The 52,526-nt window shown below is 40.0% G+C and overlaps 5 protein-coding genes across 14 annotated transcripts; 4 read left to right on the top strand and 1 right to left on the bottom strand.

Moving 5' to 3' along the window:
• Positions 1–12,437: 12,437 nt before the first annotated feature.
• On the top strand, positions 12,438–19,681 carry LOC103722613 (protein SHOU4-like). 6 transcript variants are annotated; one of them, XM_008813223.6, is made up of 5 exons: positions 12,438–12,800; positions 15,812–16,822; positions 18,248–18,403; positions 18,687–18,898; positions 19,237–19,681. In XM_008813223.6, exons 2-5 carry the CDS (start codon positions 15,926–15,928, stop codon positions 19,427–19,429), a joined length of 1,458 nt encoding a protein of 485 aa, XP_008811445.3. In that variant the 5' UTR covers positions 12,438–12,800; positions 15,812–15,925; the 3' UTR covers positions 19,430–19,681. The 6 variants fall into 6 exon arrangements, 4 of the variants coding, with proteins under 4 accessions (XP_008811445.3, XP_008811447.3, XP_038983755.2 ...); XR_606495.6 differs by having other exon boundaries at positions 12,534–12,800; positions 18,687–19,121; XR_015971575.2 differs by having other exon boundaries at positions 12,538–12,980; positions 18,687–19,121.
• Positions 19,682–20,417: 736 nt separating this feature from the next.
• On the top strand, positions 20,418–24,293 carry LOC103722612 (Tautomerase/MIF superfamily protein). 2 transcript variants are annotated; one of them, XR_016397879.1, is made up of 4 exons: positions 20,630–20,883; positions 21,494–21,694; positions 23,556–23,776; positions 23,883–24,293. XR_016397879.1 is itself a non-coding variant. In XM_008813222.6 (3 exons), the coding sequence occupies exons 1-3, from the start codon at positions 20,773–20,775 to the stop codon at positions 23,589–23,591; spliced, it is 348 nt and encodes a 115-aa protein (XP_008811444.3). In that variant the 5' UTR covers positions 20,418–20,772; the 3' UTR covers positions 23,592–23,826. The 2 variants fall into 2 exon arrangements, 1 of the variants encoding a protein (XP_008811444.3); XM_008813222.6 differs by lacking the exon at positions 23,883–24,293 and having other exon boundaries at positions 20,418–20,883; positions 23,556–23,826.
• A 1,532-nt stretch (positions 24,294–25,825) lies between these two features.
• LOC103722610 (uncharacterized) lies at positions 25,826–42,484 on the top strand. 4 transcript variants are annotated; one of them, XM_026810582.4, is made up of 10 exons: positions 25,826–26,065; positions 26,154–26,361; positions 26,477–27,022; positions 27,190–32,937; positions 35,710–36,610; positions 36,758–37,443; positions 37,887–38,019; positions 38,135–38,216; positions 38,308–38,421; positions 41,746–42,484. In XM_026810582.4, the coding sequence occupies exons 2-9, from the start codon at positions 26,311–26,313 to the stop codon at positions 38,405–38,407; spliced, it is 8,247 nt and encodes a 2,748-aa protein (XP_026666383.4). In that variant the 5' UTR covers positions 25,826–26,065; positions 26,154–26,310; the 3' UTR covers positions 38,408–38,421; positions 41,746–42,484. The 4 variants fall into 4 exon arrangements, with proteins under 4 accessions (XP_026666383.4, XP_008811441.4, XP_008811442.4 ...); XM_008813219.6 differs by lacking the exon at positions 41,746–42,484 and adding an exon at positions 41,075–41,471; XM_008813220.6 differs by lacking the exon at positions 41,746–42,484 and adding an exon at positions 41,075–41,471 and having other exon boundaries at positions 25,839–26,065; positions 26,237–26,361.
• Positions 42,485–44,451: 1,967 nt separating this feature from the next.
• Positions 44,452–46,352, top strand: LOC103722621 (B-box zinc finger protein 32-like). The gene has a single exon (XM_088707824.2). The coding sequence runs from the start codon at positions 44,725–44,727 to the stop codon at positions 45,394–45,396; it is 672 nt and encodes a 223-aa protein (XP_088563950.2). The 5' UTR covers positions 44,452–44,724; the 3' UTR covers positions 45,397–46,352.
• Positions 46,353–47,072: 720 nt separating this feature from the next.
• Positions 47,073–52,052, bottom strand: LOC103722609 (beta-glucuronosyltransferase GlcAT14A-like). The gene is made up of 5 exons (XM_008813218.6): positions 51,290–52,052; positions 50,381–51,139; positions 48,516–48,591; positions 48,305–48,420; positions 47,073–48,037 (listed from the first exon to the last, which is right to left on the bottom strand). Exons 2-5 carry the CDS (start codon positions 50,880–50,882, stop codon positions 47,499–47,501), a joined length of 1,233 nt encoding a protein of 410 aa, XP_008811440.4. The 5' UTR covers positions 50,883–51,139; positions 51,290–52,052; the 3' UTR covers positions 47,073–47,498.
• Between the last annotated feature and the right edge of the window lie 474 nt (positions 52,053–52,526).

The raw sequence follows: 52,526 nt of genomic DNA, 5'->3' as shown, positions 1-52,526 counted from the left end.
ACTTTATGAGTATTACTTTGTTTCTCCAAAATATGAAGTTTGTATATAGAAATTTATGAGGAGCCCAAATAAGAGTCTCAACATACAATTGACAATAAAACGAAGCTAGCATTGCCATGATGGGGTGGAGGTTTATTATTAACAATAAGGAGCAGCACTTCAAGTATCGAGGTTATTTAGCCGTCCTGACTAGATTGCAGTTTTTGAAAAACAAACACATATTGCTATTTTTTTTTGTGTGTGTACATTTGCTTCATGCTGTTTGTCGTATTTTTATTATTTATGAGGAACTGAAGTCCAGGCATGCTGTTATTTAGCTGCCCTGACTAGATTGCGGTTTTTGAAGAACAAAAACAAACTGCTCTTTTTTTTTGTGTGTGTATTTGCTTCACGCTGTTTGTTGTATTTTTATTGTTTAAGAGGAACTGAAGTCCAGGAAGAACATGCCTGTAAAACAAAAAAGATGATGTCACCGTCTACTTTATGGGTTTAGGAGGGGCACCGCATATTTTTAAAATATTAGGTGAAAAATCTGTAATTACCCTAAACTTTAAAGGAGGTTATTATAATTTGCTAAAAAAAAATGACCTCAGTTTGTAAATAATAATATAAAAGTAGATGCATAGAATGATGGACCTAAAACATGGAGAGAAAAACTCTTTTTTTTGTTAAACAAAATAGAGCATCAGATCATTCTAATCTTTGCACGGATCAAGACAGATCCGTTAAAACCCAAAGAGGTGCTCGTTTCACTCAAGTATACTGGAATCTGCTAGGCTCTTTTAGAACTTTCTGTTCTAACCTTCAGAGAGACCTTCATTTCGTCCAATTATGACTCCAATCGATCCATGACCGGGAATTTGGGTTGCATCCCAAGCTCATCTATTTCAGCTTCTAGTGAATCTTGTCTGTTAAATGATAGGGTTCGTCTCTTCTGTTGCTCAACACTCGAAATAAGCTCTTTGAACATATTATATAGCTGCCCTTCCATCCATGCGCGGCATTTTTTTTTAGACTCTCTTGGCTACACTCGTGCTAGAGCTGTGTAAGTAGTCATTGTACCGGAAAAAAAAAAAAGAAAAGATAGAGTTCAAATTAACATTGATAAATTTCCAGAACGTCCTTACATTTCCTTTTCAGTCTTTCAGATATTTGGCCCAGAGAATTACAAAACCTATGTTGCTGTCTCATTGCACTAGGATCATATGGCAGAAGATATCATCTAAAAACCAGCCCAATGCCATGACTGGTATAGTTGGCGGAAAGCTCCAATGTCAGCGTCATGAACGGAGCTCACGTTATCTCCTTCCATGCTACGGTGCTTGAGGTCCCGCGGCATGGGCACATCGCTCCTCTGTGATCCACCAATCACCATGCGCTTTGGATCTTTGAGGAATGGTCCCAAATGAGAGCTCCTCATTCCAATTGCATCAAAGTTTCTTCAGCTGCAGACAAAATTCGCTAAAAATCATCTTATCTGATCACTGAATTTTGTGGTCATGACCTCTCTTTGTTTTACTAATTAGCATCAAGCAGTGGAAATAAAATCATCTCAGTTGCGTCGACCATCAATTTCTCCAATATCAGCCTTCACCAATGGCTTTTTCGCTCCCCCTTTTTTTGGTGGAGAATTAATAATGGTAGCACCACCTAATCGAATTTGCTGCTAAAAGACAGTAATTTCTAGCTACTACTTAGCAACTGGTTGCATTCTCGGGACAAGAAAGATGATTTAGTGATGTTTAGCAGTAAGTGTTTCTTAAAAGATTGAGCAATGTATTATAGTAATTGGTCATTCTTAAGTTACACTCGCAGAATCCTTGTTAAAAAAATATATGAAATGCACCTCAAAATATTAGTATTTCATGCTCATGAATACAAGCAATTATACCACTTTACCTTTAATATGGAGTAAGAATGTATCCAACATGTTTCCTACGTTATAATAACCTTTGCAAGGCAGCGCACTTAACCTAGCGACCCTGATCATAAACGACTTTTTATATAATGGTCGATAACTACAACAAACAAGATTGATACATCTTAATCTTCTTTACAATATGGAAATATGCTTTTTTGTTTAATGAATGCAAGTTTACAAGATTATTCTTTTATTCTATTTTACGATGTCATCTTCTTAAGTCATGTAAAAATTCTATGATTCGGCATAATTTTCAACAATTTTGCTAATTAGCTCATCATGTGTTTTTCTAAAAATTTTGATCTTGGATCCAAATTTCAAATGCATTTAGTTGTATCCTTTTCTTTTAATACATCATTAGATTATATTAGATCTCGCGGTGAAAATAGTTGGATGTGTTGCATCTTTCATCAAGACCATCTCATTTTGCTATCATAATATTGCGCTATGATAATTGTATTATGGCAAGTTATTTTCGGATATTACTTTTGATCACACACTTTGCGTATGATAAATGCCTTTTTCTTTTGTTCCAATTAGAACAATTTTGTTTAATGCTCCGGCGCCGACTTTATAGGGATTATGAAGTCGCGTGCCAGATGAAGTCGGCAGCAGCAGCCAATCTTATACGGAGCATGAGGAAGTTGTCTGAACAAAGTTGCCGACTTTAGTGATAGATTATAGACATCAATTTGTCACGACCCCCGCCCCGTTCCCGGCAGGCCGCCGCGACGGTCCTAGGGTGCGGGTAGGCATAAGGCCACCAGCCACCGCGTAGAACCCTACTACCTATCAATCATCAATAGATCTTGAAAAATTTGGCATGATACATGCACAAAATGATCACTTTTCCTATAGTGACCTGTCAGGATTATCTCAATACATACAACACACTACCTGTCAGAGCAGCAATCACATAACCTGTCACATAACGAACCTGGACAATATATATCAATACATCATCACAGGCACACAACTGATCTGTACACATACATATATACCTGCTTCCCAATCCATCCATGGTCAAACCCATATCCACAACAGGATCTATGACCGTAACTATACACTATATACAACAGAAGGTTTATAATACACCAAAAGGGTATAAACCTCTATCTACATTATACTATACTATACTATGGAGCGGCACAGCTAGCAGGCAACCACTAATCCTGCTCTTCTCTATACAATACCTGCCCTGCAATCAAAAACACCAAACTGGGGAGTGAGTATATAAATACTCAGTGAGTGGAGTAGAGAGTACTATGCACATGAGACAGAATATAATCATGGCTCGAGATGAAATCTCAAGATCAATAACAAGATGAACATGATCTCAACATAGAGAATATGGAGTAAATCATCAAAATCACCACAATCAATATCAACTCATCTGAAGCATATATGGAATAATCAAGTAAACATATATGCTACTCATGAATATGCTCAACAGATCATAATGCTGGAACATACAAATCAGGTGTCAATATGCTGAAATCATCACTAGACAGCTATCGGGAGGTGGGTTTTACGCCCCAGGCGAACCAGCAACAACTCCCTACTGCCATATGCATATATCGAATATGACACCACACCAATATGTAAATCATCACTAGACAGCTGTCGGGAGGTGGGTTTTACGCCCCAGGCGAACCAGCAACAACTCCCCACTGTCACATGCATATGCAGGATAAGACACCATATCGATAATGTAAATGCTAGACAGCTATCGGGAGGTGGGTTTTACGCCCCAGGCGAACCAGCAACAACTCCCCACTGTCACATGCATATGCAGGATAAGACACCATACCGATAACATAAATGCTAGACAGCTATCGGGAGGTGGGTTTTACGCCCCAGGCGAACCAGCAACAACTCCCTACTGTCACATGCATATGCAGGATAAGATACCATACCGATAACATAAATGCTAGACAGCTATCAGGAGGTGGGTTTTACGCCCCAGGCGAACCAGCAACAACTCCCTACTGTCACATGCATATGCAGGATAAGACACCACACTGATCATATAAATGCCGGCCAGTATCCAGGACAGAAATCCATCTCACATCTACATACTAAACGGCACCTCGCGGGAATTCTACATCCGCGGAAAGCCATACTGCACCTCACGGGGTCTTACTATGCCCGGCGGCAAGCAGAATATAAGTCGTAGGACCGGCCGATCCTACGCCTAGGGCCGTGTCCCCCCCTAGGAAGGGACTGGGCTCCGCCCACCCAGAAGGCTACTATGTGCACAAAGGCCGATGTTCAACCCCATCGACTATAGGTGTCCTGCAGATACTGCCAAGCCATGCATAAATGCCATAATGCACCCTCCCAATACTCTACTAAAAAGGAGCATAATCAAGACTACCACTCACTCGGCCACGACCCAATTATAACTAACATCAGGGTTGGGAGTGAGGGGTCAAGGGTGTGCAATGCAACTCAATATACCACTGAAATGGGCTCTACAAATCTTTGAAATAGAGGAAATGGAATCAATTTACAAAAGAAGTCATTTCACAATTCAGATCCAATTTAATTACTCATAAAGGAGTATAATCAAGGCTACCACTTACAAGTCTTTGAAATAGAGGAAATGAAATCAATTTACAAAAGAAATCATTACACAATTCAGATCCAATTTAACTACTCATAAAAGAGTATAATCAAGGCTACCACTCACAAGTCTTTGAAATGGAGGAAATGAAATCAATTTACAAAAAAAATCATTTCACAATTCGGAATCAATTTGATTACTCATCAACCCCTCGTATTTCCTCTCAATGTTCCCTCAAATGCATGTACAGAATAATCAAGCATAGAGAATCAAGATTATAGAGGAATCTACTACAATATCAATCAATATGCTCAAGTGGAATCAATTCACACTTGGCGACATTCATGAAAATGAATTAAGGATGCTCATAGTGCAAAGTACATGACTCTCACTCACCTGTCAATCCGGCACAGCCCTGATACGCCTCCAAAAAATCTACAGCAGGCAGTGGGGAACTTCTTCCTCTTGTTCCCTAGCTTCTTGCCCAACTGTGACATGCATTTACAATACATTTAGTCTTGTATCAAGGGCCATAATCTACGTGCCAATTATAATATAGGGAACTTTAATTGATTCAACTCCCCCGTTCCCTAAATCTTTTCTTTTCTTTCTCTTTTTCTTTTTCTATTAATTAACTCATCATTTATGTGTATTAGGGACTCCCTTGCACGAGTACAAGGTCTCCCTTAGCTTAATCTGGGCTTAATACCCTATTATGGCATGAAATCCCCTATTTTCCCACTCGGATGAACAGTAACCCGGACCGACAGCCGGTTACTTCATCCTGGGTTTGATCCACTTTCCAAACTCCAAATTTGATGAAATTTTTACCTAACATTCTACACTCATAGGGGATTCCAAAGAGGTAACATGCATTGCTATCGGAGGTCGTTTGACCCCCTAAATAATTCGCCGAAGTTGGGACTTCGACACAGTTTTTCCGTAGTGCCGGAAAAATTTGTCAAAATCCGATTCTTCTTCTTTTAACCACCTCTACAACCCTTATCCGACCCCTCTAGACTATATCCACCCTTTGTATAGCCTAATGTCATCAAAAGACTAGATAGGGATGGATATTTACCTTTTTCTTTTTGGAAATCGAGGTCCTTGCGTAGAGGGGAAGGAGATCTACGTTTTTCCCTTCAGCTGGAAGTGCAACCGGGATCTCTTTCCTCCTTGAATCCCCTTCCTCTTCTTCTTTCTTCTTCTTCTTCTTCTCTTTTTCTTTCTTTCTTTCCTCTGTTTCACGCCTGAGAACCCCCTCCCTCTTTCTCTCGGTTTCACCAGCTCAAACCCTCCAATTAAATCACATCAAAACACTATTCACCCTTTGTTTAATATTATTAAATTTCCATTTTGCCCCTAACACTTCAACATATCTACCGTTATGCCATTAACTTTTGATTCCTTCCAATTTTACCCTTACCACTTCAATGCATCTACAACTATGCCATTATCTTTTGATTCTTTCCTATTTTACCCCTTATATTAATTTTAAAGGACTATTCTATCCCTTTTTATAAAAAAAATTTTTGGGGTTGTTACATCCTCCCCCCCTTATATTAAATTCGTCCTCGAATTTAAAAGAGTAAATTACCTGTCATAGCTGCATTCGATGTCTGTGCCTCCTGTGGATTTACCGTGAACACCCTTCCTTGCCCTCTGCCTACTGGAGCTGACAGTTGAGATGGTCCAGCACTCTGCTGTGATGTTTGTGCTTGACCTCTACCTCTGCCTACAGGCTCCCTACTACTAGGCCTGTCCATCTGCACAGAAGGATAAGATGCCAAAGGCACAAACTGCTGGGTGGCACCCTGCGGGCATTCTCTGACAAAATGACCCGGCTGTCCACATCTGTAGCACACTCCCTGACCCATTCTACATCTGCCAGGGTGCTGCTTCCCACATATGCCACATACTGGCCATGATTGGAACCTAGATTCAGTTCTGGCCATAGTGACTGGAGGACGAGGTACTGATGGTAGAAAAGTATCTTGTGATTGACCTCTTTTCCTCCATTTCCTCTTACGTGGGACAGGTGGAGCTAAGCGTACAGACTGCTCCATCGGGCCCTCCGAGAGATCTACTCCCTCAGATCTATCTCTACTGCTTTGCCCTTTCCCCATACTCATTTTCCTCTGTTCTCTTTCAGCTCTTTCCTCTTTGTTTCTGGTCTCCCACTGTTTTGCTTTATCAATCAGCCTAGATAAGGTGGGGACCTCTACTGCCAGTACTGCATTATAAAGCGGGGAAATCAGACCCCGCCTGAATCTTTCTATCCTGGCAGCTTCAGTGGGGATGATGTAAGGAGCATACTTCCCCAATCTAGTGAACTCACGAGCGTACTCAGATACGCTCATTCCGGGCATCTGCTTCAGCCTCTCAAACTGAAGAGCCCGATTCTGCCTCTCAGCCGGAGACAAAAACTCATCCATCACTGCTTGCCTGAACTCTTCCCAGGTTGGAGGATTCCTACTGTACAATCTGTCCTCCACGTGCCTCTGGTACCAGTCCCAGGCATCTTCTTTCATTGTCAGCCCTACAAGTTCTATAGCTCTTGCATCAGAACAGGGCAGTCTCCGTATCATCTTTTCAGTCTCCTCCAGGAATCTTTGAGGATCTTCACCTTGATCTTCACCTTCTTCCCCCTTAAACTCCGGGGTTCTAAGCCTCAGAAATTCTTGTACAGTAATCCCCTCATCATTTAGAGCCCGCCTGGCCAAACTTCTTGGCACAACTATAGGAGGTGGGATGGATACTACTGACGGGGCAGGAGATTTCCCCCGAGCAATCTGCTCCCTCAGAGCCTGATTCTCCGCCAGTAACTGTTCCATCAATGCATCTCTACTTCCTACCTCTCCTTGATCATCAACCCTCCGTCTATCAGCAGGAGGAGATTTTTCTCTTTGGGGCTCGACATGTGCGGAACCCGCATCCAATGCTATATCTGGCTCCATCCTCTTTCCAGGACGAGCAGGTCCTCTCCTTGGAGGTATTCTTTATATGTCTCTAAAAGAGTTAAAAAGAAAGGACGGTCGTTACACACTGAGTCATAATATATTTTACTGAATTGTAAATGACTCATAAATTAATATATAGAAAAATCCTATGCTCCATAGTATAATCCTATACTTAATCCTGACTCACCCTATTGCTCTGACAGGACTCTTCTTAACCTTTGCTCTGATACCAAGCTTTGTCACGACCCCCGCCCCGTTCCCGGCGGGCCGCCGCGACGGTCCTAGGGTGCGGGTAGGCATAAGGCCACCAGCCACCGCGTAGAACCCTACTACCTATCAATCATCAATAGATCTTGAAAAATTTGGCATGATACATGCACAAAATGATCACTTTTCCTATAGTGACCTGTCAGGATTATCTCAATACATACAACACACTACCTGTCAGAGCAGCAATCACATAACCTGTCACATAACGAACCTGGACAATATATATCAATACATCATCACAGGCACACAACTGATCTGTACACATACATATATACCTGCTTCCCAATCCATCCATGGTCAAACCCATATCCACAACAGGATCTATGACCGTAACTATACACTATATACAACAGAAGGTTTATAATACACCAAAAGGGTATAAACCTCTATCTACATTATACTATACTATACTATGGAGCGGCACAGCTAGCAGGCAACCACTAATCCTGCTCTTCTCTATACAATACCTGCCCTGCAATCAAAAACACCAAACTGGGGAGTGAGTATATAAATACTCAGTGAGTGGAGTAGAGAGTACTATGCACATGAGACAGAATATAATCATGGCTCGAGATGAAATCTCAAGATCAATAACAAGATGAACATGATCTCAACATAGAGAATATGGAGTAAATCATCAAAATCACCACAATCAATATCAACTCATCTGAAGCATATATGGAATAATCAAGTAAACATATATGCTACTCATGAATATGCTCAACAGATCATAATGCTGGAACATACAAATCAGGTGTCAATATGCTGAAATCATCACTAGACAGCTATCGGGAGGTGGGTTTTACGCCCCAGGCGAACCAGCAACAACTCCCTACTGCCATATGCATATATCGAATATGACACCACACCAATATGTAAATCATCACTAGACAGCTGTCGGGAGGTGGGTTTTACGCCCCAGGCGAACCAGCAACAACTCCCCACTGTCACATGCATATGCAGGATAAGACACCATATCGATAATGTAAATGCTAGACAGCTATCGGGAGGTGGGTTTTACGCCCCAGGCGAACCAGCAACAACTCCCCACTGTCACATGCATATGCAGGATAAGACACCATACCGATAACATAAATGCTAGACAGCTATCGGGAGGTGGGTTTTACGCCCCAGGCGAACCAGCAACAACTCCCTACTGTCACATGCATATGCAGGATAAGATACCATACCGATAACATAAATGCTAGACAGCTATCAGGAGGTGGGTTTTACGCCCCAGGCGAACCAGCAACAACTCCCTACTGTCACATGCATATGCAGGATAAGACACCACACTGATCATATAAATGCCGGCCAGTATCCAGGACAGAAATCCATCTCACATCTACATACTAAACGGCACCTCGCGGGAATTCTACATCCGCGGAAAGCCATACTGCACCTCACGGGGTCTTACTATGCCCGGCGGCAAGCAGAATATAAGTCGTAGGACCGGCCGATCCTACGCCTAGGGCCGTGTCCCCCCCTAGGAAGGGACTGGGCTCCGCCCACCCAGAAGGCTACTATGTGCACAAAGGCCGATGTTCAACCCCATCGACTATAGGTGTCCTGCAGATACTGCCAAGCCATGCATAAATGCCATAATGCACCCTCCCAATACTCTACTAAAAAGGAGCATAATCAAGACTACCACTCACTCGGCCACGACCCAATTATAACTAACATCAGGGTTGGGAGTGAGGGGTCAAGGGTGTGCAATGCAACTCAATATACCACTGAAATGGGCTCTACAAATCTTTGAAATAGAGGAAATGGAATCAATTTACAAAAGAAGTCATTTCACAATTCAGATCCAATTTAATTACTCATAAAGGAGTATAATCAAGGCTACCACTTACAAGTCTTTGAAATAGAGGAAATGAAATCAATTTACAAAAGAAATCATTACACAATTCAGATCCAATTTAACTACTCATAAAAGAGTATAATCAAGGCTACCACTCACAAGTCTTTGAAATGGAGGAAATGAAATCAATTTACAAAAAAAATCATTTCACAATTCGGAATCAATTTGATTACTCATCAACCCCTCGTATTTCCTCTCAATGTTCCCTCAAATGCATGTACAGAATAATCAAGCATAGAGAATCAAGATTATAGAGGAATCTACTACAATATCAATCAATATGCTCAAGTGGAATCAATTCACACTTGGCGACATTCATGAAAATGAATTAAGGATGCTCATAGTGCAAAGTACATGACTCTCACTCACCTGTCAATCCGGCACAGCCCTGATACGCCTCCAAAAAATCTACAGCAGGCAGTGGGGAACTTCTTCCTCTTGTTCCCTAGCTTCTTGCCCAACTGTGACATGCATTTACAATACATTTAGTCTTGTATCAAGGGCCATAATCTACGTGCCAATTATAATATAGAGAACTTTAATTGATTCAACTCCCCCGTTCCCTAAATCTTTTCTTTTCTTTCTCTTTTTCTTTTTCTATTAATTAACTCATCATTTATGTGTATTAGGGACTCCCTTGCACGAGTACAAGGTCTCCCTTAGCTTAATCTGGGCTTAATACCCTATTATGGCATGAAATCCCCTATTTTCCCACTCGGATGAACAGTAACCCGGACCGACAGCCGGTTACTTCATCCTGGGTTTGATCCACTTTCCAAACTCCAAATTTGATGAAATTTTTACCTAACATTCTACACTCATAGGGGATTCCAAAGAGGTAACATGCATTGCTATCGGAGGTCGTTTGACCCCCTAAATAATTCGCCGAAGTTGGGACTTCGACACAGTTTTTCCGTAGTGCCGGAAAAATTTGTCAAAATCCGATTCTTCTTCTTTTAACCACCTCTACAACCCTTATCCGACCCCTCTAGACTATATCCACCCTTTGTATAGCCTAATGTCATCAAAAGACTAGATAGGGATGGATATTTACCTTTTTCTTTTTGGAAATCGAGGTCCTTGCGTAGAGGGGAAGGAGATCTACGTTTTTCCCTTCAGCTGGAAGTGCAACCGGGATCCCTTTCCTCCTTGAATCCCCTTCCTCTTCTTCTTTCTTCTTCTTCTTCTTCTCTTTTTCTTTCTTTCTTTCCTCTGTTTCACGCCTGAGAACCCCCTCCCTCTTTCTCTCGGTTTCACCAGCTCAAACCCTCCAATTAAATCACATCAAAACACTATTCACCCTTTGTTTAATATTATTAAATTCCCATTTTGCCCCTAACACTTCAACATATCTACCGTTATGCCATTAACTTTTGATTCCTTCCAATTTTACCCTTACCACTTCAATGCATCTACAACTATGCCATTATCTTTTGATTCTTTCCTATTTTACCCCTTATATTAATTTTAAAGGACTATTCTATCCCTTTTTATAAAAAAAAATTTTGGGGTTGTTACACAATTAAAGTACTTGGAGATTACATTAGTGTTCATAGTGGAAGTTGAATCTGATATATTACTCAAATAATTGCCGTCAGCATTCATGGTGTTCATACCAATATTTATCAAAGATTTCCCTATAATTTAGTTGCATACCAATAATTGCCCATTTGCCCTATAAGCATGTGGATTGCATCACATTCAGCACACCAAAATAACCCTCGGCACAAATTAGTGTCCAGGGTTTATGGGAAGCTAGCCCACTTTCTTCAATGTTGAGTGAATTATGGTGCAAGGCCAGGTGTTTGTGTGGCTTCATGCACTAGATCAGATAATGAAGAGGAACAGAGAACCTCCTCTATCAAATGAAACTCAAATCTAACCCTGTTACTTATGTTGACCTGCAAGAGACATCAAGCCCCATCCCTACCAAAGCTATCTTTGTTAAGAACAGGTTATTTCCACAAACAAGACTTGACAAAAACTTGGTATAGGTCAATTCAACCAATGTAGAATATCAGTCACTTCACCAAACCTTTTTTTATTTTTTTTTAAGACCGGCTCCTCACACGGTCACCAAACCTCTTCACAAAATGTCCCATGCATTGGTAATACATTTTCCATGATTTTATTAAGATGTAATATTAATAAAATTTCGTGAATGGCTCAACCATGTCTAGAGCGCACAATCTCACATGTCTCATCTTAGGGTGTAAATGAATCAAGTAACTTGTGAGCCATTTGAGCTCGACTAGCCCGATTTGATTTGATTATTATCAAGTTCGAGTCGAGCTGGAGCAACTTGAATAGTTTTTCGGATCGAACTCGAGTAGCAAAATACTTGACTTGAAAGCTCGTGAGCCTTATGGGCTATATATTTTTAATAATATTATATTTATATTTATAATATATATTGTTAAGTTAATATTTTTAAATATAATAAATATATTTTTTATTTTGATTTAATTTTTATTTTTTTATATTCTGTAATTATGATCAAGGCTCGAATTAAAGCTCGAGTATAGCTCTGTTGATATTCGAGTGGAGTAACCGATCTTAAGTATTATTATTATTTTTAAGTTAAGTTGAGTTTGAACTCAGATCATGTTAAAGCTTGACGTGTCTTTGAAGTTCTAAGCTCAAATATTTTGAACCGAATCTAGCTCGAGCCTCTCGAGTGTCGATTTAGCTCGACCGCACCCTTAGTCACATCTTGGAGTCTCAAATGAGTGCCGAGTACAATGCCTTGTAGCCTGGTATTTCTCCTCTTAGCCTTCCAATTCCAACAAATACGGAGATGAATGTTGCCGTCGCTGCACCATTAAAACCCATGTGGTTTGTTCCTCATTTTTCTTTCCAGAATGTTCCATGTCACATAAAAGAGGAAAATATGCATGAGAGAATCTAAATAGTTTCATTAAACCCTTGGCCCCGGTTCGGTCATTTAACACTTAACAGCACGAGACTGTAGAAGCCCAGCCTTCCTCTCTTTATGTGCGTGTTTTTTTTTTTTGGTTTTGTTCCCCCTCTCTCTCTGCGCGCTTTTTGGAGCATTTTTGGGAGACAGCGCAGTGGAGGAAGAAAGGTAGTGCTCTCTTTCTCTATCTTCTCCGTGTGCGGCGATGGCGACTATGGCGGCTTCAGGCCATTTCCTTTCCCCCGCTGGATCTGCCGTTTCGCCCGGTTATCCGGCGCTCCGTCCGTTGGATTCTTGAGGTATGGAAATCTCTGTTTTCGGCCCGTTTTCTCGTCTTCAGGCTTCACTTGATGCTTTTTTTGATGGGGATTTGGATCTCCATGCTGGGCTCGGATCTGCTTCTACTGAGCTCGTTTCTGATGCGAATGGGAGTGCGCTTCTTTCTTTCGTCGTCGGTTTGGGATCTGGGGGTGGAGAAGGTGAGATTTTTTGGGGACCTGGGAGCCGCTTTTTAGGGTTTTAATCTCTATGTTTTTTGCTATGCTTTAAACCGGAAATTTGAAACGGGAATGTGGGTTTGTTTGGTGCCGCCATTGCGAATCTGGGGTCTTTGTCTGCGAGAATCTGCTGTGGAATTTTTCTTGGATTTGTGTGACTTCGTATAGATTTCTAGTGTTCCATTCTGTTTTCAAAGTGAAATTTGCTTCCTTTTACTCGTGGGTTCTGAATATTATATGGGTTTATGCCGTCTCCAGTGTTTCAGATGCTTGTCGGTTGGAAAAATGTGATGGGGAATGGAAGGGATGCCTCAGGTCTTCTTGCTCGTATTAGATCTGTGTTCAGTCTCCTCAACCTGATGTCATGCTCGTATTTGGTGCTTCTAAAATTTACTTGGCTTGATTTATATATTGAACCGAGAGTTTGATTTTATTTATTGCGCCTTGGGCACTTGGATTTTCTTTGGAGCTGTTGAAATGTAGAAAAGCTGATTTTTCCTCATTCAGCATATGATCTAGGGTGTCTGAATGCCTCATCTTAGAATTTAGATATCTTTAGAAAGAATTGGAAGTGTGGATCGGCACTGTCCGGCAAATGGTCCTTCCAGGATGCTCTGATGCCTCCCTTTGGAAAATATTTGAGGATATGATTCTGGGCACTCTACTATTGATCTTAATTGATATAGGATGTATTGTGTTAAATTTGGAGAAAGATGGTTTCCCCGTTTCACAGACGTAGAGAAATAGGAACTCAGGGCATTTTCAGCCTTGATGTAGAAAGTGCTGAGCTGTTTCATATAATTGCTGAATGTGGGGTTTCGGTTTTGACAATTTTTTGTCTTATGTCCTTTTCTTAGAACTAAAGTTTGATGTTAGTCTGACTGACCACTCTACATTATGTTATGCATGACCCCCTTTTTTTCTTCTGACGAGACATTAGTTATTAGAAAAATTGAATTTATATCAATCAGCATGGCTTTTAGCATTTCTAGCCTTGCCTGCTTTTCTCATGTTCAACAGAATGCAGTATGTTGATTTGATGTGACCTTGATGCTTTTTTTTGTCACAGAAATTAGGGCTTACTATTCTGGCTTTGATTTTTTGGAAGTAAGTCTCCATTAGGAAGGCAACCCTCATACTATTGCACTAAAGTAAAATACTTAAGCCACCCTTCAGTCCACCATGCACAGATGCCAGGGGGAAGAAGGGGGCGTAGTCCAGGTTCCTATGCATTCCAGGAATTTTATGAAAAATTTCAGTCAGTCCTTAAAGAGGATCTTTTTTATGCATATCCAATTGATTGAGCATCTATAGTAAGAAGTGTTTTCAATTGGTGTGAGCGAATAGGTTTCACCTTTTCTTTTTCCCACCTATCTATTATAACAGCTTAGAAGTTAGAATATTGTACTCATTCTCAGATAAAAAAAATAAAGATATGAGAAAGTTAAAAGGTATAAGATTGTTTTTTTTTAAAGTTCACTCATTTTTATTTATTTGAATTGATACATAATGTTGCTGTAGGACTCTTCGTTCACAGAAGTCATGGTTTATATTGTGGTTTTGGTTTCCCAGATCTTTAGAAACAATTTGCCCCATTGTTTAGGTGACCTTCAGGCCTTGATATATATTAAAAAGTTTTTCTCAAAGTTTATTCTTCTGTATCTTCTCTAAGACGAGATGTATCACTCTTGTAAGGATTGGTGAAGTTTTATGAAATTTGCACTGTTTCCAAAAAAAGCCAAATCCATACAAGCTACCCTTGAAGATATAATCTGCTAAATCTGGGTTAAAAGTTTTATATATTGCATTTTTTTTTCCATGATCAGTTTATGAGAGGCATTTCATCACATGAATAACTGGGATCAGTGAGGGAAATCAGGAAATAAGGGCAGGACAGGCAAAAGAGTAGCCTAGTTTTGATCAGCAATTTTGGATTTTCTGGTCTGCAGCCTTTCTTTTGGAACAGTTGAAAGGATCAAATTGATGGCAAATGCATCAAACCGGGGATTGGAAGTTTCCTCACTGCAAATATTCCTCAATGTTGTCTTATTTAATCTGTTTTAATTAGCTGGTTTAATTGGATGGATGGGCACTGAAGGACTATGCTGCTGGATGGGTTTGGAGGGGGGGGTTAGATTTACCAGTACATATACAAAGCATCTCATTCTGCAATATAGAAACATGAGTTGCTAATTATTTTGATACCATTTTAGTTTTTTGATGCTGTTGGATTTTGAAATTCATTGATACTATTATGCAGAGCAAGGTCCTTTTTTTGAATTTTGGGCAGGCAGTAAGCATGTTAGTTGGTATTCCAGATCTTTGTAGATCTGAGTTGCTATTGCGTGAAGTTTTTCTTTTTCTTGATGAACATTTGGGTTCTCGATATCTGGATTTATATGTTAAAGTTAAGTGATTGCTTTGAACCTTTTCCTTCTTTGACTTTCTATTCCTGGTTCATTTTTCGTTTCGGGGCAAATCTACATCTTAACAATTTAGGTGGATGTCAGCTGGTTTAGCTGTTCAAAATGTTCATACATTAGAGACTAGAACTTGCTGGAGATGGAAATGTTGAGCGATGGACATGTCCACTGGAAGATGTTTTGTTTTTTTTGATCCCTCAGATCCATACTATATAAGCTTTAGTTTAGCTAGAATTACAAGCCTCATCCTATCACCTATAAGCAATTTTTCTTTCCTTTTTTTTTTTTTTGCTTTTCCTACTGGTTTGTTTTTCAATGTTTTAAGAGTATTCTTGTTCATAGATTTGTTTATGTTATGATTATGAGCTTCAAGTATTTTCTTCCCCCCAGACTACCCTTGAGTGCTTCATCAAGGAGCTGTCGTACTAGAGTATCTTGAAGTCACCGCTACAGAGTTTTGTGTTCTTCCAATCAGGATCAAGTGAATTGTATCAGCTAAGCTTGATGGGTTCCAGATTCCCATCACATCAGCTCAGCAATGGCCTGTATGTTTCAGGCCGGCCTGAGCAGCCGAAGGAGAAGCCCCCAACAATGAGCTCTGTAGCCATGCCATACACTGGTGGAGATATTAAAAAATCTGGTGAACTTGGAAAAATGTTTGACATTCCTGTGGATAACTCAAAGTCAAGGAAATCTGGTCCTATTACAAATGCTCCTTCAAGGGTTGGATCATTTGGAGGTGCTGCTCATTCAGGGCCTGTCATGCCTCACTCTGGTGGTCGGTCTAACTATTCATCTGGTCCAGTTTCATCCGCAGGAATTCCAGTTACTGGGACCTCAAGTAGACAGAAATCCAGTTCTGGACCTCTTAACAGACACAGCGATTCAGTCAAGAAATCATCTGGTCCTCAATCTGGAGGAATCGCACCAATGGCTCGCCAAAATTCTGGTCCCCTTCATGCAGTGCTTCCAGCCACAGGACTCATCACGTCTGGACCAATATCAGGGCCATTAAATTCATCTGGTGCCCCCCGAAAAGTATCTGGCCCTTTGGATTCCACTGGGCCAGCCAAGCTACATAGCACTTCCATTGCACACAACCAAGCTGTCACTAATCTCAGCCAAGAGGTTGACAATTCTCTCAAGAGCAATTTCCCCAAAACAATATTGTGGGCTATGATTCTTCTGTTTGTGATGGGGTTCATTGCTGGTGGATTTATTCTTGGAGCTGTTCACAATGCTATTCTTCTCATTGTTGTTGTCGCTTTCTTTGGTGCTGCTGCTGCACTTTTCATTTGGAATACTTGTTGGGGAAGAAGTGCCATGATAGGGTTCATTGCCCGCTATCCTGATGCTGAGCTAAGAACTGCAAAAGATGGTCAATATGTCAAGGTCTCTGGGGTATGTAGCTTCCTTAGTCACACTGAAGGACTTCTTTTGTTTGAAATTGATGTTTTACTGATTGAATGGAATCCAACTTTCCGCTGCAAGTGTTTTCTTTTTGGCTTGACCTGGCTTCTTCAATTCTTCCATACCTTTGAGTCTGTAAACTTCAAGGTTCTTTATTCTGATGTTTTGATTTTTTTACCTGCTTTTTTTGTTTTATTTTATACCTGAAGCTATGTGAATTGCCAGTTCTTAATTTGCTACACTTTTTTGCTTATGCTCCTTTTATACATGTACAGCAAATATGATCAAAAGATAATGAACACCTGTTTAGCATGCATGGATGGATAATTACTGCAAACTTATGTTGCTATCCGATATATGCATGTATATGTTTATAGGCTCTGAGGACGTTTACTTATTATTACCCATCCAACTTGCCTGCTAAACTATCTGAAGAGGCTTAAGTTCTTTATCATATCGGTGATTGACACAACTCATCTAATGAACTGTTTTTTTTAAAGTTCATCTGTTAAATATAGAAACAAAGGATGTTCAAGCTACCAAGTTCTTAGATTCTCATCCAGCTTGATATTATTATACTGTGAAGCTTTGCAGATGTTAAGATGTTAAGCCTATGAAAAACTACCAACTGGATAGTTGCTCTTCGCCTAGAGTTTTGCTTGGTGAGTCCGTATCCTGACTGAGTTTTGCTTGAGCCTGTGGGATGTCTGTTAAATGGGAATAAAATGTAATCTGATTAGAGTGTCTGATGGAAATATCGCTATGTTGCATTGAAGATGCAAATAAGGTTCAAATTGCATGAAAACTTGGGTTTTTGTGCACCTTGTATAATATACCGTACCAGATCCATGACTTCAGGAAAGTTGCACGCTGGTATGACATACCCTTCATACTCTTTCTGGAGTACCCAGAGTAAAGTTCAGATTTTAATCATTTTATGTTTCTGAAAAATAACACTTCAATCTTAACATCAAATTTCAGTCTTGTTTGGGTAACTAGACACCTCATAACTATGGAAACAAATACCTTTTGGTGCCAAAAAAATACAGATTTTCTGATTTATTTAATGATTGTTGATGCCTATAGTCCAACAATTTGCTCATAGCCTCTTGTTCTGGATTTATTTTAGCAAATGCTGTCTGCTGGGCTGGTGTTTTCTGACCTCAATATCTCGAATTCTGTTATCTGCCCTTTCTGTTAAAATGATTTGAATGCCTGGCATGTTGTTGCAGAACTGCTTTCTTTTATGAGGTGTTGTGGCATAAGGCTGCTCATTTTTATGACCAATGCTATTTGTTATAAAATTAGATTAATGATAATTTGAATATCGTGGAGCTTGTTAAGGTTTGTTATCTTTATGTTTTCTCCTATTTCTTTCATGACTTAAAATAATATTATGTTTTAAAAAAATTGCAGGTGGTTACCTGTGGAAACATTCCCCTGGAGTCATCCTTCCAAAAGGTGCCCAGATGTGTGTACACATCTACAAGTTTATATGAATACAGGGGTTGGGACTCTAAGGCTGCCAATCCCCATCATCGCTGTTTTACTTGGGGGCTTAGATCAATGGAGGTGAGCAAGTTAGGTTAGGATTGTTGTTCTTGTCAGTGTATCATGCAGGGTTAAGCTTCTTGTGGAGAGCACCAGTGCAATTCAATGGCCATGGTTAAACATGTGGATGGAATTATTAAACTGTAGTGTCATGCACATCATGCAGTGCCCTTTCGTCATATTAAACAGACTCTTTTAGTTGTGTGCAGAGATGATTGCATAAATCTGTTATTGTTAAGAACTTCGAGGTGCCATGGGTTAGTTTGAGTTGGACCTTTCTAAATTTGTCTTTCATTTTTTGCAGAGACATGTGGTCGACTTTTACATCTCTGATTTTCAGTCAGGATTACGAGCACTGGTCAAGACAGGCTATGGTGCAAGAGTGACTCCATACGTTGATGAGTCCATCGTTGTTGACATTAATCCAAACAACAAAGATTTGTCTCCTCAGTTTCTAAGGTGGTTGGGGGAGAGGAACCTTTCAAGTGATGATCGTGTGATGCGCTTGAAAGAAGGGTAATTGGAGCCTTCTAAGATATTTTAAATTTAGTAGCTCTGTCTGTTTCTTTTCTTTATTCAGCGAAGACTCAAGCTTCCTGACTCCCTGTGCTACAAAACTTCTGGACAAGATCTCTAATATCTGGGAGTCTTATTCTGGATATGTTAATATATTTTCTAGAAACCTACACTTCAATCATTAGTGGAGTTGGGGAGGCACACATGAACACTGAGAGTTATGGTAAAAGAGAACAATGTCAATCATCATATTGATGGCTATTTAATGTACATGGGTGAGAACAAATTATCTAGGCAGACATCTTGAAACTAACAACTGCTTCGTCACTTTCCTCTAGGTATATCAAGGAGGGAAGCACTGTGAGCGTAATGGGGGTTGTCCAAAGAAATGACAATGTCTTAATGATTGTTCCTCCATCAGAGCCAATATCTACAGGATGCCAGTGGGCCAAGTGTATACTTCCTGCAAGCCTTGAAGGAGTAGTTTTGAGATGTGAAGACACTTCAAAGATCGATGTCATACCAGTATAGCAAGTGCAATGTTGGTTCGGTGGTGATCCGGCGTATGCCACTTCCAGGGTTTGTTGCCGGGCAATGATTTATGATATTAAGTTGGAGGTGTTTTTCTTGGCTTCTATTGTATAGCTTTCTCTGGTTTTTCCTTCCTTTTTTTTTATTCAGTAGGCTCAAAAGCTTTTGTAACAAGGATCTGTTGATGTGTTTCAGAAAGTAGACAATGTGACTTGGGCATATGCTAGAAAATATTTGAGCTATTGTCTGAAATCAGATTTGGCCCATCTCTCCTCTCCTCTCCTCTCTCTCTCTCTCTCTCTCTCTCTCTCTCTCTCTCTCTCTCTCTCCCTCCCTCTCCCTGAGATGATGGACATGGTTTATAAGATGCTTAGACGGACAACAGATGTAAGCTCATGGGCATGTAATCGAATTTTCATGACGGTGGTGGGAAGCATTTTGTAGCGGGACAGGCAATTAATATTGTTCTCGTTCAATTGGTACACTTGCATGCTGTCTATTTAGCTGAAGCAATTGTTGTGTTATTGAACTACCATAAAACCACCCCCTCTTAGAGCTCGGTAAAAGCGAGAGCTATTATCTTGCCAGATTGGTTGGAGAAGTATAATTCATGGCATTTATTGGGAGAAGAGGAGCCAGGTAATTGTTGGTACAATATTCTGGTCTCTATTTTTCTTCTGATATTAGTCAAATACTGGGTTTCACTGCATAATTTTTTTCTGTTCAAATGTTCTGATTTTGTGTTGTGGAGATTCATCGGTGGCTGAGAATGCTATAATTAGATTCATTCAATGTGTTTTCTTCCTTCCTTGGGACATTTCCACTGTCTATATTCTGTAGGCTGCTTGCTTTTCTCGTCAGGTCTCAAGTAAGGGATCATCTACAAAGAACTACTGACATTATCAGAATTAAGAAACATTGCCTTGTTGACAGAAAGAAGATTACACTCCAGAATATAACAACATCGAGATTTGCTGTCGCATATCTTGTCCCACACAGACGGCAGACAGCCATTTTTTTTGTGGGGGGGGGGGGGGGGGGTGCGCCAAGACGCACCATAGGATAACTTGAGTGCCTATATTGCACACGGTAGCTAGAATTTCTCCTTCACTCGAGGCGTTCCACGTTTTGATTTGGAACCTGAACTCGCGCCCGGTCCTCGGACCCGGTCTAGTTTTGCTCCAGCCCGCGTCTACCGGACCCGTTATGGTACTGGCCTCCGCCAACAGCTATCGGCTGAGGTATCTTATCTGTCTACCAGATTCCTTCGACTCGAAGTGCGGCGGAGTTGGGCTCGGCGGCCAACGCGTTCCGCTTCGGAAGCAAGCAACCAGAAAGAAGAGATGCCGACGTTGAACCTGAGCACCAACATGCCGGTGGACGCCGTGATAGCCTCCGACATCCTCAAGGACTGCACCAAAGCCGTCGCCAAGATCATCGGCAAGCCCGAATCCGTGAGAAAGCTCGACAATCTCTCTTCTACTCCTCTCCTTTTAGCTTTTTTTTTTGTTTGTTATTTCATCGTTATTTAGATGTACTATCACATGTTTGATGAAATTACTCAGTGAGAGTGAGATTACTTCTTTGATGGGTTCCCTCTCTGTTTTGAGTAATGCCGCCTGCATCTAATTTCTCAATTTATTTATTTATTTCTTCTTGCTAGCTAAATCGGTGAATCTGTGACAGTGGGACACTAGAAGTGAGTTTTCCTGAAAAGATTTTTTTTTTATTGGATTTCCAGTTTGTGATAATTTAATCATGATGGTAGGTTGTGGTTTTATAGTCTTACTTTGAATTGTTTTCTCCTTCCAAAGTTATGGTTTTGGTCAGTTTACTCTGAATGGGAGTAGGTTTTCTCATATTCATGTTATCACTCATTTTGTTCCCATTTGTAGTATAAGACACTCTCAGCAACAATCTCCCAGCTGGGATGTTGTCAATATGAAGCATATCGTACTTTTCATTTTTTATGTGCCTATGTTCTCCACTTCATCATTATGAGCACAATTTCTTGTGTGTTTAATTTAGCTTGCTTTTTGAATTCTATTTTTTGTCGGTGGTTAGTATGTGATGATTTCAATAAATGGAGGAGTGCCTATGGCTTTTGCTGGAAGTGAAGAACCAGCAGCATATGGAGAAGTCATATCCATTGGGGGGCTTGGTCCCAGCGTGAATGGGAAGCTAAGTGCAACTCTTGCTGAAATTCTTGAAACCAAGCTGTCGGTGGATGGTTCCAGGTTTTATATCAAGTTCTATGATGTGCAGGTGAGCGAGTGATCCGAGTTCCATTTTGACTTCGATATCTCTTTCCACTTCTTTAATATGGGGCTCGTAATTTTCTAGAACGTTACTTCTATTTTGTAAGTTTCTCTAATTTGATATGAGATCGCAGGGGCTTAGTCATGTATGGTGTTTCTAGAAACTAGTTGTGTGACCTTAACCCTTTCTTTCCCTTTGTTCTTAAGGAACTAGTTGCACTTAATCATATTCTTTGGTCAATGTCTTAAGTCTTCTTAAGGTGGGGCTCATAGCTTCTTGTTGGTATCAGGAGTAAGCAATGCATGTAAAATGCATCATATGCATGCAAGGAACTAATCTAAATTGCATAATTGTTTGTGGTGTGGCTAAATGGGGTTAGTGATAAATGATTTAAAGAGAACCATAAAGGAAATATGAAAATGCTGACAGAAAGATACGAGAATTATATGAAATTTGAGAGCGATAATAGTTGAAGTGCAGGAGAAACTAAAAATCAGATTAGGTTCTGCATGCGGCAGCCAAGTGGCGGAGTAAGTAGCCAACTTGAGCTTGTGGAACTGTGACTTAAGCAGAAGACCTGTTTATTTGGCTCAACCTCTTCAGAGTGGCCATGAGAAAATGATTCCCATGGTTTCAAGGACTGGAAGCAATGAGTTTAGGTTAATGTTGTATGGTCTATAGGTGACTTGGAGATTAGGGACGGGTAAAATTTTAGGTATAGAAATCAACTGATGTAAAAAGGGTGAGAATAAAGTCTCTTCTTTCTCAATTATGTTAAGTAAAGAATAATGTCTAGAATAAGTTTCATAAAAAATAATGGAGTACAAACGAGCTCTGATGATTGGAACATTCTCAAAATTTAAATACTTACATTATAAAGGAGTGCACAACATAACCATCTAAAATTATTCCAGAACCATCGGCAACATTCATGCTCTAAGTCATCTTGAAGCTTCAGTCTAATGCATAAATTTATGATTTTAATATGGGAAACAATGTTTTAAAGCTTCATAGCTATAAGCTTGTGGAATGTTGAGCTGTAATTGGTTCTGGCTGCCTTTCTCCATCTTTACTAATTGTAGGAAAATATCGTAGTATTGTGTTATTATATACCAATCATCGCTGTATTATTCCAAATCATCACTGTATTATTCCAAACATGAGTCACCCAAATCTTGTATATGGTTTATTACAAATGGTTGATGCGATGCTTAGATTGTTTTATGTTTTGTATCATATACTCTTGTGCTATTCTGCATATCAAAAGATCTTGGGAGTTTTTTCACTTTCACCTGTAGTTCTCTCTAACTTATCATGCTTTTAGACTTGTCTGAACACAAAGTCCATGTGATCTGCATATCCACCATCTTACTATTGCCAAGTATGAATACAAATCCTCCAAGCAACTGTTGTCATGTTGGTTTGTTTTCTACCTATTGGTAGGAGCACTTTACTCAAAAACTTTTAGTACAAATTCGACCTCAAATAACTAATCTTGCACTATCAATCAATTGGGGCACATTTACCATTCAACAGCAGCTAAAATAACCTTTCATCATGTAAGACCTACATGCTTAATGTTGCCATCAAAAAGTGATCCCATGGGTTATTCCTAATCCATCTTGTAAACTGAAATATTATGTTCTTCGTGCAATTTTACATAATTCTTTCTTTCTTCCTGCCTAGATAAAGGCAAGTGAATTATGCGCAAGTCAATATTTATGCTATAGAGTTTTGCTTGCAAAATCATTTTCATATAAGCTGGTATAATCATGACTTTTTATCCCAGTTTGCAGAATTTACTAGATTTCTTCCTATTCCCGTTTGTTTAAGTCCTGATTACTTGCATGATTTTCTACCCTCACAGCGCTCCTATTTCGGCTTCAATGGCTCTACGTTTTGAGCAAGCAGGCCATCTGCCAGAGATCCCATCTCCTTTCTGGGCAAGATCAGTGTTCTTGCTGTCATTTAGTCTTGGTTCTTATGTAACTTTTTGTACTTCTATACTCCCCCCCCAAAAAAGAAGAAAAGAACAGTTATTATCTGGACTGTCAGCAACATATTCTGCTGCAGCTGAACTTTATTGATGTTCGTATGGAACTTTTGCCTTCTTAGTTGTCACTCAATATTATAGTTTAGCCCTCGCAGTTGTCACTTAAATGATTAAATTTATTCGTGGTGTCTGTTTATGTAGCTCTGCAACTAGCATATGAGAAGGGTGAGTGTCTTTTTTCTAAGTTGTTTGATTAAAGTTCAGACTCAGAACCTGCAGATGAAGGAGTCTATGAAGGCCTTCCACCTGCAATAGCCAACAAAGATCTTGTCAGCTAAATATCTCGGTGGGAGATGGCAAAAGTGGATCTAATTTCCTAATCCTTGACCACAGCAGTAAGGTGCCAGCTAAATTGCTGGCCAAAGCTTTTGGTTGTGCCAGAAATCTCCCATTATATAGCCCATAATTGTATCAACAGGACTCATCCATGTAAGGCTGAAGACTAGTTTTTTGGAATCTCCAATTTGCTTGTTTGACTTGACTACAAACTAAGGTTTATTGAACTTGGATTGATGATTAATGTTTATCTGAAAATTTTACCTTTTTATGATCTACTGATAGCTTGGTGCTGGCCATTGTTTCTCAAATTGTCACTGTTCTGGTGACCTGAGTTTGGAGCTCTCTGGCTGGTGTACGAGAGGATTGACTACCTATTCAAGTGGTTACACATCATATTCAAACCTTCTTAGCTACACTTTGTTTGCAGTTCAAGTAGGCCTTCCATCTGCAATTCAAGCAGTCCTGCAATTGCCACCGAGGCTGGGTATAGCGAGGCGAGGTTGTTTGAGTACAGATACATCTGTAGAAGCTAGAAAATAAAATTTTAAAAACTTAAAAAGAAAGATTTGTTAAGAAAATCGATAATGTAGATTCTGTACGGTTTGCCATGTACGATATACTATTAGTTTCCTTGTAAATTGAAAATGTCTCTCTCATTGACATTAAAGGAATAAGGGCGTCTTTCGTGCAAAAGAAGATGAACTTTCATAGCACGAAAACCTCATTTGGATCATCAGCCGTCAGCTTTGAGATGTTTGTAGAGAGATGAATGATGGACTTTGGAGTGCTTTGAGAGCTGTGCTATGAGTGATCTAATGGTGGTCCCGTGCAAATGAGTGTTCATTATTTTTTTGTGTGAAAGATACAACCCGATTTTAGCGTGCAATTTGGGCAAGAGGTGCCAGTGTGCCACCCTTACCCTTGCACATAGCATATTGCCACTTGAAGTGATCCAGAGGATAGCATTTATTTGGGATGTAATTAAAGGTTCGTAACTCTACATTTTTATAATTATTTGGGATGTAATTAAAGGTTCATAACTCTCTATTTTTATAATTATTTAGGACGTCATTAAAGGTTCGTAACTCTACATTTTTTTAATAAATTTCTGTGCTTGCTTCATATTATCCATTTTTGGCCAAGGGTTAAAACAATAATCAGAACCAAAAGGAAAAAGTAACCAACTTCCTAATTTTTCAGAAGAGAGAGAGAATCCATCACTCGGATCCAAAATCTTTTGTCATTAGCTAAAAAATTGTGCCTAGTGGGACAGGACAGGCCTAGTTCACCCAAGCCTTTTGATTTTTATAAAAAAAAATCATATTTTTTTGCAAAATTAATTAGAATCTGCAAATATTTAGATTATAAATAATATCCTTAACATATTATTTTTTATTTTTTCATAATTCTACAATGTTACCATGGCATCGTTATGAAAAGCAACAGATTTGCAAAACTCTGTTTGTTTGTCAAGAAAATAAGGAAAAAAAAAGAGTTAGCAATCTTTGATGTTTGGTGAAATAAAAATATCTTAGATAATGTGCATGATTATGAGAAGCATCCCAAAGTAATCTTGATCGGAAAATCTATTGTTATCCAAAACTTTTCAAAATATTTTATAACTGGAAACTTGAGAATACGATTTGTTATCATCCTTCGGCCTATTCCTTGTAAAGAAGGAAAAAAGATTTAAGCAAAAAAAAAAGGGAAGGAAAAAAGATAAGAGAAATAGCGTTCCATACCAACGGCACCATGAACATGGCCCATTGTAACGTCGTATTTAGGCCAATAAAAAGCTCGTCGTCGGATCGGCTCTCAATTCAAAAATATTTTAATCCTGAAAAATAAGATAAAATCCCTCTCATTCTCTCTCAAAGGGGAAGCAACCGACGCCGCGACGCGACCCGCCGAATTGCGTGTCACGAAGACGAGAGGAGAAGAAAGAAGAAATATGGAAGATTAAAAACAAAGCGAAAAAAAAGAAATCTTAATTTGTTCCGCTCTCCCCCGCTTCTCTCAATCTTTCGATTTGTATTTGAGTCCAGGTACGTTCGATTGTCTCTTCTCCTGATCTCCGATTTTTAACATTTTTCTCCTTGAGAAATTAGGGTTTCGTGTTTTCCTTTCTCGAAGTTCTTCGATCGATCTAGTGTTTTGCCTATCCGCCTTTGAGGAATTCTTCTCGTATTATTGTTGCCGCCGCGTTGCTGGAGAAGAAGTGGGCGATTGATGCCGCTGGAGCTCCGTTGATCTCCCGATCGCAGTCTGGATCCGGGCCATCGCCGATCCGATGGACAGGAACAAGAACCGGACCGATCTCCTCGCCGCCGGCCGCAAAAAGGTTTTCCCCTTCTCTTTTATCTATTATGCAAAAAGACCAAGAACACGGATCACTGTTTGAGATCTCATAGCTGATTAAAAAAAACCAATCTTTTTGTTTTTTTTTGGGATATCAGCTCCAGCAATTTCGGCAAAAGAAGGACCACAAGGGCGTGGGTAGCCATGTGAAATCCTCGAACAAGGTGAGCGAGCCTGGGAAGGATGCCGATACCGATGATCCGGCAAAGGTTCCTGAGCCCGACTTGGAGCATACTAAAGTTGTTGTTGCGCATGAACCAGTGGAGGTGTCGGAGCCGTTGCCGATTTCAGGCGTTGAAGCTGATGAGGAGCCGGTAAAGGTGCCCGAGCCTGATTCCTCTTCTTCGGCCATCGTTGCTGATGAGCCAACGATGGTGCCTGAGCCGGCGCCTACTCCAGCCGCGGCGAAGGTGCCTGAGCCCGAGCCTGAGCCTAGGCCTACTTCGGCTGTCGATGCTGTGGTGAGGACTGCTGATCCATTGGAGCCTTCAGTTGCGGTCCAAGAGGTGGGTTTGCCACCTGTGCCCTTTCTTGGAGAGAGCGATGCTGGACTTCAGGAAGATCAGAGAGATTCTGAAGAGGTTCCAGTTGACCTCCCCATTGATGATGGAGGTTCAAGATCTTCTATTATGGTACATGATCAGGTAAGGGACTTCAATTTGTGATTTAGATCTCTTATTCTCTCTCGTAGATTTTTTTTTTTTTTTTTTTTTGGGGGGGGGGGGGGGGGGTGGTTGGGGGTAGGGAAAAAATAGCTGCAGGTTTGATGTATAATTCTATTCTCATTTGTTGCTGGGTAGGGGCAATGCAGAAAGCTAGAAATTCGGGTTTGGAGAAATGTGATGGCGAGAACTCAGGCATTGGGATGTTGATGGTGGAGATCGGAAGCGACCAGGCTGGGGAAAGTGCTGTTGCTTTGGCTCTGGACACCGACAGGCTGGAGGAGGTTTCTGCTGCAACAGAACCCAGTTTGGGAGTTGAAGTGGTTCAAAAGAATGACAGTTTGTCCGCTCCAACTAAAGAAAGAATCGAGGGAGAAGATGGTCTGACGACATCTAGTGAGAGCTTGGAAATGAGATTCTTGGGGATAGAGAATGGAAAGGAGGATCATGATACAGAGAAAGGTGGGGTGAAGGAAGAAATCGTTGCCCTTGAAAGTCCACTACTTGGGAGGCCTCAAGATGCAAATGGGGTTTCCATTCCTGCTGAAACAATTCAAGATATGGGAACACAAATTTCTGATGACCATATGAAGATTTCTTGCGCAGAAGAAAATTTTGAAATGTTATCACAAGTTACTTCCACCAGGAGTAGGTCACTTCAAGAATATGTGGATTTGCTGTATCCATCGTATGTTGCTTCAGATACTAGAAGGGAAGAAAGTTCAGTATTAGCTGATGCCAGAGGAAAAGGAAGTACTGATGAGGAAAGAGGCACAAGTCGACCTTATATCGGAGAGGTTGTTGGTGCTGAGAGTGAATCAGTAGAGACACTTGCAGAAGGAGGGGCCGTTGCACCTGCGGGAAAGGTCGAGGTTGAGGGATTTAAAGAAGATGATCTTCTTTTCCTACCTATGTTGACAGATCCAGTTTCTTCAATGAGGATGTGGTATATGCTAAAAAGAGTTCTACAGGATGGTAGCTTTGCTGATGAATTGGATAGTATTAGAAGACATCTTTACTCAACAACTGTTGCAAGGGATTTTCTCCAGATGCAATTGGATGAACAGACTGAGTTGACTGCAGAGTTTTACCAGCAGTCTTCTGATGAAGTGTCCAAACTCTTGGGGTTAGTTAAAGAAGCTCAGGAAAGCAAGACAATGGCTAGCGAGGAGCTAGCTCGGTGTCGGTCTGAGCTCCAGACTATCACTGTTGCAAAGGAGGAACTTGAGATCAAGTTTACTTCCACAAGAGAGGAACTCGGGTGTCTTGATACCAGGGCCTCTGAGTTGCAGAACAAACTGGAACAAGCACAAAAAGAGTTAGCACTTGTTTCAGCGGAGTTAGGTAACTGCAGGGGTTTAGTGGAAGCTTTACAAAAGGAAAATATGAACTTAAATACAAGCATCAGTTCAGAAACAGATGCAAGGAAAAACCTCCAGGAGGAGAAAGAGCTCTTGTTTAGTGAGAATATGAGACTTGCTTCGGAGTTGTCAGAACAAAAAGAGATGTTCCTTGTTGAACTTGATAAGCAAAAGCAACTTGAGTGCAACGCCAGGGAAACAGGGGCATGCTTTGACCTACTTACTGAGGAAAACCTTTATCTGTCCTGCAGTTTGGATATATACAAAGCTAAGATAAAGGAGCTTGATGATGTGCATATTGAGTTGCCCTTTCAAGCCCAACAAGCTGGAGATCAAGAAAACAATTCTCATGTGGAATGCATAGCTACTGCTAATGCAGTTGAAGATTCATGGAGCAGTGTGAGGAATTCAGTAGGGCTTCAGAAGGTTGATGAGAAAGACTCCGGCAGTTCTGTTGTACTGGGAATTCTGATGGGGCAATTGGAAGAGGCCAAAAGTATCTTACAGAATCTTGAAAATTCGATTCAAGGGATGCATTCCCATTCTGTTTCCTTAAGTAGGTCAGGTGGCAGAGCCCCGGCACCTGGTGTATCGAAACTTATTCAAGCCTTTGAGTCGAAAGTGCATCATGCTGACAATGCATCGGATGAGGTGCCTTTGACTGAGGCAGGGCAATCAGATGATTTATATACATTAACAAGAGAACAGATGGGCCTCCTTAGAGATTCATTAAGGCAGATGGAATTGGATGTCAGAAAGGCTGAAGTACATGTAATGGGAGAACACAGGGAAATATCTCAAAAGTATGAGATGGAGTGTGAAGCCCAAAGGCACCAAAGTAGCATTCTTCAGACAAGGATTGATGGGCTTGTTAAAAAGCTTTCCAAATATATATGCAGAATAGATGATCTACAGAACCAGTTAAATAAAATTCAGCAAGGTGCTAGTGATGAGGAAGAGAGGCTTTTAAATGAAGTACAGTTGTTGCAGAAGGAAGTGAATGCCAGGGTGTCTGCCATGCAGCATGAAAGGGACTCTATTAGAGGTGTTTTTGAAGCACTTGAAAAGCTTTTCCCAACTGCCGGACTGCTAACCTCCGATCTTGCAAGCAATAAGAAAGAGAGGCTCTTAAGCGAGATACAGTTGTTGCAGAAGGATGCAACCGACAGGTATTCTATTAAAGGCATGATTTTTGAGGCACTTGAAAAACTTAACTCATCAACTGGACTGATTTTCCCGGATAACTCAGACATTGGCTCCTATGTCGTGGCTTCAGTTTGTGCCGCCATAAAACTAATCGAGAGCCTGCATGAGAGACTAAATGCTGCTCATCTAAACCATGAGACACTTCATACTTCCTACGTGGAATTAGATAAACAGTATAACAATGTTCGAGGAATAAATGAGTTGGCAATTGGGCTGATGCTTAAAATGTACAAAGGCCTACAGAAGTTGTGTACACATGTTGGTGAACATGAGATGGATGTTAATGCTGAGGAAGTGCTAGAACTTCTACCTAAAAGACACGAAGTGCTTATTGAGTATTTGCAACAGTTGCTGGATGAGCGGGTTCTCTTCATATCTGAAAATAAGGAGCTAGAATCAGGGTTATTGAGCAAAAATGAAGAAATTGAGGAGCTGAGCAAGAGGTGTAGTGCATTGGATAAGAAGCTGGATGACCTGTGTTATGCCAAAGATGGGCTTGAAACAATTTTGATGAGTAAAAATGAAGTTTTTGATGAAGTGAACAGAAGATGTCTTGCTATAGCCAAGAAGTTGGATGGCCATGAACTGAATAAGGATCCAAATACATTCCTTGGGCTGGCTGAACTTAACAAAGTTACTGGGAAGCCCGACAACATGGAGAATGACTTGAGCAAGTCTTTGTTACCGCGACTAGAGGCATTGGTTGCTTTCCATCTTCGGAAATATGAAGAGGCAATTGAGCAGATTAACTTGTCAAAGGAATACTTGCAGGAAGTTAACATTGTACCGGTTGTTTCATCTGACAACTGGTCCTTGCCTTTGGTTACATTGCTTAAGCAAGAGTTCATACCTAAGTTGTGGGAATTACAGGAAAAACTGGACTCCTTGAGTGCCTTAAATCTTCAACAGGAAACAGAAAATCAAATCCTCAAGGAGGGTCTACATATGATGGAAGGAGCTCTCGAAGCATCTCGTTCTGAGTTGTATTTGAAAGTTTCTGAACTCGAGCAGTCAGAGCAGAGACTTTCCTCCATCAGGGAGAAGCTCAGTATTGCTGTTGCAAAAGGCAAAGGTTTACTTGTGCAGCGAGAAGGTCTTAAGCGGTCTCTGATGGAGAAGTCAAGTGAGCTTGAAAAGTGCTCGCAGGAATTACAATCAAAAGAAGAATTGCTCAAGGAAGTCGAGGCAAAGCTGAAGTCTTATTCAGAGGCAGATCGTATTGAAGCTCTAGAATCTGAACTCTCATACATCCGCCATTCTGCTACTGCATTGAGAGACTCCTTTCTCATTAAAGACTCTGTTCTTCAGAGGATTGAAGAAGTTCTGGAAGATTTGGATTTGCCAGAGCATTTCCATTCTAAAGATATAGTAGAGAAAATCGAACTGCTGTCCAGAATGGTTGCTGGAAATCTTCCTTTTCCTATAACTGAATGGGATCAAAGGAGTTTTGTTGGGGGCTCACATTCTGATGCAGATGCCTGGAAAGATGATGCACAGGCAAGTTCAAATCCTGGATTGGATGAGTTAAAAAATAAATATGAGGAGCTTCAGAGAAAGTTTTATGATTTGGCTGAGCACAACGATATGCTGGAACAATCCCTAATGGAGAGGAATAGCCTTGTGCAGAAATGGGAAGAAGTTCTGGACAGAATTGATATGCCTCCGCAGTTCAGGACATTGGAGCCAGAAGATAGGATCGAATGGTTAGGGAATGCACTTTCTGAGGTCCAACAGGAAAGAGATGCATTGCAACTGAAGATTGAGAACCTTGAAGACTCTTCTGATATGCTTATAGTTGACTTGGAAGAGTCGCACAAAAAAATATCTGAACTCAATGCAGAGATTGTAGCTATTAAATCTGATAAAGATTTCTTTTCAGAGAGCCTGGAAAAGCTCAGGTTTGAATATCTTGGACTCTCGGAGAAAGCTGTTCATGATGAAATTGACAGAGAGAATTTGCGAAAAGATCTAGCTGACTTGCAGGAGAAATTGACTGGGAAAGTTGAGAATAGGGATTGGCATGATATTGAAATGGAGGTAAGGAAACTATTTGATTTGGTTAGCGATGCATTGCCAGATAGTGATAGGTCTGAGGCTCTCGCTGCTGGTACTGTTACTGAACGTTTGGAAGGATTGTTGAGGAGGCTTATAGATAAATATACAAACCTAGCTTCAAAGAAATCTGTTCATAAAGTTAGTGAGAAGGAATATGTTTTAGAGGAAGGGAATTTGTCTTCTGATAAAAACACATCAACAAATGTTCCGGATGACAAGGAGCAGGAATTGGTGAATCTGAGGTTAAAGCTTGAAGAGGCTTGCCGTAATCTAGTTTCAGTTAAGGAGGAGAGGGATGAAGCCATGGAAAAGTGCCATTCTTTGATGTTGGAGGTTGAGGAAATAAGTAAACAGCAGAACTCATTACAGGAGGAGAAGACTGTTGACATGGAGAAGTATCAATCTGTGTTGCTGGAATTAGAGGCGATAAGTAAACAGAGGGATGCTTTACAAGAACAACTAGCTCAGGATGAGCAAAAGTCTGCCTCTGTGAGAGAGAAGCTAAATGTTGCTGTTAGAAAAGGGAAGGCATTGGTACAACAAAGGGATAGCCTGAAACAGACTATTGAAGAGATGACTGTTTTGATGGATCACTTGAAGACTGAGCATAACCAGCAGGTAGAAGCCCTGGAATCTGAGAAATCATTATTAATGAAACAATTGGCAGAGACGGAGCAGAGTTTGCACGATAGTAGCCAGACCGTTAGTAAATTTTTAACTGCTTTGCATGGCATTGATGTTGGTTTTGAAATCAATGTAACCGATCCTGTGCAGAAGATTGAAGAAATCGGGAGACTCGGTCATGATTTGCACTCAGCAGTAGTTTCTTCAGAGAATGAAGCAAAGAAATCTAAACGAGCAGCTGAGCTTCTTCTAGCTGAGTTGAATGAAGTTCAGGAGAGAGCTGACATGCTCCAGGAGGAACTGGCAAATGCAAAAGCGACAGTCAGAGAGTGTTTTAGACAGAAAGACATTGCAGAGGCTGCAAGAATTGATGCTCTTAATCGCCTAGAACAATTTATTTTGGTTAACTCCGGGGAAAGAAAGAAACTAGTAGACAATTTGCTGGAGTTAAAGTCGGGCGTTGTCCAACTAAGGAATGTCTGCTTTGAATTTTCAAGTCTCCTTGCTAATGTTTTTACCAGAGATTTGAACCTCTTCTGCAATTTGGAGAGCTTTATGGAATCTATTGAGAAACAGATGAACTGTGCAAATTTTGTTGACCTACCTGCTCTTTCATCGAGCTGCCTGCTGTCAAGTAATCCAGTTAATGAGGTACTTTTAATGCCAGTTGTGTTTTCTATGCCAAATGCATACTTTACTAGATTTTAAGAGTTTCCCCTCATCTCTCTATGTCAGTCTATATTTCATGATCATTTGTAGCATTTATGTCGGTTTTAATTCAAGTTCGAGCCTACAGCAGGAAGCATGGTGTGGACATATCTATGAAGCTAAATTTTCTCTCTTGTGAAAGGAATCTCGATGTTCCCTCGTCAATTTACATCTAACACATAGCATGTTTGTCTCTACGGTCTATTTGGTAGCATAATCTCTGGTGCCTATCTCTCTTTTGTTGAATCAAGATGCTGGCTTGGTACTGCCTATATATCTCCTGACTAGCCACAGACAGCCAAATAGTTGCTTTGACCATGAATGTTCTAGCTTTAGGCTGAGAGTCTCATTGAGAAAGGGGTGGTAAGGTTTATTGGTGGAAGAGGTCATGGAGATGTTGGTGAAGTGCATAGGTGAGGAAAATCCTTGCAGCCAAAAAACCTCCCAAGTTAATGAGAGCAAACCCTAGGCATAATATATGGATCTTAGCAAGAAGGTCCACTATTTTAAATCAATTTTTATGGTGTTGTTTGGTGCCAAATTGATTGAAGTTTATTCTTTTTAGATGTTATACTTCTAATATCATTTTTATGCCATGAAGTACAATTCAACTGATAAATTTGCCGATATAATTTCTGGTTTTATTAGTAAAATATATTATATTTTAGCTCTATATGGGGCACCTTCATAGCCACTTAAGCATTTTCATGATTACCTATAACCATCTTTTCTCTACTACGACGAAATATATGGATATTTAGAAGTTGTTCCATGGTTGATAAACTTTCACCATGTAATCAGTCAAACATAGGTGACAACCATTCAAATTCAAATTTAAAACATTACATTATTCTTTCTATGCTTATTGTGCAGTACCTACAGACTATCACAATAGGCCAATAAGGTCATCTATGTCATCTGACTGTATGATCAGGATTTGATGAAGAGATCTGCATATCATCTCTATCATACAAAATTTTGGGGTGAAAATGTAATAGGGTTGGTTGGCATTAAGGTTTGAAGTACCACGGTTCTTGCCTCTCGGGCATATTGTTCACTTACCAACATTGTAAATGATTCCATGAACCCTGATATCCACTCGTCGTCTGTTGATATAGGGCAGTATGTCACGTGGTACCTACTGCACTATGGGGCAGTGTGGACTGTTACATACTGTGGTAAGGTTAGTTTTTTCAAACCTTGGTTAGCAATAGCGCTATTGATGTGGGGCAGTATGGCATGCAATACCTACCACAAAACAGGGCAGCCTGGATCATTGCATACTATGGCGAGGTTAGTTTTTCGAACCTTGGTTAGCAATACTGGGAATATATTAAAGTGAGTGGAACAAAGATTATGACCTTGCTTGATTAATGAGGCTAAGATTACCTTGCACTATTTGCACCTATTTCCCTGTTTTTGTGGGGATGATATCATTAAACAAATTCAACGTAAGGTTATTCGTTATAGTAATAAATAGTGTTCCACTTGAACAGTTATAACAAAATTAAATGTGCATGAAATATTAAGCAGAAGAGAGATTGTGGAAAAGAAAATGTTTACTAGCTAACAAGCATGGATGCTTGAATTTGCATGCCTTTTCATATTGGATATGTATTGGAAATCAATTTTCATCCAATACATCTAGGACATGTCTTTGATAATTATGCTAATTGTTCTGTCTTTCAAAAATTAAAAAAGCACTCTGGTTAGTTCTTGGATATGCTTGAGATACTTCCCCAATGCTTAAGGAAATGAGGGAAAGGGTGTTTTCTGTCTCTTTCTTTTTATGAATATAACCTTTTAATAATTAATGGTTAATTTTGGAGTTTGTGATGTTGATATTATGGTGTGGAGCATGAATCTGGGGTCTGTAGATTTGAATCTTAATTAGATGGATGAGTTTGGGGAAGTTGATGATATCGTACAAAGTATAGAGTATATGCTTTTTGCTAGCCTATTGTGATTTATGGATGCTTTTTGATATTAAACTCATACATGCATACGTACATATAGCCTAGGCATATCGTATCCTGCTTTTTAAATATTTACTGTATCGGCGTATTTATGTCATGTCATATGTATATCTTGTATTCGTGTCCATGCTTTGTGGGTAACTGGTATGGGATTTAGTTAGATGTCTTACACACACATGATGCATGTATACATATATTGCATAGTTGTTTATAAGCTTATACATTTGCTTGACTGAATGATTCAAGTGGTGCCCCAAAATGATATGCAACTTATAACAGTTTTAGTTTCAATTAATTCTTTTTATGATAGCAAGCAAGATGCATTATAAGCTTCGTGCTGATTATAGTTTTCTGCACCAGGACCTTGTTGTTGTTGGTATATTTATTTATAAACCTGCAGTATACTGATTTGTGATATTTGCATGAATTATGATCTTGTAGAACGCTAGAAAGATGCCTATAATCTCCTTTTCTTGTCATGCTCCTTTGTTCGCATTAATTGTTTAGTTGACTGGGACTCAAGTTGCCTTCATTCTCCACAATAAGTCCTTAGTGTATCATCTTTGTATTCTGCATGCACCAAACATCACTACTCTTATTCTACTGCTTCTGACAGAAACTTGCAATGGATTTCTTTTATAGAAGTGAGATCACTTTTTCTGAAACAATTTTGATTCTTGAAACTGGTTCCATCTTTTGTTCACCTTTTTTTAACCCAATCAATGGAATTCTTTTTCAGGAGGAGTCTTATGCCATTGATGCTCTTTCAGATCTTAAGATGGAAGAACAATTTGGTGACAGTTCAATAGCTGAACATCTTGCTATCACTGGTCATAGTGTGTTTGAATGTTTAAGGCAATGCGATGATTTGAAAAGACATATTCACAAACACTCGTTGTCAGTTGACCAACAAGCCACGCACCTGCAGCAAATCAAAGAAACTGTACAAAGAAAACTAGCTGCTCAGATGGAATGTTCAGAATCTCTGAAGAGAGATGTAACTGGACTTGAGCTGATGATTAAGGAAAAGGAGAATCAGATTTGCTCAATGTCTAGAAATCTGTCCCTGCTTTATGAAGCATGTAGCAGTTCCATTTCTGAGATTGGGAATAGAAAAGCCCAAATAGTTGAAAATAGCCTACCTTCTGAGGAGCAGGCCTTAGAAAAAACTGGTACAGTCTTGAAATTGCCAAGTTACATCAGTAAGCAAGAGCATGCTGATGGATATACATATTTTTTTACAGATGAGTGCATCAGATCAATGGCTGATAAGTTACTATCAATTGTCAAGGGAACAAGCATTATAAATGAGATGACAGAAGGCAACCAAAGGGAGCTGAAAGCCACCATACTAGATTTGCAGAGAGAACTACAGGAAAAGGATATCCAAATGAACAGAATCTGTGAAGAGCTTGTATCTCAAATAAGGGATGCTGAAGCTGCTAAAAAGAGATCCTCATCAGATCTTGATTCTGCGGAAACAAAAATTCATAATTTAGAGAAGCAGGTTGAAATGATGGAGGAGGATAAGAAATTATTAGAGCTAAGAGTACATGAGCTAGATGATTTGGAGGCTTCGTCAAATGAGCTACATGGGAAAATTAAATCTCTAACCGATGCATCAACTTCTAAAGATCAAGGTAACTTACTGGAACTATGTTTCATATATTTTCTTTTTCTTTTAAATTTCAAGAGTTTTAATGATGTAATGCATGTGTTTGAGGTGATACATGTGAAGCCTTTCTATCAATCTTAGAGTATTTTTTTCTCTCTCTCTTCCAATACAGAAATTGAAGCCCTCATGCAAGCGCTTGATGAAGAAGAGACACAGATGGAGGACCTGGAAAGCAGGAACAAGGAACTGGAGAATATAGTTCAAGAAAAGAACCTAGCATTGGAGAGTCTTGAAGCTTCTCAGGCGAAGGCTGTGGCAAAGCTTTCAACAACTGTCAGCAAGTTTGATGAGTTGCACAGCCTGTCAGAGAGCCTTCTTGAAGAGGTGGAAAATCTTCAGTTCCAATTGCAAGGGCAGGATTCAGAAATCTCATTCTTGCGTCAGGAGGTAACTAGGTGCACCAATGACCTTCTGGCCTCACAGGAGACTTACAAGAAGTACTCATCTGAAATATGTGAGTTGTTAAAATGGTTTGATATGATATTATCACGTTTTGGGTTACAGCACGTGGCTGTTGATGATCAGGAGTTCAGTCAAATCCGTATTTACACTGATGTCCTGGAAAAGAAAATTTTATCTGTTATGGCTGAATTAGATGATCTACGGGTAACAGTTAAAAGCAAAGATGCTTTGTTACAAATTGAAAGGGCTAGAGTGGAAGAGTTATCATGTAAATCTGAAGTTCTTGAGAATTCTTTGCGTGAGAAGGAAACACAGATAGAGGTTTTTCAAGAAGGTACCCATACTGGTCAGCTTCCTATCATGAACTCCCCACAGTCTCGGGAGATAGAACGAATGGTAAGTCTAGATGTATAACTTTGTACTTGCACTATCCAGCTCTTCTTTATCCATTATTTGAATGTTCTTCTCAGAAGTAGTGTTAAAAAAAATTTAGCCATATCTATTCAAAAGTTCTCCATTGAGTGTGACTTTATTAGCTGGACTTGTTGCAACATAGATTAGAGAACATTGGTGCCTTCAAAGAATTTGAGTGGTTTCCTCTTGAAATTATCATATTCTTGATCCTTGCACTGTTGTGCTATTTGAGATAAATTTTCAGTGACATTTTATTGATAAAGTAGTACTTTTTGTGTAGTAAAATCAGAGGGATTTTTTTTGGGTGGGGGGGGGGGGGTGGGGGGGATATCTTTTCTGTGTTGGCTTTCATGCTTCATTTATAATCTGTTTTTAGTTTTGATGATCATTTGACTTTTTTTGTTTTTAATTTTCTTTTGGCACAGAAAAACAAAGTAAGCTCAGGTGCAGTTGTTACGCATGTCCGCAGTGGGCGCAAGGTCAATAATGATCAAATAGCCATAGCTATAGATACAGAGAATGATGATAATGTATTAGCTGATGAGGACGATGATAAAGGTGACTTTGGTTCTTCTATCCTGTTTTTTTCACTTGTTTCAATGCTCAAATTATTTTTCCTTTTCGCGATAAATGTTATTAACATTAATTTTGTTTTGATTGTTCCCCACTTAAGCACATGGCTTCAAGTCACTTACTATGTCTCGCTTTGTTCCAAGAGCTACTCGACCTCTAGCAGACAGGATTGATGGGATATGGTGGGCATATTTTTTTAACAATTTCCTTCATTTTGAGATGATTTTCTTGAATATGTTACTGAACGGACAGTTTTCCTTGTTAATCTACCAGGGTGTCAGGGGAAAGACTGCTTATGAGACAACCTACCTTACGGCTTGGCTTTTTGATATATTGGGTTGCATTGCATGCATTACTGGCTAGTTTCATCTGAGAGCAACATCCTTGGTGAGTGATGGATACCTCATTCTTATTTTTGTTTACCTAAATATGATTTCTATTGAAAGGCTGCTTTAATCATTGTTATCAATGAAATTTCTTGTTTATTTTATGTATGTTGATATAATGACATATCTAGCCTTATGTTTATGCTGTGTTGTTACTTTGAAAAGCTGTTTCTCACATGCAACATTGCCTTGAATAAAATATTATTGGTGGCATATCTTTCAAATGTTTCCTTGCACTCAATAAATCCAGATTATTGGTGTTTAATTCTCTGATGATGTTAAATGGAAACTAAGGACATTAATAAGAAACGACATTCAGCTGTAAGGGGAATGTAGCATACTTTTGGATCCATTATACTGCCTGACAAACCTAAAGTAAAATCTGTAATTAAATGCATTGATGGAACCCCAGAATAACTTCCGGAATTGGGATAGATTCATTGGTCATACAATTTCTATGCTTTGGAATTATGAGAGATGGATGATGAAGAGGGTCTTGGCAAGAATAAGAAATCTGTGCTTGTTATGGGGTGTGATGAGTGAAGAGAAACAAGTGGTGAATAAGCAATTGATGGTGGTTTCTATGATCGTTGACAGATTGTTTACAACTAGTGCTAGAAATGTCTAGGAATGATTGTTGCTTTTGTCATCCATAGGTTTTTGTTGATATGAGGTTGAGTTAAAACTTGCTCGTGATGGCTAAAGAGGTGCCTCAATATCAGGATGGTATTTGGAGACAAGTATATCCGGTGTTTGCCAAAGTCAGATGCCAAAGTTAAATGGTTCTTAGAACGCTTTGTGTTCATATTATGAATGAATGAGAGTATTCAAATGGGAAGAGGATTGTGAAAAATGTTTGCCAAAGTCAATATTTTGGGTGAATGTCAATCTAAATCATGTGAAGCGGGAGCAAGTTTGACTGTGGGAATGGGAACACCAAAGCTCTTAAAAGTTTAGTTTGGAAGTGCTTAACAAGTAGGTGCAAAAGCGAGATTCAAAGAGATTCCAAAGTGTATCAAAAGTTCTGGCTGCCAATACATGATGGTTATTTTGATGAAACCGTATGGTTCAAATCAAATTCTCATCTTTTTGTGTGCCATACTGGTTAATAACAGATTATGAAGTTATGTGATTATTGTGTTATGAGTTATACTGTCAATTGTTCAATTAGAGTTAGGGTTGAAAATGGATCAGATACAGATTGGGTACTAGTATATCTATATTTTTTCAACGAATACAAATATGGATACAAATGCTAAATGGATACCAAAATTAATATCTATTTATATTCAAACAAATATAGATATGAATTGAATATTAAGTATATCTATATTTATTCTGAACAGATATGGAGACAAGTCGGATGTTAGTTATATCCATACTTTTTTGGATCAGAATATGGATATAAGTTGGATATCATTCGAATATAAATCAGATTTTTAGCAGAATTTAATAATGAAAAAGTAACATTAACTATATAATCATAAAAAATGAGAATAACAACCACCATCCATATTGCTCCACCGATAAATAAGAATTCAAGATATTGTTATTAAACATGCACGAGACTAACTTGGTCAAGGGTCTGCATCTTTGGTACGACTAGGTTTGTATTAACAATATTAAATATTAAAAAAATATTGAGAATAAAAAATATAGCATAAAAATATCAACAATTTTGTGCATAAAATATCACCATTCCTCTTTAATTGCAGCATAGATAAAACTTGCAAGAAAAGTTATATATAAATGCAAGAATACATAGAAATTATTAATGTTTTTAATATTTTTAACAATAAAGTTTTGAAAATATCATAAAGAATAAAATAAAGTATAATCATTTTTCATTTTTATCAATAAGAAAAGTATTAATCTTTTATACAAGATAATTAGAATATTAAATATCATAATATACATTAAATAACTATTTAGTGATGGGAATAAATATGAATAAATATAATAATTTGTCTATTATAAAGGTCGAAATGAATGTTATAGCTTGGTGATTGAGCGCGTCATCCAAGTGGAAGGTCATTGGTTCGAACTTTAGCTAAAAAGTGTCCTCCAATGCACGAGGCTCCATCTTTTGCGGGGTCTAATGAGGCTCCTCTTATGGTGGAAGAGGGGGAGATTTTCTAGAGTAATTGCAAAATCTAGTTTTGCTGAACTCTACTAGGATTCATATTATACTGGCTCTCACTTTATCCAGTTTTGGTGGAACGAATTGTTGAGAGATTTAATGCGAAAGATGGATAATGCATGATTTGCAGGTGAGCTGCATCAGTTTTAACTTTACAAAATTTTAATTCAACCCCTAGATGGCAAGATTTGAAATGACATTTGACTTGTCAAACATTTTGAAACTCCATTTTGAACCTTATGTAATTCATTTTCATCAACACTGCTTTAATAAACAATACATACTTCTCCCTTTGCAGCTCTGTTATTTTAGTAAATGTAGGCTATATTAAGTTTGTCGCTAGCTACGTATTAAGGTTGCATGTTTCTTAGTGTGGTTATGTGGATATTATTGATATCTTTTTAGAAGTAGTATGCTATTTTATTTGTTTGGCACCTCTACATGATGGAATAAAGATCTCCTACGTGTATTTCCCTGGTTGTGTTATATGGTGATTGCTTCTCATGGTTTGCAGTTCTCTTGGATACCACACATGGTGAGTCAATGGCCATTCCCTCCCAAGTTATCCAGCAAGGATGAATTCAGCTTACTGTATAGGTTCTTGATTCTTTCCTTACAATATCAGACAACACATATGGGCTACCATACCAATTATTTTGGCCATGTAGGCAGCTGTGATTTCATCACCAGTTTTTTTTTTTGGGAATTCTGAATCCCAGTTTGCCTTAGGTTGCATTCAATAAAGCAAACAATTTCCCATCTCACAAAAGAATGTGCCCTGGCTTCCCCTGTACATTATTATCATTTTTTTTGTTTTTCTACATAGATGAAGGCTTTCATCATCATCATCATCATATGTTACACAGGAAACAATAAAACAATAGTACGGCATTTGGCCAGTTTGGTGACCACTAGTTCATGTCTTCAAATGCTTTGATGTTGTCAAAAGAAAATCTTGTGATCAGTTTTAAAAGGAGGTTAAACTGATAGCGATCTAATGAAATGATGGGTCCCCTGTGGATGGTGGAAGTTTTTTTTTTTTTTTTGCAGTTATTAAATAAAGTGGCTACGGTCCCCCTTTCCATACTATATAATTAACTTATGATATAGGAAGCAGAATAATGTGAACTCTTAAGCGGTGGTCTGTTTCCTCTCCTTGCTGGTGGCTGAGCTTTTGGCCTGCAGGTCTTGGCCTGTACACCACCCTCCAGGTTTGGTCTGGCTCTTCTGCGAACCTCAGATGGTAGTCAAAAGCAGGTAAAGAAGGGAAAGTTGGCGCTTGAAGTTACAAAGGGCTTCACTGTCTCGCTTGCTCCAGATGGTTGGTGGAGAATAAAGAAGCTGACAACTACATCTGCTCTCCATCACCCAATTGTCTCTCTGTCAACCGCTAAAACTGGGCAGTGCTTTTGAGAATGCATCTGAAGGGTCCAAGGAGGTTTCCTCGTTCCCTCCTGATTATCTGCCAATTAATTAGTCTATACAAGGATGCCTTCTTTGAAAGCGAAGTTTGAGCAACCTGCTATTGCTTGGTTGCAAAGGTTAGGCAATCGAAATGATTGCGAGCTGTCAAATCAGTAAGCTACTTTCTATCTGATCCACCAGGTACGTTTTTAATCTCGCAGCCTGTCTACATTGGCCTACATAGTTAGCCCATGGTGGCTTTCAAAGTTCAAAGGTGCGTAAATAAATTCTTACTGAACCATGATCATTATATAATTGATCAAAAATGCTTTAGCAACTCAAAAATGTAACAAAAAAAATCACTCAGCCGTCGTGCTGTATTCTCGTTGCCCCCTTCGAAGTTGCATTGTGATTTGTACCACATTGTGAAGCAACGGGTATGCTGGAAGCCGGTTCAGTGACTCTCTTGGATGACTTTTTTCTTGAGCATTGACTGAGCTCATAATTCATGTTTTATTCATAGTGTGCATGCAGTTGTAGAATCTTATGATATTCAGTCTCTTTAAACCGGCCAATTTCGGGTAGCTAGTTGTGCTGGCAAAGCAGTAAAAAAACTGGCCACCGCCCACTGCCCACTGCCCACTGCCCACTGCCCAGGGAGGAACGGCTAATTAGCACTAGCTTAATCTCCTCAACTATAACAAGAACTACGTGGTCTCAAGAGAGAGAGGGAGAGAAAAAAATCCCGGTAATCTTGGAGATCTCTCCATGTGCGGCGCCACGCGGCCTCAAGACTCCAAGCCTCCCACTAATTGTGGATATCCGAACAAACGATCATAAATTGGCCGGATTTGGATCTCTCCGTGAAAGGGGACAGGCCAGGGGATTGCACAGCGGGCTCAAAGGGACGGATCACACGTGATTGCTGGTCCACCAACAAAGCTGTGTACTAGCGCGCTGCAAAACTAGTAATTTTGGACTCCTTCCTTGGCTGGAAAGCATGTACGAGTGGGTGCCTCGCCTCCAAGGTAGTTTTGCTCTCTAGTGTCACGTTTCTATAGGAATGATGTCATCATTTGGACTGCTTGGTGGCTGTCTCGCCTCCAAGCCCGAGGCATCCAGTTCCCTGAGCACAGCTGAGCACTACACGTGGTGAATCCTCGTGGATGTAATCGTTCGGCCCTTGACTTGTTTGAAGAAACCGGCGCAGATGTCAATTAAGGATTTTGAATGGCATATGACACACGGAGAGAGAGACTCCCACACGTCATTGCAAGCGAGTGGCTATGATTTATGCGCTCAAAAATTCCTCGCCTTCTTTTTTTTTTTCCTGCGTCGACAAGTTTGCCCACGATCCCGACCGAAACGCCAGAAGTCTACGAGAGAGGACGAGGAGCTGACACGTGCGAATCCGAGCGATCGAAAGTGTGTCGGTTCGTGGAGCAGAATAGCCTGACTAAAAGTCTCGGGGCTCCGCGGTTGGGGACGCACGGGGAGCCAGATATTTTCTCCGGAGCGAACCCCGTTATCGTCACCGCCCGGGGAGAATACGAGAGATCTGACCCAAGAACTTGCCGCGTTTGGTTCTCTGGCTCCAAAGAATGATCGATATTCTTTCGCATTCTGCACAGATCTCAAACAATTTTTTTTAATCATCTGCTGCACAGCTTTCAAAGCAGCTAGATCCAACGATGGATTCGTAGAAGGAAAAGATGAATCCTTCTCTCGCGTGGAACATACAACTCTGTCCGTTAATTATATCGGCAGGGGACAGATAAAAGCAAGAGCGGCGAGCAGTTCGAGTGAGGTGGTATGTGGTCTGGTTGAACGCGGCGGTCGCCGACCTCTAATTAAAATAAAATTTTTTAGCTACTTTTGTTGGGACAAATTTTGGTTTGAAATAATAGGCATGCAGTTCAAGTTATATGATTTTCTTTTAAATAGAATGACAACTTGTGGCAGATTATCCAATATTTTAATTCAAATCTAGCTTATACATAATTCTCGGTCTTTTTCACATAGAAAGCATAGAAAATTATCCAACATTGAATTTGTATAGTCATAAGTTTACACCACAAGCTAATCAAATGTTTAATCTTTAAGCTAATTTATAATAATTATAATTTAAATATAAAAAGTTAAATAAAACTGACGGCTGGTGTCCTCCCTTGTCAAAAACATTCTCTCTGGACCACTAGTTGGGATTCTTGAGAATAAATGAAGATCGTTACATCACAATTGGCAAGATATAGTAATAAAAAACTAATCAATTTAACAAATATTTCTCTTTTCGTAAAGACAAATTATTCCGAAAATTGGTAATATCCAGTGAAAGGAAGATTTATTTAATATTCCCACCTATCCATACATCTGATAGACTAATTCCATAATATAATAATAACAAATATTTAAATCCCAACCTCTCAAAATATCTGAGCTAACATCGTATATTTAAGTCCATGGAAGTGGTCTCTTCCTTCCAAACCCTCCTCCATCCTCCTCCTCCTCCGGATCTCTTCCTAAAACTAGCTCCCTTCGCCCTCCCACCCAATCCCGTTTCCCCCGCCTCGTATCTCTCTCCCTCCCCGCCCGATCCCGTTTTCCCCGCCTCGTATCTCTCTCCCTCCCCGCCCGATCCCGTTTCCCCCGCCTCGCATCTCTCTCCCTCTCTAAGGCCCATCTCTCTCTCTCTGTCTCTTCCTGGTTAAAAATATTTTAGATTTTAGAATTAGGGGGTTAGGGTTTGTTCGGGCGGAGGGGATGAAGGGGCGGAGGGCCTGCGAGCTGTGCAAGGGCGGCGCCGCCGTCTACTGCGAGGCGGACGCGGCTTTCCTCTGCTGGCCCTGCGACGCCCACGTCCACGGCGCCAACTTCCTCGTCGCCCGCCACCTCCGCCGTATCGCCTGCGCCGAATGCCACGCCCTCGACGACGCCCGCGTCCTCTTCGGCGCAGGATCCCCCCCGATCCACTCCCTCTGCCTCTCCTGCCGCCGCGCCACCGGTCCCTCCTCCGACGACGACGCCTCCTCGTCGGACTCCTCTTGCGTCTCCACCGCCGAGTCGGCGGCCCCCGAATCGGCCCGGAGGGGAGCGGCGGCGGAGGAAGGTGTTCTGATAAATTGGAGCCGGAGGATGGGGCTGGCGGAGCAACGCGCGAGGCGGTGCGCGGCGGTGGCGGCGCGCGTGCTGCGCGCGTGCTCGGGTAAGAAGACGGTTACGACCCTCTGGGTTAGTCTGGCGGCCGCGCTTTGGTTCGCCGTGAAGCGGTGCGGCGACGGAGGTCGCCCGTGCGAAGGGGCGAGTCTGAGGACATTGGAAGCGTGTGCTGGTGTGCCCGCGAAGCTTATCGTTATCGCCGAGTCGAGACTCGCTCGTGCCGCGAGGCGAGCCCGAGGCGGCAAGGAGCAGGAGGGATGGGCCGAGTGCTGGTGACTCTTTGGGTCAGGGATTTTCTTCTGGCACGTTTGCGTTTTTTTAAAAAAAAAAATATTCCAGGAGGTTTATTTATAGTTTTGTATATATTGCTTTTCCTTCTGTTTTTTTTTGGGGGGTTGTTAAAGGTATTAAAAAAAAAACTGAAGACGTTTATCTAGAGTATCGTGCAAGCTTAAGGATCTTGTTCATATTCAGAAGCTTTTATATGATTGCCGGGCTGAATAATATTCATTCAAATTTACTTTTATCTAAAATTAATTGAATATAGATAAAATTTAAGTATCTACTTAATATCTATATTTGTGTCTATATATAAATAAATACACAACACTCTGTATCCAAATATTTGATTTTATTTATAATTTTATTTAATTTTATATATCACTCATAAATTTTTAAAGAAATAAATGAGTATGTTAATGTACTATTAATTTGATTTATTATTCATTGAGTAATATTTTTAATTTTGTGGTCATAAAATTTAATTATTAAATTTTCACGTGTGTGCGCGCATATATATTTAGTATTTGGTTTGTATTTGTATATGTTTAAAAATAATATAAAAATAAATGTTTGCATTTGTATTTGTCAGATAAAACAAATATGAACATACTAATGTCTGGTTCGGTTTTAGTTTTAGCCTCACCAAATTATCAATTATCCTAGATAATACTTTCATTTTATTTACTGTTTAAATGATGGTTATTATATAATACATGTATATTTTTTTTAAATACCTTTTGCACGAAAGAATAATTTATCTTGTTTTGCAATCGAAATATTCGAAACCTTTTCATTTATCTACGTGCGGAAATCTCAAAATGGCTACAAATTAAGATAAAATTTTCTTTCGGGCAAAAGATACAGCACCTATCTTTCTTGTCTTCAGCATGTGCAAGTGGTAAAAAGAAAGGATAATATGATGTTTCAAATGGTGTCTATCTCTTCATGTACATTTCAGGTGTCGCATTTTTTAACTAGAAAATAAGGATAATTTTGAGGTGCCGCTGATCATTTGATATATAGAAAGAAGAAAAGAATTATCCATGTGGAACTCTTGGAAATGTTATTGACTTCCTGCCAATCGAGGCTATGATCCTATCCGCCAGATTGCATCCGCGCAGTTCAAAATTAGACAACAAAAAATAGGTGGTATCATGCATTTTCGGCTTGGATGCTTGAATAAGATGGGAGGGAGACGCGCGCGCACACAGAGAGAGAGAGAGATCCGTAGCGGGCCTTTGTCACGCTTTCATATTAATTCCATTTGCGTCCCCTGCCCAGGCCCAGCCGGTTCTCCTAGATAGAAAATCCCAACCCAGCCCAACTCATTCGTGCGTGTAGCCCAAGTCCCCCACACACGGACATGCACAAGCAAAGCTTCTCTCTTCCTCTTCCACGCATGCTCTCCGAGTTACTAATTCCAGAAAAAGACTTGAACGGTTCTCTAAGAAATACGGGAGCTGCAATTGTAGCCGTTAGTTCGGTGGTCCGACTAAGTTCATTTAAGAATCGAGGCTTCGTAATCCAATTGAGCGAGAGAGTGTGGATCACCCCGCATGATGAAAGAATTACTGTACTGTGGATTATCTCGAAAGATATCTGAAGACAGTGTAAGCAAATCTGTTATGCACATCAAGATTGGTTTCTCAAAGGGATTGCAAACACCAATCTTAAAATGAAAACTCGACGACCAAAGATCCAACAAGATATTTGATCATCTCAAAAGTACAGGATGCTTTATACCTCACGTATAGATGTATGATATGGTACAACGGAAATTGGAATCTCAGTAGATGAAGACAATGTAAAATTGGATTTCCGTTTTTTTTTTTTTTTTGACACACCCTTTATCAGCTTATGAACCTAGTCCTACTTCCTCCTGAATGGAAGGCCTCTATTGTGTTACTTCTCTTACCCATGCAAATCATGCTCAGGAATTCACCCAAGGAAAATGTAACCACCCAAAAATCTCACCCTCTGGCTCAATGGCCTTTGGTTCAACTGCACCTGTTGATCAACTGATTAAATAGGCGACGACAGAGTCATTACCAAATGGCCTAATTTCGAAGGCTATCACGATCCATGGCCCGATCACGTCATGCAAACCTGCACTGGTTTGAACGCAACTTCTCATCTGAAATGAGCCCTGACACCAAACTTCTGAGCCGCTTCCCTGATGGTCCAGGCACGACGACATTGATATCACCCCAGCTCGAGCATGGATCCTCCTCCAATTCCTTCCTTTTCCGACCGCCGGGCCGCCCTAAGCACCACTTTCCGACGCCCACTCCATTTGGCGAGCGCCTTAGTATCTTTTTATCTATCTTTTCGAGCACACTGTCATCTTCCATGAACCGCCTCGCAAAGGCCGCTCCACTTTTTATCATCTCCTTGTATTGTGATTGATTGAGAAAGCGAGGATCCAATCCTGGTGGATCATCCCAAAGGAAGTACCTTAGATCGCTGTTGACGGTGGTGTTTCGGAACTCAGGGCTGTTGCAGATCACTGTTTGGAAGTAGGATTCCATTGAGTAGGCCACATTGGCAAAGTACATGAGAAGTTTTCTAGGGAAGTTATCCCAGCTATGCACACAGTGCTCCACAAAGGGTCTGCTGAGAATGAACCATGGGGAACCTGTTCCCATGAAAAAACTGAAAATTTTCAGTCCAGTCTCCACAGCGAGAGGCAAATTCTAATTTGATTTCTATGGATGTTGCTGATAAAACTTTAGAAAATTTGCAGCACCATGTGTTGGTAAATGTGATTCGCATTTAAAATTTCATAAAACTTAGTTTGTCAGATATCCTGGTTTTCCAAATGAATGGCTTATTGAACAAAATCTAAACAATGGCTCGTGAACAGCCAAATGGAAAACAGAATTCCTGAATACGGAAGACAGACCTGTGAATAATGTAAAAGCATCAGGTGTCGCTCGTGTCTCCGAAGCGAAGAAGGATTCAGTATTTTTGTCCATATGAAGACTTGGGTCTACAATAATTTTATCAAATCTCTCAGACCTGTAGAACAATAACTCAACTCAGCCTAACAAAACATTTTAAAAGATTTAAAGAGATATCATAAATACTAAAATATGATTTCCTAATGAGCTTACTCTTTCCATCCAAGGTCACTTGTGTGGTCAATGAAGTTCAGATCTCTTGGCAAAGAAGTGAAAGCATGAAGAAGATCTGCATGCAAGACATTTTTTCAACATTTGTTACTAGGATAAATGGAGGTGCAGGAAACATCGATGAGAATATATAGGAATTTTGATCATTACTACTGAAAAAAAACCCCTCAAATGCATAAGTTACTAATGCTCCACAGTTGCCAAAAACTTCCAATTCAAAAGGGAGACTAATTGAAATTTCACATGCATAAGGCTGACAATCACTGTTATGAATTGAAAAGTATGTGGCATCAGATATTGAGCGTTTTATGTCTCTCTCCTACTCAACGCAACTCAACTCAACTAAGCTTTAATCCCGAACTAATTGAGGTCTTTTCCTCCATTCCTCTCGATTAGGGCCGTACTTCCTCAACTAAAGAAAAACAAGTTCTTACTTCTCCCAGAGTAAACAAAAAGAACTTGACAGAAATTTTCTATATATGTCAATGCCGAATGAATCAAATTGATTAAATTTAAACTGAGTGATGAGAGAACACACCAGACTCGCCTGAAAGACTTGAAACAGCATCAAGGTGAATGCTGGCAATGAATTCATAAGATCTTTGGTTTCTTGCTGAGTAAGAATCCCACCGAGCAGCAAGAAAGAACTTTACTTAAGTAGCAGCGAACTTAGAAGTATTATAAATTTTCATTTTTTCCCCCCCATTTTCATCTCCAGCCACCACTGTCAATTTAATCAAGAGATAAATCTGTTTTTTGATGATGAGGAGAAGTGCTAGGCCTGTAGGGTTGTCCTCATTAATATTCAGAAACCAAGAAATAATAAAAAACAAGAGTAGAAACCTTCAGTTTGCATTGCTACAAGTGTCACAGGTTCAGAAATCAGAAACCATAAGCATCGGGAAGGAGTTGAGAGAATCATTGTTGCTTATAAGGATACCATATCATATGAACATTGGCACAGGAATAGGGCTAAAGAGGCACAAAGCTATCAATTCAAAATGGTCTAGAATGAGAGTTGGACTGGTTTATTGATCGATATGAATAATATCCATGGCTACAAAGAAAACATGGTCAAATAAGCCCAATTTATTCTTATGATTATGCTTTAGCTTCAAAAGGTAACATATCAATAAGACTTGGTCATCATGTTCCTCATGCAAAACAAGTAGAATCAGATCAGAAGACAGATCATTGTACCCTCGAGTTCCTAATAATAGGGTTCGTTTGGCTGGGGTATGTCGACAATTTCTGAAAATTATTTATCTAGAAAAAAAAAATAATTGTGGGAGAAAATAAATTTTACCACATTTTGTTGGTGGAAAAATTACTACGGAAAATGGCATCGAAAAAAGAATTCAAGTAATAACATTTTTTTTCAGCCCATTTGCTGGGCTATTTTGAATATTAAAATATATTAACATGAGTTAATAAATATTTTAAATTAATTATATATATTAGAAAATATAGTTCTTGCTATAAATAAATTTTAGTATGTTTTGATAATTAATATTTATTAATATATTATTATTATTTATAAATATTATTAATTGATATATTGATATATTTATAATATATCAATATAATATATTAAAAATAATATTGATTATATAATAAAATTAATATAATATTAATTTAATATAAGTGAGGGTATTTTTGTTCAAAATAATATTTTTTAGATTATCGAATATGATAACCTGATATGAGATTTATTTTTCATACCAAACTAGCCCCAACCAAATATGCCCTTGCCCTTAAAAGGAAGCTCTAAATAGGGCATGGAGCCTCTATTGTCAGATTTACTAAGAAGCACAAATTGTTATATGGAAACAAGAAAAAGAGGCTACCATCTTGAGTTACAACTGGATAATCTGAAGCACTCAAGTTGATGAACCAATCCCAGTCTGAGCTGATCTTGAGCAGAACTGCAGCTCCATTGAGTGCAGCAGCAAGTACCGATGAACCCGTCCGATCGACCGCATGAGGTTTTCCCACAACATCAACATTTGCAAAAGCTTTGAAAATTCTATCAGATTGGATGGCCAGAGCCAGTCTTCTCCTCTCACCAGCTGTGGAATCAGCGTCGAGGTGCAGAAGGTAGCTGTTCCTTGGGTGGTAAACTGCCTTCAAGAGCCTCAAAATCTTCTCACCTTCACCGCCGGTTCCTGACATCCAATAAGCAAACACCGGAGGATCGCCAGGACCCCTCGACAGGGCCACAGGTCTGAACCCTTGATCTGCGGCCGGAATTCCTCCTCGGAGAAGAGAATGAGAAAGAACTCGTAGAGCCAGCGCACCAACGACAAATGCTGCGATCCCGATCCATGGAGAAAATCTAAGCTGTCTCATGGCTTCACCTTGATCGAAGGATCGTTTCAGATGGAGCAACGGTAGGAACTTGCTCCAACATTCAATGCTTGCAGGACTAATCGCCGAGCTTGATATTGGATGGGGTATGATTTAGTCTGAAGCTTTCGATCAAAATTAAGCAGCACTATTTCAGCAGTCAAAATTCCGATTGAAGCTTGCCAAAAACTCTCGATCTCTCCCCGAGAACCACAATTACAGCAAACACAAGAATAATATCAGATCTTCAAAAACCTCGCCTGAATTCAATTCCAAAAATCCATCAGACTTCTTAGAGTGAAATTCCGAGAAGCTGCGGTTCTAACTCAAACCACTCCAATACTAACACAACAAATTCAGCAAACGGACATTAAAAGAAAAAAAACTTTAAGAATTCATCAAGCTCTAACCTTTTACACCCAGCAACGACTCGCGAACTACAACAACGCATCCAAGAAGAGAACCGCAGCTGCAGACATCCGATTAACAAAACTTGCTTTAATTTCGACAAGCGAACCGAAAAGAAAGGAGGAGCCACTGTAGACACCGCCTGGAAACGCGCTGCGTGGCCGGCGCTAAAGATCGGATTTTTCCGACGCCGGGAAGTCAAAAAAAGAAAAAAAAACAATCAACCAAACTGAAAGGAAAAAAGCCCTGCTTTGGAGCTGAAGTCAAGGCCCCCAAAGGCGGCAACAGCAACAGCAACAGCTGGGGAGGCCGAGGAAAGAAAGAATCTTGTTCAAAGACGCAAGTGAGCACTACTGGAACCGCCCACCAACGAATCCAACGAAAGAGGCGAACGATTGTCGCGGGAAAAACTTCCCCTCCACGCCTTATAAACTAAAGCGAGAGCGAAGGAAGGGATCAAAGGTAAGACGGGTCGGAGGAGGGAAATTTATAAAAATTAGTAGAATAATAAGAGAGAAAGGGTACGGAGCGACAAGAAAGGGTGGAAAAAAAAAATGGGATCTCCGGCGAAGGGGGGATAGGAGGAGGGACTGCACGGACAGCGAAGAAAAGGCGGATGCTTTTGTTGCCGTCCCCCGACAGTGCCATTGCTCCCAAATACTGGCCGCGGTCATCGCCGAGCTGTGGGCCCCATCGACACAGAGGGAAAGAAGAAGAAGGAGGCCGTGAGGGGGACCGTTGGTTGTGATGTGATTATTATTGCTTGTTATGTAGTTGAGAGGAGGGTCCTTTGTGACGACTGACGAGAGAGAGCAAGAGAGGTAGGAGGGAGTTGGTTAGGTTAGCTTGGAGGTGGTGAGCTGGTTTGAGGACACTTATTACCCACCATCAATCGAGACTTGCAACGTCCCTTTCTTTGCCGGGATTGCGCAAACGTCTCTCTCTCATGCCTAGGCTGAGCAGTCATAAACATTCTACTTTAGCATTTGGGATACAATATGAAAGGGTTAAGTGTAGCAAATTCATTTCTAATCCAGTTTTAACGTTTTTGGATCTTAATTTGCTCCACCCTAGTTTGAAATTCTAGGCAGACCCAGGTTAAATTTTATTTGATAATATAGAATTTGATATGAACATGATTGAGGTCGAGACAAGAGATAAATTTCGGTCTCATTGGAATTAGAAGAGGATGGGTGGGATTGGATTAGTCAAATTTTAGTAAAATATGTAAGTGCTAAA

This window comes from Phoenix dactylifera, chromosome 11 (genome assembly GCF_051530095.1).
Source record: "Phoenix dactylifera cultivar Ajwa chromosome 11, Ajwa_hap1_PhDact_Kaust_v1.1, whole genome shotgun sequence".
Lineage (NCBI taxonomy): Eukaryota > Viridiplantae > Streptophyta > Magnoliopsida > Arecales > Arecaceae > Phoenix > Phoenix dactylifera.
Note: the sequence above shows the minus strand (reverse complement) of the source record. Positions and strands in the feature narration are given on the sequence as shown.

Excerpts from the sequence above, each read along its gene's own strand:
- LOC103722613 (XM_008813223.6), top strand. The coding sequence starts at position 15,926 with ATGGGTTCCAGATTCCCATCACATCAGCTCAGCAATGGCCTGTATGTT. Across the intron at positions 16,823-18,247 it reads AATATGTCAAGGTCTCTGGG|GTGGTTACCTGTGGAAACAT; the intron begins GTATGTAGCTTC and ends AAAAAATTGCAG. Across the intron at positions 18,899-19,236 it reads GTGATGCGCTTGAAAGAAGG|GTATATCAAGGAGGGAAGCA; the intron begins GTAATTGGAGCC and ends ACTTTCCTCTAG.
- LOC103722612 (XM_008813222.6), top strand. The coding sequence starts at position 20,773 with ATGCCGACGTTGAACCTGAGCACCAACATGCCGGTGGACGCCGTGATA. Across the intron at positions 20,884-21,493 it reads TCATCGGCAAGCCCGAATCC|TATGTGATGATTTCAATAAA; the intron begins GTGAGAAAGCTC and ends GTCGGTGGTTAG. Across the intron at positions 21,695-23,555 it reads TCAAGTTCTATGATGTGCAG|CGCTCCTATTTCGGCTTCAA; the intron begins GTGAGCGAGTGA and ends CTACCCTCACAG.
- LOC103722610 (XM_026810582.4), top strand. The coding sequence starts at position 26,311 with ATGGACAGGAACAAGAACCGGACCGATCTCCTCGCCGCCGGCCGCAAA. Across the intron at positions 26,362-26,476 it reads TCGCCGCCGGCCGCAAAAAG|CTCCAGCAATTTCGGCAAAA; the intron begins GTTTTCCCCTTC and ends TTGGGATATCAG. Across the intron at positions 27,023-27,189 it reads CTATTATGGTACATGATCAG|AAAGCTAGAAATTCGGGTTT; the intron begins GTAAGGGACTTC and ends GGGGCAATGCAG.
- LOC103722621 (XM_088707824.2), top strand. The coding sequence starts at position 44,725 with ATGAAGGGGCGGAGGGCCTGCGAGCTGTGCAAGGGCGGCGCCGCCGTC.
- LOC103722609 (XM_008813218.6), bottom strand. The coding sequence starts at position 50,882 with ATGAGACAGCTTAGATTTTCTCCATGGATCGGGATCGCAGCATTTGTC. Across the intron at positions 48,592-50,380 it reads TCCAGTTGTAACTCAAGATG|ATCTTCTTCATGCTTTCACT; the intron begins GTAGCCTCTTTT and ends TCTTGCATGCAG. Across the intron at positions 48,421-48,515 it reads AGTGACCTTGGATGGAAAGA|GTCTGAGAGATTTGATAAAA; the intron begins GTAAGCTCATTA and ends ATTGTTCTACAG.